The following is a 61,457-nucleotide window of genomic DNA, read 5'->3' on the forward strand; positions in this document are numbered from 1 at the left end:
GTAGTTATCCTCAAAAACATTCAAAGGCAGTCAGGATCGATAAGCGATTCTCGTAAGATTTTATATCTAAGAATATGTTTCTTCCTAAATTCCGATTAGCTAAGTATTATTATTTAAATTTTAATTGAAATATAAATTTCTAATGTATATACTCGTTTTTTACAAAAATGCAATGCAAATGAAGATAATGAAGTAAATTATATTTTTCTTGATTTCTAAAAATAACATTGTTTATTACTACATTCGTTATCTTTATCAAAAAAGTAATGAACAAAAGTTTCAGTTACAATGAGTTCTACTTTTTTTAATTTGATGATTTAAATATGTAAAACACGCGTGCTATAAAAAATTTCCACCATTTCACTTTTTTCCTTTCATTAGTGACCGTTTGGAATGGAAACAATGAACTGAAATCTTTTATTATTATTATTACTAGCTGACCCGGCAAACGTTGTTCTACTATATAAATTATTTGTAGTGAATATTTTGTTTGATAATTAAAAAAATAACGAATGTATTGTAAGTGTATGGGGATGGGATCTATGACAGACAGAGGAATGCAGAGCTGTGGACGATAATCGCCGATAAAAACGAAAAAAAAAAAAAACATTCATTTTTTTCATTACAATGTATTTCATTAACGTAACGCACATATTCATTGTTTGATCTCTTAAAAATGAAACGTAAAGTGAAAAAAGTAATATATTTTTTATCCTAAAGTATAAAAATGAAATAAAGAAAATCAATATTCATTTCGAAGAGCAATGGAGTGTACGATATTTTTTCTCAGTCCGTCTTTAGCCAACACAAATAAGCTCGATGGTTTGCCCACGCGAGAACGTGCCACGTATAAATGTCCGTGTGAACAACATGGTGTACCAAAATCTTAGCCGCAAACAGACATCGTTTGGCCTTGCGATTTATTGATTGTCATTGCGAATACCAATTTAATAGGAAATTGAACGCGTTTGAATTCAATTGGCATGTATGTGAGAATCTTTGGAATCCGTGGCAACAAAACGTAGTTTTCGGCTCGGAATTTGCCATTCAAAACAGTGGATTCGATAAAGTTTTTCTATCAATTGAACAGCCGTGATAGGTTCAAATTCCGAAGTAAAATAACCGGAGATCCAACTTTCAGTCGTAGAAGGTGTGGTGACATGCCTGGCAAATCCAGTGAGTTCAAAAACTCAGTTGGATAATTTATAGCTTCGTTAGCAACGCAAACTGTATCGATCGATTTGTATGATACCAAGTCGCCTGGCAACGACTGCTGTATCTGGAAGTTTAACTCGTCGACGTCCACATTTTTTGCTGCCGAAATGGCTCTTTCTGCCAGCCATGCATGATTTATGTATTCGTACATCGGGAAATATGCGGTCAATGAGAGCCTTTTGCGAATCAACGATAGTGCAGCATTAGTGGGCAATTTTATGCATCCAGTATTTTCATAGACAGCAACTTTTCCATCGCCGATATCTAACAATGTGTCAACAGACGGATCTTGTAGCATTTGGACTCGCATGTTTATTTTTAGCTGTACTTTTTCAACATTACGCCGCAGTGGCGATGATTTCAAGCAAGCGTTGATCTCATCAGCTACGTTGAACGTGGAATGACAGGAAATGTTTGTCTGAAATCACTTGAAAGGAGAAACAGAGTGCCGCCGAATAGTTTGTTGTTGTTTTTTATATCGTTGAGTGTTCTGTTCAACGTTTCAAGAGAATGTTTGTGGGCCATAGCGCTTTCATCCCAGATAATAATTTTGCATTTTTTCAATACCCTGACCATGGACGATTGTCTTTTTATGTTGCACACTGCGTCTGGGTTATTTTGAATACTCAGTGGCAGCTTAAATGCTGAATAAGCTGTTCTGCTTCCATCCAATAAAGTTGCTGCAATGCCAGATGATGCAACGGCCAATGCGATACCATTATTAGATCGTATTTGGACTTTAAATTCAAATTTAAATAGATATTAATAATGTTTAGTTCTTTCTATATGTATGTATGCTTTTATGTATATGCATTCCACAAACTGTTACTTGAAATGAGTTAATGTATTTTTTTTACGTTAAAACTGTTCTTTTTTTTTTTTTTTTTTTTTTTGCAAAACAATAAGCGTTTTGGCTAAAATAAATGATAGGAATCATATTAATAATTTTAAAACAACTGCTGGTTAATTCTCAGGAGGAAAAAAAAAACGTATTTTCAATAAGAAAATGTTGATAATTACTGAAATTCCTTCAAATCTGAAATATATTATTTCACTTTCTAGCTTATTTACTATCAGATTTAACTATACATAACCCAATCTACCGCAAACGACATTTAAATGCAACATCTAAACGTGCTACATAAAAAAATAATGTGAAAATAATAAAAAGGCGTTAGAAATTTTTAAAAAATGAATATAATTTCTAAATAATTCTTTTTCGATATTTCACAATATGCATAATATGGTCACTTACTTTAACAACAAAAAAAACCCCTGCAAACATTTCTTTCTCTGACATTCAGCATAGTCAAGACTGTTCAGCATTTCTGAAAGATTATTAGCAATTTTTGTTGGTTTGTATGTAACTAAAATTTTAAAAAAAGTTTTGAGAGATTCAATTAAATAACTTGGTAGGAATGTTGCTTTTTTTCAAAATAGAAATTATGATTACTCCTATATAAGCATGAATTGAAGAAAAATAGTTGTAAAATATATTGTTACACAAATGCTAATACACATTAAAAAGCATTTTTTTAAAAGTTTTTATGAAAGCCGTGACCAACTTAATTTTATAATTTAGATTTATGGTTGCTAAAATTTACTTACTCACAAGAGCATTCTGAACTTCAAATTCTATTGGGCATGTAACATTTACTATTGTACTAAAAACCTTATACTATTCCGTTCCGATAAATTAAGAATTTTAAATTTTTACATAGGTCCTTTACATTAATTACCCTTTGTAATCCTTTTACATGTTTAATTTTTTACATTAACCTTTGAATTATATTTAACAAATTTTTTTGAGACATCAGTATTTTAACACTTGGCACTCCGATCTCTCCTCTCAGACACCATTCAAGGCAGAGCATCATTTTGGTGTTTTATTTAATTATTTAATTAAATTTTGACTTTTAAAAATACTTAAGAGTGATAAAAATATGTAGATTAATTTTCTGGGAAAATTCAACTTAAAAAAATTCATATATATTAATTTTTCGGAGCAATAAACAAGTCCTCTTATTCCTCAAATATTTACGCATCTAATTACTTTTCGGAGCGCTAAGGGTTAAATAAAAATCTTTGAACTTCAATCAACTAAATCATTCACTAAAACTAAATAATTTATGAAATTTGAATATCGCTCTTCTATAAAAATTGGCGATTTTAGAAGAGAGACCGTTTCAATGAAGATACGCCAATCTTTTACCAGGATTTCTCAACAGTGATTGGCCTATGATTATGAAAATATGGATTTTTCTAATATTGATATGTAAAAACTGACAGATTTGATCGCAGAAGATAGAAAATTTATTTATTAAACTTGAATTAAAAGTTGAAGTGTAAGAGTATTTCGCAGAATATGACTCCTTAGGACAAAAGGACTGTGTAAAATTTAAACTTCATAATTTTTTCATAAGAACATTTATTGGCTGAAGTCAAATAAAATATTTCCATTTGCATCATTTAAATGTTTTGAAAGTAAAATTAAAAACTGAATTAGAGAAATTTTTGTTGAATAATGCTTTAAGATATTACATAAATTACGGAAATTATTCTGCATTGCAAATACAACTTCAATGCCGAGCGACTCTGCATTCAATTTTCATATTCAAAAAAATATGTGCTTGGTCTCAGTAAAAAATGTTTTTATATTAATTGCAGTTTAACATTTTCAATCTAATTTAACGTGCAAATTTTATGAGCTCTGACAAAAATTAGTAAGAGATAAGTAATACAATGAACAGAACTGTTTATGGCCTAAATACTAGTATGACTGAATTATATAACTATCAAAATCTGAAACTATGATTGCTAAATATTTTGCAGAAAAAAACTAGTAATATATCAAGTTACATAAAATATATAACTGAAAATTTTAGAGATATTTTATACTGGTGAACTACTGGTCACCAAAGGCGGCTAGTTTCTTACTAAAGATATTGCTTAGCGAATTATTGTAATATACATACACACATATACATTTTTCCCTTTTATGAGTAGAGATAATCGCGATTTTCAAGAAAATTCATTCAGAAATATGAGAATTTTCAAATATTAGTAAATAAAACAGCTATAGATTCTCTTATATGCTACTTCTTTTTAAAGGAATTTAATTCCTCTATTTATTTTTCTGATAAAAACCGTCTTACTTTTTTATTGATAATCGAATTAATTTTCATTTATTGCAGGATATATGAATAAGATAAATGTATGTACATTATCTCATAAATGCAAAATCAAATAAAATTTTTACAAAAAAAAAACAAATACAGACAAAATAGCAACGATTTCTGAATTATATATATATATATATATTTAAAAAAAAATGCAGTTATAAAAATATCCAAAGGGGAAAAAGATACGAAAACATTTTTATTGTGTTTTCTAACTTATTTTTTTTCTGGCCCTGCATTTGAAAATAATATTTGAGATTTTATTTATTTTTGTATTTCCACCTTTATTTAATTTCCAAAATGAAAATTTTTTAACTTTGATTCCTTTGGAGTCATATTTTCACAGGATGCTGTGCATTTTACTTCTGCAATTCCATTATCACCCATTAGCCCGACCGGAGATGCAGCTAAATACGCAAAATCAGGTTTACGAATTAACCGCAACATTTTACTTTCAAACTCTTTTACAAAAGTTTACTAATTTTGTTTCCAGGGGTGCGATAGTATTCGCTGAAGCAAGTGTGGATTGTGAAGGCGCAGATAACCGACCACAGGTGTGTGGAACTTGCGTTTAGTCACCCCTCTACATGCACGCTAAGTTTTCCTGCCAAAAGTTCAAATCCCAGTAAACCTACAATGCAAGCGTAAAAGACACCTTTTAATGAGGTAGGGGATAATTTATTGAGCGCAACGACCCCTGAAGGCGAGTCCCACGCCTAAGGAATCCGCGGGGTGCCGGATTCTATGACATCTATAAATGGCCGTAAAACCGTCTTGTCGGAAATCATTTTATTGACTACCCTTCAGTCTATCAAATTTTCAAACCTGCAGGAGAAAAGAAACACTTTGAAATACGTCCAAAACCTTCTTCGAGCAGTAAGCGACCCACGTAATTGTCCATGCAAACCAAACTTGAGTCGTTACCGACCACGCGTCGAAATGTGAGCACAACGATTTTTATGAAGGCCAGGGGTTACGTCGAAGTGTGTATGGGAGTATTATATTGAGCTTCGTACTACACTGAAATGTATCGAGTACGTATTTCGGGTCTCTTTCCGTCATCCGATTGGATGCAATTTTAATGTCTATCATATACCAAGTTTCATTCATTTAGCTTGTTCAACTTATCATGCATTCGCATGCAAAGAAATTGACAGATAAATAAATTTCCATGTGATTAATTTTTTTAGATTGTCCGCAAAATGACACATGTATAAAAATGCTTATGAAAAACTTCATAATAAATTTTACCCATCTAATTTGTTGCATTTTTTATTTTAAAAATTATAGAAAAACAAAAGAAAAAGAAGGCACTTTTTTTTTTTTTTTTTTTTTTTTTTGCAATGCTTTAGTTTTCCTAGCATTAGTATTAAATTATTTGTTGCAGATTGAATCATTTTGGACAATTAACAAAATAAAATTGCATATGAGTAGTTAAAATTTACCAGTTCTGAGCGTAGGAATGTGCGGAGCCAAAGGGTGGAGCCGTTTCTGCACAAAGAAATGGGAACGGTTGTTTTCGGAAAGAGGGTATCGGATGAGATTTCTTCTCGAAACAAGTAACGAATTAATGAAATCATAAAGTAAGCAATTAATAACCAGCGAAACATGGTTAATATGTAAAAGTGGACAAAATCAGAAAATACAGGAGTATTTTTAATATCTCTTATTACCGTAGAGAATTTACTGGAGAATAGTAATTACTAAGGGAGGAATTCCTTAAAATAAGAAAACGATCTCTTTAGAATGTTCAACTATTAAAACGCTCCGTGATAAAGAAAATTAAGCCTTAATCCGTGGGGATCAAAGAACACATTAATTAGTTACGGAAATTTATTATAATTATTATTATTATTATTAATTATGGATTGCTGTTTTTAATCCATCTATGAACAAATAACTCCAAGAAATATATTTATGTACATTTTGCGGGGAAAAAAAAGGGATTCACCCTGTTTTAATCAGCCATCGTTCATCATACAACCATAAAAATACATTCAAAAGAAATTAGCATACTTTTAAAGATTTTTGAAATAAAAATTTCTTAAGGGCGCATCTGTATAATGAAATCAGTATAAACGTCAGTTCTTCCAATGTCCAAACCCCCTTTTTCTCTTCAAATTTCAAAACTACAGCGAAAGTTATTTTCTGGAAACAAACTTTTAATAGCCCACATCTATTTGATACGAAATCGCAAGCTCGCAAAATTTTGATCCTCTAATGTTAAAGAAATGAAAAATGTAGACTTTTATTCATATCTTGCAAGATAGCATCGTTATTGATCTGAGATTTTTAGGGCGGAAGCACGCAGTTTTCTACACATTTTCACATATACCGGGTGAGGCATAAATTCTTGCAAACTTCAAAAAAATCATTATAAAAAAAGTAATGCTCGAAAAAAATTGTGGTTTTCGGGAATATGTTCAGACAGCCTTCAGATTTCGTTATTTCCATTAAAAAATGTATTTAAAAATGACCGATAGATGGCGCTCACATGGTCATACCGAGACGGTTTATGCAAATCAGGAAAACAGAGCACAGTAACATTATAGTATATTTTATTTTAAAGCAAAACATGCTCAACATGATCGCCACCACAAGGTATTAAGCAAGTGAGGCGCGTAACTACGCCTATTACAGCTGCGTGTAACATATCGGCATCGATGCCACTAACGGCCAATTGAATGGCATCTTTCAGTTCCATCCAAGTGGCAGGAGAGCCCTAGTAGACACGAGACTTCAGGTATTACCACAACCAAAAGTCCGCTGGAGAAAGATCTGGCGATCGTGAAGGCCAGTCATTCTTACATCCTCTGCTTATCACTCTGTCCTCAGTGAATGTGTCTAGGAGGAATGTTTTAACGGAGCTAAAAACGTGGGGAGGGGCACCATCCTGCATGAAGGTGACGGAAGATAACTCACGTCTTTGCTGCAAAGCAGGCATAACGTGGTCTCGCAAAAGCCTAAGATAGCGTTCTGCAGTGACGGAATGGGTTTTCCAACCGGATACAGGATAACGCTCTTCAAAAAAGAAAGGGCCTAGAATGAAGGACGCAGTGAAACCACACCAAACAGTCACATGTGGAGAATATAGTGGTTTGGTCGTGTACGCAAGATTGTTTGATGCTGCCCTGATACGACTGTTTTGCGCATTGACGTCATCATGCAATGAAAAGTGGCTTCATCTGTCCACAGATGTTCAGTAACCATTGTGGGTTACGTTCCATTTGTGCGAGCACCCACGTTGCAAAGGCTTGTCTTTTCTCGCAATCTCCTGACAACAACTGGTGTAATGCCTCTTTCTTGTACGGATGCAGTTTCAAGATTTCGTGCAGAATGCGTCGGATCGACCTTTCCGGAATTCCTGTTATTTTACCTGCTTCACGTGCACTGGAACTCCCCGTCGAAGTCTCGGCTGCCACATTTCTCATGACCCTTTGAACAACAGGGACAGAAATTAGATTTTAAAATTTACTGAATGGCAGCACACCCAAATTTGTGTAAAAGTCAATGAACAAAAACGTGAATAAGCAAAATTCCACCTCATTCTTATGAGCAAATTTTCCGTTACATTAAATTTCCCCTAAAATAAGGAATTTATTTACTCATTCCAAAAATTTAAATTTATTGAATCAAGTATCATTTTCCACGTTGTTGTAAAATACGAACACGAAAAAAAAAAAAAAAAAACTTCGTGTTGCAGCAAAAGAACATCACATCGAAATAGAAAATTCTTTCCATTGCCATAATATTTTATTAATAATCTCTGTCTTTAATTCTGACGGAGAGTTTTATTACTTGTGGCAATCTAGAATTTTTACTCGTTTACTCGTTAAATGTCACTCACAGACTATAAGAAATGAAAAATAGGAATTTTATTTCCTAATAAATACTTTATAAGATTGTAACTATTGAATTTCAGAAACTTACTGACCAAATTATTTTTTGTTTTATTACGTTTTATTTTTAATGCATTAAGAGATCCGTATTTTGTAACAAGGAAAGATCAATTTCTGTTTATTTAATGCTTATTGTTGTTTGTTTTGTGTATTCAAGATTTCATTCAAGAGTCTCAAATTTCATAAAATAATTTTAATAACTCACGAAGTATTAACATTTTAGATTACTACTATTATTGCCATTGTTACGCTATGCATTTCTTTATTTGCATTTAAATGAAGGACAAAGACAGTTCAAATAAAATTTTATATAATAAATTTCAATCTACTTGAATGTTAAGATATATAAATATTTTAGAAAATAAAGTTTTATGAAATTTATTTTAGTTAAACAAAAAAATTTATACAAAATAATGCATGAAATTTCAAACGAAATTTATTTTTAAACTTTTTTTTTTAATTGTTACTTACAAGAAAACGAGATTGCAAATAACTTTAAAAATATTTTTGATTATTTTTATCGCACCTTGATCAAATGAAAAATCGTTCGGTCAAACAAATAGTTCTTAATAAATATTGTTTGTTTGGAATATTATTTATTAACGCTGTTTTTACATACTATTGAAAAGAATTTTAAACTTTTAAGAACTGATGCAGAAATTTAACTCATATCTATTCTCAAATTTGTAAGCATAATTATGTTGTTTCTGATGTATTTATATATATACGTATTTATATGTATGTAACATTTATATGTATTACGATTTTCAACTCTTTCTTTACTGATTTTGTTATTCCATTTAATATATTTGATAGAAAAATGCTATATTTTTTCTACGCCATTTTACTTTAATTCATTTTGTTGCAATTAATCAAAAAGGTTCTTATATAAATTTCGAATATTAAGCTGGTTTCTTCTTGAATACATCCAGTGAAAAAATTCATACATATATAGAAATTTATACCTGCTTTCAGATATGTATTTATGTTTGAAGCAACAAAATACGTGAAAAATCATTAGCTTAACTACTTAAAAATATCGCAATAAGGGAAATTAAATATAAGCAAATAAACAAATAAGCAATTAGGATAGTTTTCTCTCATTTGCATCCACATTGTGACACGCGTACATCCTACACGCTTTTCTTCATGTAAGGAAATCTTTCGCAATCAAAAAGCATTTCAATAGAACCCTAAATTCCCTGAAAAATATGGGAGAAATCTGGTTTATATTTTTTGGCGAAGGAAATGCACAACTTCTTTTCTTTATATCTGTAAAATGAAAAGGTAGTTCAACAAATCATGTTCATCTGTGAAGCAGAAAACGGTGATTATAAAGATAATATATATATTGATAAAAAAATTCACAAAGAAAGCGCAGAAACCGTAAACCCTTGTCCTCTCTTTAACTTCTAAAACTATATAATTTATTAATTTTAATTTTTTATCTATATAAATAATTTCAAATAGAAAATTTTAAAATAACCAAATTTTTTATTGTGAATCACTTCCTGGTGATCTGGTTTCAATGGCTTACTTATAATACAATTTAAAATATAAATTTAAAAGTAATTTGTACAAAACTGCAAACAGGTGACAGCATTTTTAATGCCATCTAAATTATATTTAATTATAATATTAGACTTATTTAATTATTATATCGGACATTTATAATTATAAAACAACACTTTTAAGTTTAATAAAAGAATATAAAAAATTGCAAGACGTAATTAATTTAGAACATTGTTAGAATACTGCTCCAAAATTTAATGTTCGGTACACGACCCTTATGATTTAAATAGAAAAACAAACCCAGCCAAAATTACTTTAGAAACATCCTAAAATGTCATTGAAGCTTTCAAATCACTGCTTACTCTACTCATTTCATAATATACGTATAATTGCAAACAATGCAAATGCTGATGTACAATACCATAAAATATTAAGGCATATAGATATACTCGAAAAAAAGGTATCCTTTCACAAATAAAAATGAACATTCTGTATTGTTTCTTAATAATAAGTTTTCTTAACAAAATCAATAATATCTCAAACAGTAAATATTGTGTATTCATTTCATAATAGAAATAGGAAAGAAACTTATAGGACACCCTAATTTAAAAAAATATTAAAAAACAGTTTTATCAGTGTATTAAAAAGAATAATATTTTTTTAAAAATCAGGAGGTTAAAACACAACAAAAAATAAAACTTAAAACTATGAGGCCGCAGTCAAAAATACTGTAAGTGAGTTGCAATTGCAGTCGTTTTTATAAAACTTTTCTAATACTTGCATGATGAATATGTAGGCATTTTCGTTTTCTTTTTCTCATACTCATTGTGACTGAATCCCTCTCCTACAATCTTCGGTGCCTCACGTTTTGGTTTCTTTTTTAATATTCTGATAAGAACCGTCTTTTAAGTCGTTTATTTTGATTTTTTCTAATTTTAGTCCTAATTTATTATGATTTTCACTATGGATTATATATATATATATATGGTTTGCGTTATATATATATATATGCACGCATACCATTTGCGGCATATCCGGGAATGGAACATCATCGCGCTGACGCTGTAATGTCATATGCATAACACTGTACCAAATCAGACAGCTTTTTCTAATTTTACATCCATATTCTAAACAGTCACATAAAATCTCATCATAAAGAAAATAGCTTTTCAATAGAGTTAGAAACTTCTAAGTAAATATTCTAATTTTTACATAATCTCTACAATTAGTATTCTACTAGAATTATAAATATGCAATTTCACTTTCGAATTTCCTTATTCTAAAAACAACTTCTTCATTATTTTATTTTCTAATGGTCCTGATCTCTTGTTCGAGTTAATTTTTCTTATCAAAAATAGCGATTTTATAACAAAACCGTAAAAGTATGAATTGTAATAGAAACACTCTAAATTTTACTTTTACAGGCATTTCAACTTTCCATAAACGTCCTAAGATTTCTTTGTTGATCACATAATATCTTAATTACTTTATAATATTATTTACATTTCAATAAAAGCCTTATTTTCGTCTTATTACTACACTCATGAAACAGTAGTTATTATTATTTTTTTCGCTTATTTTCTTCTTTTCAATCTTTAATATATTTCATAACGCAAGCTTTAAATACTATAGAATCTAAAAATTAATTTTTCTCAAATAAGTTTATAATATAAATAAATAACATATCTCACCATTGCTGTTAAAAAATGTTGAGTTAAATTTATATTTTAATTAATAAGAAAGAACTTCAAAGTTATTAAAATATTCAAACAGCAAAACAGCAATGGGAGCCATTAGTTAAACAAATTGTCAACATTTTAAAACATAAAGAATATGTGAAAAATCAAACGTAAAATTCTGTTTTCACAAATATAAAACATTAGAAGTTTGGTTGGATTTGTGGATTTTAATGGCGCAAGAGCCAGTTCTGATTATACTGCGCCATTTGAAGTTTGGTAAAAGTGTATAAAAAATAAGAATAAGACAATGCTACTCTTTAATTTTCTGAATATATGCTTTAATATATAATCCTCAATACTATATTTTTAAAATGAAATTGGTAATATATACTATATTTATGATCATCACAAAAATACCACTAAGCAATAGAATTCCCACTTCCCATTGACAATAGAGTTTTTCGAATGTAATCATTGCATCTGATTACCTTTTTTTCTTTTTTTTTTTTAATTACCACATACTATACCTGTGAAGATTTATTATTATGTTCTAAAGTTTAATTGCAAACATTAAAAAAAGAATTGAAAAATTGTATGATTAACATATACTACACGTAAAAAAGATTACAACACAATTCATCACAAATGACAATTGCTGGTATAGAGTACGCGATTTAATTTAAACAACTGATATAAACGATTTCTATAAGAATGCAATAATTAAAAAAAAAAAAAAAGTACATGCGAGTACTTCTTTATTGTTATTTTGTCACGCACGCAAATTTATTTTGCTTCATTTCATTTTTTTTTTTTTTTTTGGAATATAAGGTTCAAAAATTTTAATAACTAAAGAAGTTTTTTAAAAAAAACTTTCGTTGTGCTAAATGCTGAGGAAATCATTGCTTTAATTTACAGTAAAATTTAAATGAAGGAAAAAATTCAATGCAAAGGAAAAGTATAAAAAAAATTACGTTTGATATATTATTTTTATGTAATTTTTGAAGACAATTCACTTTCATTTCCAGATTAGTATTTCTATGATTCCACATCCAGCTGTTGAAGAGAGCGTTCTGCACATGAGATCAAATGAGTACCATATGAATGCGGATCTTTGTTGTGAACGATAGAGTTTTAACATTACCGGCAGAATATTACCGATTCCCGACAGAGCGCTATCATCTGCCGGAATGGCAATACTCCGGCAGAATTTGAATAAAATAAAATTATTTTCTGGAATTTCTAGAAAAGAAATGTGACAGAAATCTTAAACATTTGAAATGTTGGGTGCAAAGAAAGCCTTAAAAAAAAAAAAAAAAACATACTTTATGACGCATATCTTTTTTTTTTACATATTAGTTATTAATCAATTTTCTCTATTTCGTTCAAATTTTCGTGTTAATGATATTCGTGTTTCGCTTTTTATGGTATTCATTATATTTCTCTGTTTAAACTCATCATAAAAATGTCAAGTGATTATATCATAAGCTCTAGTATGACAATAATTTCAGAAAGAAGTTGACATAACGAAAGTGCGCGAAGTTAAAATGTAAACAGAGTGGCTTCGAAATTATTCGTAATCTATCAAAAGTATGTTATTTTCAATTACATTATACTCTAAATACCTTTAACATGTAGTATTAATTAATTTTTTTTTATTTTTTGGTACCAATATATGTCGTGATTTTACTGTTTAAGATAACGATGTTTATATAGATCAATATGTTTTGCATATTTTTAACATTGTTTTAGTCGTTTTTAGTCTGTTTTCCTCACCATACTAAATGGTGTTTGTATAATCTATAGAAATTTAATTTTTTTATAATGTAAGCGTTCGTCTAATTTGATTTAGTGACTGTTAAGTACTGAATTTTATAAACTACCTATGTCTTTTTGTGGATTAGAATATTTAGAATAGCGTCCAAAGGTTCTCATAAAGTGTGCTTTACTTAGTAATTAAATCATTACAGTACATTGTAAAATTACCGCATATTTATTTGACTGTTTGATTTACATAAATATCGGGAATGAGACTGTTTAGACAACACTGAATGAGAAATCAACTGCAGTTTTAAGTTTCTCATCTGAAAATAAACAGTCTTAAAAGATTTTCATTATTAATAAAATTTATGCAATAAGTATTTACATTGAACCGCTCGATATAAAATTTAAGATCCTATTTGAAATAACCATCTGCACAAAATTCCATTGGGGATTTATTATATCCATTTTGCTTTTGGACTATTTTTCCAGGCTCTTATTTTTTAAATTACAGATTTAGAGCAGTATTTTCTTTAAAATTTTCTTATCTCTTTCACTAAAGTTCAAATACTTCCGATAGTTTGTTTGCTTCTTAAGCAGATAATTTAAGTTATTTATTTTTTATCAGTTACATCTTGAAAGAGCTGTTACATTTTGTGTCACTGCATATGCATACAATAATTTAACCACTGAATATTTTTAGTAATGATACCAGTTCAATGATGTTAGAGCAGGTCATCCTCCCTGAATTATGACTACAAATTCTTTTTATGTTTAGCAAAAAAAAAAAAAAAAAATTATTATTTTAAGTTATATGGATTGAGTATTCCTGAAACTTCTTTCTCCCAGAATTCGGATGACTTTGGGAAGTCCCAAATCTCCCAAAGCCAACTCAAAAAATTATTAGCTTTATTTTCAAAATTAAAAGGACTTCCATTATCCATTAACAGTGTTCTGCCCTTGACTTTCTCATACAGTAGCACAGAGAAGATAATAGGTGTCATAATATAATTTTCTCGTCCCTAGTGATTATCAATGATTTAGCAAATATAGATGCTCCCTGGGAATAGTATTATTTTTCAGAACTGTATGATATTTAATTTCAAAAGATGATATAAATGTGCTAATATTTTGTTCAGATAGTGCCCCATAAGATTAACACCAAAAGTGTTTATACTCTTTGGCCCTCCAGATTTTGCATCACTGCTTATATATTAACATAATATTTTCTTCTTCTTCCGATTGTAATAAAAATTTAGCACAAATCTATAATTCTGTTGATAAAACCATTTGCTTGATCTAGATCTTTGCTTTCTTATTTGATATACTGACTGAATTGAATTTTTGAATACTGACTGAATACTGTTTGAATACTGACAGAGAGACTAGTCGATTTCATGAAACTGATATAAAGACCATCTGCCAAATTCCATTTATCTATCTCATTCTATTTTTAAATTATTGCATTCACAGGCAGGCTATTACTCAGACATAATATTAAAAAGTAGTCTTTACAGAGTTAGGGAGATCTAAATTATGGAGATTTATCAATAGCTCAGATAACAAATTTTTTGCTGGCTACAATACATTCTCTTTGTGTACTTCAAATAGGAGAATGTACAGTCAAAGTTTTAAATAAAATTGATTATTATTTAAGGAAAACTAAAAGCAGGCTTATATAAATGTTTAATCATAAATCTTGAAGAATTTAAATTTTTAAAAAAGCTGTAGGAGAGTTTTCATAATACTGATAATTTTCTGTATGCCCCCATTTTTGATAATAACCAATTATTTAAAAACACCTGAGGTTTATATTTGGTAGAAGGCATAGAAGGACTTTCTGTTTATATTCTGTGTCTTACTTTAAAAGATCAGATGTAAAGATGGGTATAATTTGGAGGGAAAAAACATCACTGCAGGATTTTTCTAAAAATTATTGGTTATGTTTTATTAAAAGAACCTATTAGTATTAGAAAAAAATTTTGCTTCTCATATAATATTAAATTCTCTAAACTTATCACTGCATTTAGCATTTTTTCCCTCTGTAAAATGCAAACAATTAACAGAATTTTGAAAGTCATTATAGTTTTATTGAAAATCTATATGTACAGAGTCCATATTATCATGAAAAGCCCCTAAAAAGTGCTTATTTTTTATAGGCCTTGAAAGTGCTTATTTTTGGTCTAAGTCCTATCACCCCCCCCTTTTTTCCTTTCTGAAGGAGGGTATTTCACCAAGCTAAATTTGACCAATTAAATGTCTACATTTTCTTCAGGGTGTTTGATTTTTTTATCTCTCAGAAGTCAGAGGAAAACAATGGCATAATTAGCGCAGCACAAGTGCACAGTATGCCACTTGATGTCATCACGAGGAGCACAAAATTCTGGAATAAATTTTTATGACATTTTAGAAAAAAGTGTCTTTTTTTTACTATTGTTTTTCAAAATTAAAACAACATTCTTAAAAACAAAAAAGAATTTTTATAATATCTTGATATATTGAGTTATCTTGAATTTTCTGACATTCACTTCGCTTATAATTTTCCTTGCACTAACTCTGTTTCTGGTATTCTTTATGAATTATTTGTTTATGATGATACTAGTAATGTGGGTGAAATATATTTCTTTCAATTTCTTGACTTTTTAAAATCTAATTTTATTTGTTTAGATAGGGAAAAAATCATGTCTCTTTTGGGGGTAACTTTATGTATATATGTAAAACCACATAGTTAGTTTACAATAGTAACTTCAGTTCATTGTTGCTTTACTGCACATGATTTCTTGTTTGTAGAACATTGGTTTGTCATTTTCAACATCATTTAATGAATCATCATTAGTAAATTATTTATATAATTTTATTTCAAGCCATTTTTGTACGAAAGGTAGAATTTTTTAATAATATGCTGGTAAAAATGTATTTAAATGTATTTTGATTGTGGACTTTCAAAAGTGAGTCCACTGAAAGATCAAGGTTTTCAAAAATAAATTAAAGCAAAATTTTCATGTTTGTTAGCAAATATTATGCAAACTTACTTGTTACCATGATAATGCAAAGCTTGTTACTTTTGCTAATGCATACCAGAACTAAATAACCGAAATAAAATTCAGTTTTTACTTCTCTAATACCAAATTTTTAAAGAGAACACATTGTAAGCAGCAAAAATTGGAGTTCAAGCTTTGGCCTAATCTTTGCAATTTAAATCTTCAAAAAACACAGTTTTAGAATGTCTGTGAACATGATAACCCAAAAGAGTTTTGAACTAATATTTCACAATAGTAAATTTTCAAGATTTTTTTATTTCTCTGTTTGTCCCAGTGCAAGTGAATGTAATAAATTCAAATGCAAAAAATTGTATCATAAAATTTGGTACACAGTTTTTGTATCTAAAGTATAGATTAATAAAAAAAATTTTTAATCAAATCAAAGTGTTGACCATCTGTCAGTCTGTTTAATTGCATATGCAGCTTAAATAAATAAAAGTTGTTAAATAATCTTATTTCTAAAATTAGAGCTCTGTGTCAAATTTTGGTTTCACTCACACTATAAAACTTCTAAAATGCATACTTGGTTTGCTTTACTGTACTGAAAGAACAAATGCTTATATGTGAGGCTTGGAAATAAGAATCTGAGTACTTGTGATTTTCATGACCTTGCCTAAGGCATTTAATTTTTAGGCGGGAGGGAAGAGTGATAACACCTTTATTAAGGAGTATGCAATAAAATGTTGGGGAGACATTTTTTTCTTTTTTATATGTGTTGCTGTGCTTATTGCTTCTTCATATGCGTCAGAGTGATGATCAACTTTTCTTTTTTTAAGTGCCTGATTTACAGCAGTTAGTAAAATTTTGATTGTATTTTTTTAAGTTTTGAAAGCAAATTTCTTATTTGAAATTATTTCTTTAATATATTTCTAATGATAATATAATTTTTCTAGTAATGCATTATTAGAAAGAGAGAATGCAAGTAAGAACAAAGTATTGTAAGTCTTGCATTTCACAAAAGAAATATTTGATGAAGTGCTTTTCAAGTGAGTTTTTCAGTAGCTTTTTTTAAAATAGTCAGTAGTTTGTTTAAAATTGTTGAAATGCACAATGAACAAATTTCAAGTAAATTTGCAGCAGTAAGAAATGTTGTTTTGGCAGAGAACAAGTAACTGTGGGAAAGAGAAATACGTTATGTGCTGTACTTTCATCAGAAAGGATAAAATCCTATTCTCATATAGTTTATAGCTAAAATAAATCATTGTTACTCAATTTCAAGAATTTTAATAAGATTGGAATTAATAGGAAAATAAAACTGTCTCAATAATGGTTATGACCATGAATGTTTTAAAATAATAGCTTTTCTAATTTGGTATTGAAATTTCATATCAGAAAGTATCCTCAGATTTGCCATTTGCAAAGCTAAATTCTTTGAATTGTTCTAGTTTTCTCTGCATAATAACATTGTTATACTCTATTTTTGAAAGTGTTGTATACCGAAAATTCTAAAGCAAGTTCTTAATTAAAATTTAATAGTAAATCTCTACATTTCAGCCTGAAAGAAAAACATTTTTTTAAAATAATATAGAAACAAAATATTGCAAAATATAGTTACCAATCATAGACGCTAAAATTGAAACATGTAAAGTTATAAAAGAATGTGCAATTTAAAGAATATTTTATCTAATAATTACTTAGAATTTTTTAAAATTATTATTATTTTTAAAGATCATGAATAACGTTAATATTATAATCTTACAGAATATGGTTTAGAATTGAATCATACTTCATTATCTTCTAACATGTTTACTAATTTACTTACCTAAGGGGTTTTTTTTTCTATTTCTTATAGACAAAAATATGGTATTAATATATATTTATAGCCCCTGGTTTCTTCACCAAACAATGAAGAAATATTTAAATATATTATTGTTATTTAATATGTTGTTAAATTTATTTATTAATTGATATTATTTGCATTCAAAACATGTAGAATTTAATTTACTGCTTATAAAGAAATTTTTACTGTCTATTCTTGTACATTGTGTTACACACACGCATGTGTTATGCCCAATATAACACATTGTGTTATATTGGGCATGCCCAATTGTACTTTGTTATGCTAAAATTATTAGGGCATATCTTGTATATTTTGATGTAGTTATACAATAACAAAACAATTTCAAAACAATACTTTGAGCTAGATTATTTCACATTGTATAGGAAAATATTCTAATGCTATATTTTCCCATCGGGAATTATTTTATTATTCTGTTTTAAGATAATATTTTAAATGTCTCTTGGAACCAGTTTGATTTTGGATTGCACAAAATCAAACTTATGTGCATTTCCTTGAAGTTTTCAGTCATGAATTCAAAATTCTTAAAATTTTCATTGATTTCTGATAATTATATACATTTTATTATTATTATTTATTTATTTTTGATTTTCTTTGAGGGAACTTTATTTCAATTCCTACTATTAGTTCACACCCTCCCTATATATATATCTTGTTCAAATTTTCAATCGTTAATAAAATACTTTTTATCCATCCACTCAAGTTCAAATACATTTTTTTTAAAACTTGTAGTGGATGACACTTCATGTTAATACATTTTTAAAAAATATTAATTTATTAATTAAATTTGTCCATTAATTTCTTTTTGGTCGCCAAATCCGTCGCCAAGCTCTATTTTGCCACTTGATATTGTAATTCTATCATATGTATATACATATTATATTAATTGTAATTATTTAATAAAAAGTAACTAAAATAATTTTTTTATTGTTGACCCAAGTATGAATTGACTTAAATTTTTTTAAATTTATATATTACTTAATTTACAAATATTTTAAGTATTTGAAAATGTTAAAGATTTCATCATCAATATCAAGCAGCATCCGATTAGGATTACAAACAATTTGTAATAGGAACAAAATTCATGACATGTGAAATTGGAACTTATTAATTTTTCTGTATACATGTTTGGATTTAATTCACTTTAAGTCGTCTGAATATGTTATTTTGTATTAATCAATCATTTAAATAAGCTCTTAAGATTCTTTTTTCGAAACAATGCATTTATATTTAATCATTATGAACATTCTTATTATTAATATTCTAGATGTGTATTGTTATTTACTTCATTCAAAATGTGATTATTATATGTTTGCATTAAATGAAATATGAGAGATATAGTTTCTGTGTCCTTAAAATTGGAAATATGAATTTCATATTTTCAGAATGTAGTATTTAATGTATATATATGTAGTGTTAGTAAAATATTAACTGATTTTTAATTTTGGTTTTCACCTCAGTAAAAATACCATTATTCATGGCTTAGTAATAATTTATTATTATTATTGTTATTATTATTATTTGTTTTAAATTAAAAAAACTTTTCAAATCAAGTACAAATTTTATAAAATGATTATCATTAAATTTGAATGGACTCAAGATACATTTTTATTCCATTCTATTACATCAGGATTTACTTCTGTAAAAAAGGGTTGTTGAATTTTGGATTATATAAAATTTAGACTCAATTGAATTTTGGTTTTCATTAAGAAATGAATATCTAAAGAACTTCCAATATGTAATTGAAGATGAATATTCAAATTTCAATTGCACTTCCTTCTTATTGCAGAAAGCTAAATTTTTGGCAGTTGATCAAAGTATAGCGTGGAAATCCATATGGAAAAGGAAATGTGAATAGTTGTGTCCAGTTTCATTCTGTGCTTTAGAAAATGTATAAAGATGAAGTACAGGATATAAAGAAACTTCTATGTGCACATTTTGACTAAAAAGTATTTTGTTTTTTTAAATTGAATAACACAAGTTTTATATTTTCATAAATTTAATTTTATCTTATCATATTGAAGCAATGTATTTGTGTTTTAAAAAATGAAGAATTTGATAAAATTATACTTATTGTAAAATATCTGAAGTTTAATTAATTTGTTAATTTTTTATAAATTTATTCACATATTTCTAATATTTTTTACTGGTTTATTTCACTCTATTTGCAATCATTTTTATAACTAAAGGGTTATTAATTACTGTCAGTCTACTTTAAATAGAATATTGAAAAATACCTGCTTCCTTTATTAATAAGAATTCTATATTTGCAATGTTATTATTATTATTTTACATTAAATTACTCTTTTTATGACAATTAAAGATTATGCTTTGATTTCTTAAATATTTTGTATTGTTCACCATCTCGATAAATTTATTGGTAATTAAATATTGAAATATAAAACTTTATTTACATTTCAATTATTGTTATTATGAATATCTTTGTGCATATAACCATAGTCCATAAGTTTGTTTCTTGCTTTTGCTTAGTTAATTATGCATTTAGAATTATTATTTATATATAAACTATCATTTATTTGAAAGAAATGACACATGGAATAAATAGAAGCAAATAGTTGCATTTCTTTAGCATTATACAAAATAATATTTCTTTTGGCCTATTATTTTGTACTATCCAAACCTGGATAATTTTATACTTGATTTATTTCATGCAAAATTTTCACCCTTGACAATAAAAAATTTTTAGTGCTTTTAAAAGCATAAAAAAGTATCAAAACAATAGCTTATATAGAGTTTAATCGTGATTTATCTTTGTGAATTAATGAAAATAAAAGTTTAATTTTTAATTATTATTTCAGTTTGATTATGTGAAATAAGAAATTATTGAATTAAATACAAATATACATTATAGTTATGTATTAAATAGACCTGATTTCAATTAATAAAAGTTTTTTTCTAATTGCAGTAATTTATTAAATGCAATTATATATATATATTATAATTAATTTAATACAGTTAGGAAGTTTTTAGTTAAAATCAAATTATCCAAGGACAATGGTTTAATGATATTAATGTTCATCTTTCATCTGCTACACAAAATAAACTTTGGTTAAATACTTTTATAAATAGTGCTTATATCTTTTTTAAATATTTTTTTTTATTTGCACTAGTTGATTTTGGGCACTCCTTGCTCAATATGCCGATCCAAATGGCCCCTTACTTCATTGAATCCATGACTCCCTTTTCTTACTGACTACATTAATAAGAAGAGGGCAATGACTGGAATAGAAATTATAAATGGTGAGAATATCGATGATATATGCTTATTTGCTTATAGTTTATTTGTTACAAAAAATGCATATGCATTGAATGTTTTTGTTTTTTTCTGTATGCTTTATGCTGATGCAATATAAAGGCTTGATAAATTCTAAATGCTATGCAATTTTCTTGTTATTAAATTTAACTTACTATAATTGTTTAAACAAATAACAAGCTATTAAATAAATAAAAAATTACCTAATTTCATTTTTTAAAAGATGATAATTATTCTTTAATAAAATACTCATTAATTAAAAAAGTATGGTATTTCACTCATTTATACACCGATATGCCTAATATAAATAAATTAGCACAAAATATAATGAGATAGCATTTCTGTTCCTTACTTTCTGGTTTAAAAAAAGTTCCTTTATTACTATAGCATTTATGCTTTCATATATTATTTTATATATTCTGACTTAATTATTTATTGTTTACATTTGATTATTCTTTTTTTATATAACCTACTGAAAATAGCAACTCTTCAGAAGAAAAAATTGGAGAAGAAAACTGAATGTTTTCTTAATTCTTATTTAAAAACAAACAATTATGTCTTTATTTAAAATTTGATTTATTTTAGTCAGTATGTAAATCAAGTAGTTAAGTTAAGATAAATAAATCTAGTGTGCACAATATGCAACTGAGTTAAAACTGAGTCTGCTTTTCTGTTCATTAGTGATGGCCTAGGCTGCAAGGGAGACTTAATAGTGGGAAGTTTGTTCTCCATTTCTAGGTGCCACTACATCTGCCACTAGGAATAAAGAAGCATTTTAGCATACTTCTTTAAATCAATGGAGTAGTTGTTTTTATTAGAACATTTGAAATCTTCTCATTTCTGTCAAATTTATTATAAAAGAATCTTATATTAAAAAACATTAAAAAAGTATTTATGAAGAATTATTATTCTATTGTGCAATTTAAAATGAAGAATTAAATAAAACTCTTATCTTTATTTTTGTCCTTCAGTCTGTAAGTTATTGAGTGAATATAATCCTCCTTCTTGAATGATTCAGTGTACATATTTGGAGGCATGGAAAGCACTTTCTTCTTGGGGAATTTTTTAAAATTTATTGCAGACAAAGTGTTCTGTTGCCAGAATTAACAGAAATATATATATTTTTTTAAATCTCAGGTTCTTAAAAGAAATTCTTTTTATCTCAATTTCTTAAAATTTTTCTTTAGAAGAAAATTATGTCTATTGATCATAGCATTTTTTAATAAGCAATAGAAATTTTTTATCCTGTAGTTCCAAGACATGAGCTTTTGGGATCTTGATTTCCTCTTTAGAATATTTTGAGATATTATATAATTTTCAGGATTTTATTTAGATTTTTAATTTACTTTCAGAGATCATTATGATAAATAAATTTGCTTGAATTCAAAATCCAATTTAATGCCACTACTGCCGAATTAAAAAATCTTATTAGATGTTCTTGTTATTTGAAACAAAATTTAGGATTGTGGAATTCAGTTTATGTTCCAATGAAAAATAAATATCCTAAGTGCTAAAATTCAGATAATTTTAATTCCATTTTCTGCTTCTTACTTGTGAGAAGCTCAATTTTCAGTAGTTGAATAAAATAAAAGAATAGTGTGAAAAGCAATATGATAAAGGAAAAGAGAATTGTTAGATCCAAATAAAATATCTGAATTAAGTTAATCATAGATTTTATTTGGGTCTCAACAAGGTCATTCATTATTTATATTTATTTAACTTTACAAAAAGTATCAATTATCTTATAAATTTTTTTTTTTGAATTATAATCAGTATGGCTTCTGAAAAATTTTTTAAGGGGAAAAAAATGTATAAATTTGTTTCCTTTCCTTATAGTAAAATTTTCATCCTAGTAAATACTGTATGTCTCATCAACTTAAAAAGAAATCTAACCTAAATATCTAATTAACATTATTTGAAAAATTTTAAATATTGAATGCGTGCACTTACAGAAAATTTATATACAGATATCTTAAATTCTGTTGGATAAAAAAAAAAAAAAAAAAAAATGGAAAACAAATTATTGCTATGTTGCTTACCATTTTGTTTGAATGACTGCAAATACAAATATCTTTTGTAGTATTATGCTTCTTAGATGTCAATATTTAAATAAACTATAAATATGAAAAGAGTTTTTGTATGAACTTTCAAATCTTGTACTCCATTAAAATTGTATAGAAATGTAAATTATGTCAAAGACAATTTTTGGTGGAATATTTAATAACAGCAGCTATAAAATAGGAACAATATAACATATTTGTTAATATCTGTTATAGTTCAGTGTGTGCAATAAGTTTCAGGAATGAGTCAGTTTAGTATTCTATTTGAGTTGCAAAAATTAATGTAATATTCTTATTTTAATATTTCTCTTTCACTTTATTTCTTTCATAATTTTTTTATTGTTCCTTAATGGATTTGTTTTTACAATTAGAAAAAGAAATGTATTGAAATCTAAACAAAATTCTAAAACTGCTTCATGCAATAGTTGCAGTTATGCAATATTTCAGTTATTGAACTGATATTTGAAAAAAAGTTGAATTTCAAATGAAAAAAAGAATTAATTCCTGTCACATGCTATTTCAAAGGGGGAGGGAGGCATGATAGTTTATAATACTTAGATCAAGTATAACAATTGATGTGTCTTTTTCCTGGAAAGAAATATTTTTTTCTAGTAATAATAATATTTATTAATTTTAATGATATAAAATGAATAATATGTTCATTTCCTTGAGTTGTCAATAAAACATACTTATTAATAATTCAGTGAAAAATTGTTAAAGCAGTGGAGCGAAATCCAAAAACAATCATTGTCTTATGTGTGTGTATATGTAATAATTTCAATTTGTCCACATTCTAAAAATAATTATTTTCTAATCATTTGAAGTTGAGCTTCACTTTTTCTTTAACATCTAAGTTGTGCAAGCTTATATTTTCTCTTGATGACTTTTAACACCTATTGAAACCGAAAATTCTTTCTTAAAAAATTCTATTTTAATTATATATAAGCTGAAAACATTTCTCATTCACTTTTCCTTCCTCTTTGGATTGTACATTTTACTGCTCATTGTTCTTACAAAAAAATCGTAATGATGGATAAAAATCGAATTTTTTGCACATCATATGCATATAGCAAATTAAAGGCTAAAATATGTTCAGAAAATCATTATAAATTGCATTAAAAATACAACACTGTAAATTTAAAGAAACAGTCAAATTTTGATCACCTATGTGTCCCCTGATGAATCCAATTATCATCATCATATCCAATAATAGTTCCTGTATAGATTTTGTGATTCTGTTCATTTTTTTGAATGCTCTTTAATTGTGAGTAACTTCTTTCAAATAACAAACTTGTTTTAAATATTACCAGTGAATATCTTTGGTTTTTATCTTGAAATGTTCAAAAATGACTGTCATCAAAATGCTTATCTAGTCTTGTGCTAATCTTTTATATATAAAACAATTTGTTCTCTATAATGATTTCTTGCTAAATCTCTTTTATTTTGGCATTTTTATAAATTGCTTTTATTTTGAGTTCAAATGTTTTTATATTCTTTTTGTTTTTCATTGCTTTATTTTACTTAGAATGTTTTGTCTCTGAGAAACTGATAGCATGTCTTTTGCATTTTCATGATTTATAGAAATGAAAATGACATAACATTTGATATTAATCTGAAAGTTGCAATGGTATCTTGCTCTACAAAATGAATATATTTTTTTTCTTTGTTTGTTTTCTTGTTAAGCAGATAATAATCTACCCTGGATTTACTATACCCTGATTAAGTCATTAATTCATTAAAACAGTAATTTATACTACTTATTTATTTGTGTGCCATTCATGCTTATTCATCAGTTATAAAGCATTCTATAATTTGATACTTTAGAAATAAATTGTCATTCAAAATTTTAGATTTAATACAATTTGTGAAAGCATTCATCTTTATGAACTTAGTAGCCAATAATGTTCTCTAATTAGATTATTGACAAGCTGTCCAAATTTTTGAATAATAATTTCAACTTTTTCCATGTCATCTTCAGCTGCTACCCTTATTTTGTGTCTTTTTATATTTTCAGTACTATTCCTTTGCAATTTAAATCCTGTTATCTATCTGTTGCCTTTGCACTCTATGAAAACTTTTGCAAATTTTTATGTCACTTATTTTATAATAATGCTAATTCATTTTGTCCACTGCTCCACATTTAATCTGAAAATTAAATGTTTCAGCTTCAATATTGTTGTTGTTATTTTGTTGACCATTATTATTTGTTGTTATAATATTATCATTATTACTTGTTGGCCAAAATTATTTTTTAACCACAAAGGCCAGTAAGCTTTCATTCTTGCTGATATTTGGCTCCATTAATACTGATACTTCTTTTTATTCAGAATTCTGGGAACTTCATTATTTAAGTTCTCCTGAAGTTTTGATTTATTTTAGCAACAAGCACTTTATTATGCCTTCATAAATTTATTATATTTATTTATTATCTTCTAAAAGTTATTATATTTTGCAAATAAAAAATTATATTCCAATAACAAGTTATTTTTAAATGTTTGTGATATAATTTATATTGCATTCTGATAGCATAATGATGATAACTTTACCCTTACATTTGCCATTATGATAACATAACCTATACTATTAAATTAATAATATGAATTTCTTAATTATTGGTAATGTTAATTCTGTAACTGTTGATAATGTTAAGAGTTACTGCATGCATTGTTATGTTCTTATAATTTCTAACCTGTATATTTTCATTCTTGCATGAAAATTTTAAAAATATTTTTCCAAATGGTCCTCAATTGCTGAGAACAATTTTTTCTTCTGACACAATTGATGTGATGCATTTGCCCTTCAAAATCTTTAATTAAATTTTTCTTTAGTATATGAACTGTGCAGTATCACAATTATTGTGAAACTTCTTAAAAATATTTTTCAAACTAAATGTCTCTTACAAGTAAATGCCTGTTGCTATAGCAGCATATTGCAAATAAAGCTTGAATGCAATGGCAAAATCGATCTCCCATTTTCTTTCTTGATACTTTATTCAGAAATTTGGAACTTAGGATTACTTACTAGCCTAAATTTAATATTTCAGTATTTTTCCTCTTCTGAGAAATTTTCATTTCCAGAAATACAATTCTGTTTTGCACCTATTTCACATATTAAGAAAATCATTTAAGTTGCTGAAAAATTTTTAACTCATGTAAAACAATAACATTAATTATGAATTTTTCAATTCTTTAAATTAAAAAAATCTTATCTAAATCTATATCTAGCATTTAACTTCTATCTGAAGACATTTATGTATTTATCACCTCATCTGTAATATGAAGATCACAAAGTTAGATTTATTGTTAAATTTAAAAGTGATATAAAATTTTATTTTTAAAATATTCAATTGTACTGGAATATTTATGTTATTGTGTCACAATTCTTACTTCTCTTTTTCTGCCCAAAATTAATAACTGCTTTAAAAAAAAAATCTCATCCTTGTTTCTGCAAAATTTTCTTTTTAAACTTTTTTATATGAATAGTTGAATTTAGAACATACCATACAGAAATGATTAATAATGTTGTCATTAAACATAATATGTGTGTAATATCAACACATTCATGATAAATTTCATTGGAATAACTAGGACATTAACTCATTCGCTGTTGTTCCTGTAAAATATGTTTGAGTTCTTTTACTATCATTAGTTGAAACCTCAAATCTTGAAATAACTGACCCAAAAACATGTATTTTCTTTTGATTGTTGTATTAAATACATTAATTTTGAATGCAAAATTTTGTACTTTTATTCTAAACGTTACATGAACATACTATTACTAGAAACTGTAACATATGAATTTTGTAAAAAAGGGTATACATACAAAATAAAGATTTCTAACTAACCTACACATAACTTTTGAACAACAAAAAAAATTGCTTTTGCCACCATTTCTAAATATGTGATTTTTATTAAACTTATATCAATCCATGTACTCAAAGGATTTAGAACATTGTAAAAGTTGATGGAAAAGATATGGTTTTTTTTTTTAGATTTTACTCTGATCTTGATTAGATCAACCTCCACACCCAAACATGAAATATTTTTATTAGGCCTGAGTATATATTAAAATGACTTTTTTACTTTGGGCTTATGCTCATTAGAAGAATTCGCCAACTGACGAGGGAGCATTATTGTAATGGAAGTCAAATCTGGCATGATGTCCATTTTAAAATGCATTACTCATCTTCTGTTCCTTCTGTAGAAGGTAGTTTTTATATTTAAGCTCCAGTGAAAATTGTATTAGAGATTGTTTTATTTCAAATTAAAATTTTCTTATCACAAATTTGTGATTTATGCTAATACTCACATCTTTATTTAGTTTGTTGCAATACCATGAAAATGAAATAATTGTAAAGTTATAATTTTTATTATAATTTTGTGATGAATTCTTCAGATATTTTTTGAATCTTGCAACATCTCTTTCATCATGTCTGATGAAATTCCTTTGGTTTATTTCCGTTTTCAACATATAGATGGTATTAATCTGAAGTAAAATAAATTTTAATATTCAATCAAGGCAATAATTCTAGCTACTCAATTTATGCATACTGATTCTTTTCAATTTCACAAATTTTATCTGTATCTTCATAATATCCCTGAAAGTGATGCTTGTAAAATTTATCCTTCTAATTTTTTGTTGATAACATCCATAATTTTTATCTCTTTATTAAGAAGTCTTTAAATATAGTAAGTCTTTCAGAATTCACAAGAATGTTATTTAGAATTAGTCTATCATTCAAAATTTTGACATCTTTCTTTATTTTTAGCTTTGGTCAGAAAAATATTATTGCCAGTGACATCTAATTACAATAAAATATACATAATGTCTACATTACTTCTGTAGCTACTTTTTATTGAAATACTTAAATTGTTATTATTATTATTTTGCAATGCAACAAAACACAACGTTTTTAGGAATTGCTCATTCAGTCAAAATAGCATTGTTTAATTCTCTCAATATTTAATAAAACTTTAAATGTCTTTAAAACTTGAATTATCCAAACAGCTGTTACAGACTTCTCGATACTATGCCATCTTTATTTGTTATTTAAAAAGAAACACAGAACATTTAACTGTAGTAGTTAATATATTTTAAAATATTTATCATATAAATGTGGAACAACAGAAACCATAATTTTTTTTAATTAAATATTTTTTTTTAGTATTTTATTGTCAATTATATCAACACCTCTTCTAGACATTAAAGAAATTTAAAAAATTAAAAAAAACTGTTTATGTTCTGTTTTTTTACATATGAATTCTGTATTGCTGCATACTGGTATTTTAAATTTAAAACTTGTTCTCTCATAGAAAATTGCTTTATACTCGTATATGTATAAATATATAAGGATGATGAAACTGTTGATTCTGTGAGACTTTAATATATAGAGTTATCAATTTAAAACATTGTAACTTTATTCTTCATGAAAAAGCTTTTTTCAACTGTAAAATTTCTGTGAGACACATATTGTGATAGTATTAGAAAATTTCTTTGATTTAAAAATAAAATGTTTTACCCTCTTAATATTTACTTATTAGCATAGGTAATGTCCGAATGAAGACAAGATACTTAAATTTAGATATAAAGTTATATTTAATATTAGTAAAAAAAATTTCTAAATTTTACTGCAAATTATGACTTTACTAATATAGAACAATTTACTATAAGTATTTAAATATTTAATTTATAATGTGTAATGTTGGCTCAGATCTTTGGACTACCTGAAGATGAAGGTTATTTATTGAAAGTAAGATCTTGCAGTTTTATTTCTGTCATGGAGCTAAAATATTCATTTTATTTGATTATTGCTTCTGTCAATATCTTAAATTAACCTAAAGGATCCATAAACTGTGATAAGTAATTTAGATTCTTTATCAATAATGTTCTGCTATATTCTTGAATTTTTGAATGGTTGAAAAAAAAATTTTAGTTAGTCATAATATCTAAATCTGTAACAACTTATAGATGAAATGAGAGAATTAATAGTAAGAGTGATATTTCAAAAAATAGATACTTTTTTATTTATTTATTTTTAAATTTTAGTACTTTGGAAAAAACATTTGTCTAAAGACAACATTTAAAATCTTCAGTTAAATTATATAAACAACTTTGATAAAAGTCCTAGAATGACTTATTTTATATTTGGCTGAAATGAGTGAAGCATTGGTATTAGTATTTTTGTGTTTTGTTGTACTGTTTTTAAATACTTAAATGACTTAAGTTATCAATCGTCTGTGTTTATTATTAAGGATTTTTATTCTTTTTAATGACAGCCAATTAGTTAGATTACCATGTAAGAGATTCAGATTTGTTTTATTTTAAATTCACCATTAAGTCACAAATTTCCACTTAAAAGATCTTGATTGATACTATACTCTGTTGTGCAGTTAGTGTTTCCTTTTAACTCAACATAGTTTGATTGAATGTTGTATTTTATATATTATCCTTATTTTAAACTTCTTAGTTTTCTTAAATTTTACTTCCGTCCCTATCTTCCTCTAGGTGAACACACATGTATATTTTCTTTCTGAATGTATTCAGTATATCTTCATATTGAAAGTCTTCTAATTTTCTATGAGTCTATATTTCTGTATTGTTTCTGATTTTTCATTCCCTTTTTAATTATTTGAAAACATGGATAACATATATAAATGAACAAACATATAAATGATAGTAGTACTTTATTTTGAACTGTTCGACATATCAAGTTTTAATGAGCATTGTATCACAGAGGAATTTGCTTTTTAGCCTTCTCAATTTCTTGCTAATAAGTGAATCTACTTTAATAAGGTTACTTAAATGTAAAAATTGTGAGAAACTACAATAATGGAAGTTGAATGTTTAATTTAGAATTAATGATATTGTATACACATTTCTGAAAACAATTTCCTGACAATAAACAATACCAAAGTATTTTTCAATTTTAAATTTTTTTCCAACCAGCTTTAAAATTGATCAATTCCTACACTCCTCATAATTCCAGCATTTTATAAATTAAAAAAAATGAATTGCATACAAAGTTCTCAAACATCTTTTTGTGAAAGCATTTAAGTAAATGCTTCTGCTAATTATCTTTTGAAACTTAATGTATTACAGTTACTTTTTATTCGGCTTTTCAAGTATAAAAAAGAAAGTTTTTATGGTTTTTTTTTTTTTTTTTTTTGCATTTAATTTTTTTTCTAACAGCTTCTCAATATCATTTATTTCATTGTGTGTATTTTTTAAAATATTTTCGAACTGACAAAAGCTCCAGTTTGATTCGATTTAAAGACAGTGCCATCGACTTCAGTTCATTGTAAAAAAGCACTATAGTATATGGAATCAATAATCTTATAAAGTTTTAAAAAATTAAATATTTTCTAAAAAATTAGTACTTTTGACTGTGTGTTTTAATTATATGTTAGCTTATATGTGAATATACAAATCTTGAACTTTTCATATGTGAATGAACTTTTAATATTTTCATTTGAGTAACACAAGGGAAATTTTATTTGATCAAAGAAGATTTAAATAATATATTTTTAGTGTAATAATTAGGTGAATGGTTACAGAAACTTTTTAAATTATGCTTTAAAAAGATTTTAATTTTTAGAAGGTATTTAGAAGTTACTTTCTATTCTTCATTCTTTCGGGCCTTTCAAAGATATTGAGATCTTCTTTTACATGTGACGATATTTTAATGCAAAGTGTGAAACAATTTATTAAGTGTCTTGTTTTACATTCATATATATTACTACAAAGTTATTTTTAGTCACATACTTTATTTATTAATTCTTAATAATGCTATAAATGATAGTTATTTTCTAAAATGTTGGTACATTTATAACTCTGCTTCCAGATATTGTTGTCTGAAAATTTTTTGATACAAGTTTCCAAATTTTTTGATTGATAAAATCTTGCCTTTAAGATTGGAAAATCTTTTCTTTTTTTTTTTTCTTTAAGGGCCATTTTTACTAAAGATTCATTGTATTAAATAGAACATGATGCACCTTAAATCTGTCATTGTGAGTCAGATGTCCTCATATTAAGAGGTTCAGCATCAAATATCTTTTTCATTATCTAAACATTTCTAGATCTTGTAAAACTTTAATCTTCATATTGCTTCAAAAATGAGATGTTCCTCTAAATTAAATTTGTCAAAATTTTATAAGAATAGTTTTTCAAAATAAATTTTACATTTTAATTTTTAGAACTGGTGGACTAATTTAGGTTAATGAGAAATACCAAAATGAAATGGATATTTTTTTCCTAAAAGAAAGGCTTTAAAAAATTGTTAATAGTTAATTATTATGTCTTGTATTTGTAAAATGTATTTTTTTAAACCTATGTATTTTATTTTTATAAAGCAATTATTTTATCAACAATGTGAACAGCTTCAATAATTGGGGGGGGGGGGTCCTTAAGAGCAGATTATTGGCAGTGTTCTTCAAATATGAAACTTTTTTTATCTTTGATTTTGCTCTAATGATTTTTTTATTTATAAAATTTTTAGCAATATTTAAAATAGTGATAATATTAAATGGAAGTGTGAATTTTTTATAAATAGTATAAAAAGTTGAATGAAGTGAAACTTTTAGATTAGTTAAAAGTTTTTGTGTACTAAATTTCTCTCAATGTTATGCTCATTATTTTATTTAGAATTATATTAACTTCGAAAATATTACAGTGGAGAGGACTATTCTGTGAAAGTGATACTATATCATTTATTTGGTTCTACTCTGAATAATCATGAAAACAAGTGTTTACTGATTACCTACTGAAAGAATCAGTCATTATGTCATTACTGCTTCTGATGCTTCTAAAGATCTTCTGCTACTTAAAGATCTACTGTTTAGAAGATATTCCTCATCCTCTGCTTATTTAAATGACCTTGTTCTTTACTGTTGCATCAAGTATATCTTGGTTGTAGAAATGTTAATTGCAATTAATTTATTTTGTTTGATTAAAATAGAAGTGAAGTGTTTCTGTGAGGCACTGTGGAATATATGAATTTCTGTAAAAATAAATTAAGATATTTCTTGTTTTTTTTTAATTGTGCTTCTTACATATCTATCTTATTTTTCTGTGTTTATATAATCTTAGAAATAAATATTTTAGAAAGGCAAATCAAAGTTAGAATAGTGAGAGCTAATAAATATTGATCGAAATTTATTCAAACTTAATGCTGATTATATATCCTCAAAGAATATTATTATTCATTTATACTCTACTCTTAAGATATTTCTTTTCATTGTTTTTTTTTTTTGTCTTCCTGCCATGTAAAGGGGAAATTATTTTTCTTCATAATATTATTCCTCATAACACTTACTGTAGCCTATGCTCTTGTTGATTTTAGAGGCTTTTTGCTTGTATATACCTCTAAAAGCTTATTCTTATGATGTTTAACTATTTAAAAGTGGGTATTTAAGGCAGTGTGCCCTATAGTATGCAGTGAAGCATAATTGCATCTCTTTTGTTTCTTAAATTTATTGTTCAATAGTTGGAATAGTAATAAGATAATTTACTTGTTTCACGTTTTTTCAAAAGTGAAAGAAAAAAATGTAGTAATTTTCAGGTAATAACAAATTTTTTTGTATTATTATTTTTAGAATTAGAATTTTTTTTTCTATCCTGTATTAACATGAATTTATATAATTGCTACTAAAAAAGTGAAAATAATCCCACATTCTTTTAAATATTTGTATTGGTGAATTTTTAATGCTAGTTATTAATGCATATATTTTATTAATATTTTCCAGTGTCTCTGATCACAGTGATGCATATGCAAGTACCAAAAGTCTCTCAGCTGGTCTAATTTTTGGTATCTATTTAGTTAGTCATTTTGTTGGATTTATTATAAGAAAAGGAACTGTTTGAAAACACAGGTAAGAACAAATAGGCTTAGTTGCCTGGTTTTGTGTTTATTTATACTGAATTGAATGTCTAAATCTGGAATTATTTTTACTATATATTTTTTAGATAGAATTAAGAAAGTATGAATGCATTTATGTATGTGTGCAATATTATAGAAATGTATGACTGATATTGTGTAATGAATGTTATTACAATTCTAAAACAAAGATTAAAATTGCATTTAGCTAAAAATTTTAAAATTGTTGAATTTGATTTACAATTCTCTGACCTGTTGTCATTTATGTTATTCTTATATCCTTCATTAGTGCACATCAATATTTATCATAACATGAAATAATGGAATAGTTGTTTTTCTTATTTAATTACAGCACAGTTTTCTTTTAGATGAATTGTTTTTTAATATGCATTTTAAATGTAATGTAAAAAGGATAAATTGCTTTAACATACTCTGAAGGGAAACAATTTTTAAACTTCATTGTTGTATTCTTTAGCATTCAAGTATATATTAAGAAATTAAACTTGAACTATATACGATTTATTTATTTTATTTTGCTAATTATCATTTGATTTCAAATTATAAAGAAATTAATTAAAAAGATTTTTTTATCTGGATTAGTTGCTTTGTTCAGATCAATATTTTTAATGGATATACTTTTATTCATCATATGGGATGATAATAGTACTTACAAAAGAACCAATATTTTTTAATGATAAATTAAGGAATTGCAAGGTACAAAATGGTATAAAAATTTAAATTTTTTCAAGAAACAGGTGTTAAAGTTAATCTCTGATATAAAATTACTTACAGACTGATGATTAATTTCTTTTATTATTATTATTTTACTCAATTTTTAATTTGTATAATCAAGATTAAAAGCTCCACTTTTTTTTTATTTGCTTATAATAATTTTCAGTCATATAGTTATATCCATGTATATGCGATAGATATTAAAATTGATGCAGCTATACACAAACAGTACCAATTATCAAATACATTAACTTGACTACCACATAGGCTTAACCATCCAAGCGATCAGAATTTAAAAAAAAATTCAATATTCATTTCCTCAGTAACTGATTTCTTAATAGCCACCTTCAGTAACTATTGGTTAACTGACTGAGATAAATTTAAATTAAATATTTTATGCATAGTTTGGTATTAGAAAATGTATAAGGATGTGTCACAAATTATTTGGAGACTTCCACTATGCATTTTGATCTGACAAGTATTTTTATCTAGTGAGTTGTTTATCAAACAATCTGTTTTTAAAATTTCATTTTTATTCCATTACGTTATTTAACAAAATAATATTATTATAGAGTTGTACTTGTATTGTGATTATTAATGTTAATTTTTCTATAAAATTATTTACTTATTTCTGAATGAATCATTTAAGGTTCTTTCAATTGTGTTTGTAATCATTTAATATTAAAAACATCATTTTTTTCCCATCATTCTATTTTGAAAATAGTGAAATGTCAGTTACACTTCCCCTTTAAATAAAGATTCTGTATTTGTAATTTTTTATTGAATGAAATATTTTGTAGAAGAAGATTAAAGAGTTCTCATTGATTTCTTAAATTATTCTATAGATCTTTGTCCATGATAAATTTAATTTTTATGAACTGTTAAAATATAGAGATTTATTTACATATCAGTTTTTATTATTATTTACTTGTCAGCATTTCTTCTGATTATGAAAATCTTTATGCATATAATTGTAGCAAACATGATTTTATGTTAATTTTGCATTTAGAATTACTAAGAGTTGCACTTGCTTTCTTTTATTCAAATTTTGATAACCTTATATTCTATTTTTAACATGTAATAATTTTTTACTAGTAAGTATAAATTTAATTTATGTTACTTTTAAGAATACAAAAAAGTATCAAAAGCACAACTTATATGAAATAAGAAATTATTGAATTAAGTATTAATTGCAGCTATATGTTGGATGATCATAATTACAATTTTTAAATATTTTTAATGTTTTCACCAAATTTATATATTAATTTAACTAATCTATATAATATAATATTAAATAATCAGTTAATGCAATGAGAATTTTTAGGATAAAATAATCAAATCATGTAAGAACAACTTATAAGGATGTTTATATTCATTTATTTTATGACTAATTTTGCATTCCTAAACAAAATAAAAAGGTTAATCTTCTTCAATCTTATACGTTTTTATAACAAATTATAGCTATTTTTTTATTTATTGATTTAATTTAATTTTCTTTCATTGTCAATAGGCTGCTTTGAATATACATTGAGCTAGGTGCAAGCTTTCCCATGTAGCTTTTCTTTCCTCTAGTGTTCATGACTTCTACCTTAAACTGACTTCTCAATAGGAATATAACCTTGGTCATAAATGTGTCTGTACTAAAATTACAGATGAGGAGTACATCCACTTCTTCAGTTAAAAAAATATATTTGAACCATAATAATGTTTTTAAGAATTAAATCTGACATGTTTTACAGTACTTGCATTATTTTATCATTCAATAGAAAGTACTTATTCTAAATTAACAATTTAATAAAAAAGAAAATTTGATAATTATAAATGTTTTTCCTTTTGAAACAATGAATGTAAGCTGTTATAGAAGGCACAACTAATAGATAGAATAATTTAGAATTTATCAAAGTCCATCAAATAATTCATATAAACAAATGTTGCATGGCACATATAATTAGAATTCAATCCAAACAGTTGAAAAGACTCTGAAGACTCTTTTAATTGAAATGGCTCTTACATTAAAAAAGCTAACATCTATCAACTATGAAATCACTGATTACTTTTTCAGAGCTTAAATGTTCAGCGGAATTAAGTTTTAAAAAATGTGTCTGTGAAATAATAATCTTATTTACAGTATTTTTTAAGTACTATTTGATGAAACAATGAAGTAAGTTTGAACTTCGTTTCTATACTGGTTTTTTTAGGAAACTGATTTAAGAACGAAATTAGAATCTTGCTTCAATTTATATTTATTAGAATTTCCTAAAAGTCACTTTCAGTTCTATTAATGTGATATGTATATTTCTTGATTTTTGTCATGTCTTATTTCTTTTATTAATATTTTGTTCTTTCTTAATAGGTTTTCTTTTACAATGAGGATAATAACTGTGTTGAAACTAAATGTTGTTTCCCTTTGTATGGATTTTCTGCAGAAAGTAAAACTACTCTTAAAGGTAATTTATTTAATTTAAAATAGAAAATATTAATTGTTTGTAATATAAACTTGTATTATCTTTTTTTATATAATTCTTTTATAATTCATTTTTTGCTCCTTGAATATGAAAGAAATTAATATTTTAACTCTGATAATTCTGATTTCCCTATGTGACTGATTTCAGGCAGCTGAAATTGTTTTATTTATCTTTAGTAATTACAACATAAAAACATTATATAATTGTTTTGAGCTAATGAAAGTTCTATAAATGCTATTCATGGGTTGATCTGTATTCTTTTAGTGTGTGCAATTTTGTATTATTCATAGGTTATAGTGATTTAATTATTCAGAAAATAGTAATTTTTCTTATAATATTACTTTTGAAGGAGAACATAGCTATCACCATCTCTATTGATAATATTCAATTTGAATTTGTTTGATTGCTTTAAAAACATTTAATACTGTTTCTTTTTGTGATTACTTTATGCAATACTATTATTACTTATTAATTATAGCTAAATTTCATATTGGTATAAATTGATAACCAAGACAGGCATTGTGGAAGACATAAAAGTAATAAAGCAGTTTTATAAATGTGCATTAAAATTATCGTTGAGCATGAAAGGCATTAAAAATAATCTTTAAGATAAAGATAGTTACAATAATTAACAATATTTTTTTACGTATGGTGCCTAAAAGTACTATTCCTTTTGCATACATATTCTATTAATTAAAAAAAGACTGTAAAGTATTATTCTACTTATTAATGACTTCAAATTAAATATAAATAGTTAAATGACTTAGCTAAATTTTTTATACATATGTTATCTGTAATGAGTTATAAAATAATTAAAATGAATTTTTTTCTGAGAGTTAAAATTAATTATTGTTTAATTAATTATAACAAATGTGTTACATTCAAATTGTGATTCAATACTGTACCATAGATTAATATATTAAAGGTGCATATTTGGGGGGGGGGGGTAAGGGTTAAAATTCCATGAAATATTAAATATTTTTGTTATTGTGAAATGATGAAATCGCTTATTACTATTAAACTATGCAATTATTGAATTGACTTTTTTTAAAAGTCAAAAATGGATTGTGTTGAATTTGAAATATAATTCCTATCACATACTAATACATATTTATAAAAAATCAGCATTCATTGTGAATAAGATTTACATTAACCCTTATTTTCATTTTGTATAGTATACCATACATACAACTTTATAAAAATATACTACCACTATAAAATAATTTTTAACTTAGTTTTATTAAACGATTTTTATTACACGTTTTTTTTTAAATTTATTTTTTGATGTTTTTTTATAGTGCAAAAAAGCTATCTATATACATTTTTTTTTTTTTTTTTTTTGCTTTTCTTCAGAAAAGCAATCTTGCCACGATAAGGGTTAAATGTCACTATTGTTTTATACTTACCTAAAATTGGATATGTTTAATCTCTAGGTTTTCATGGCTTAAGTATTGGTATTGCTTTGATGTTTAGTGTTTCAGAAAGTTCAAACTGTACTATTTTTGATAACGATATGATTACTAATATGATAACGATACAATAACGATAACTGAACGATATGATTTGTCAATAAAACATACTTATTAATAAAGTAAATTAAAAAATATTAAAGTAGATGAATGAAATCCAAAAATAATACTTGTCTTCTGTGGTATGGAAATATTTTTAAACTTTCAATTTTATAAGTAATTTATAAAACCGAATTGTTACATTCAAAAAGGCAAATGTAGTTATGCTTCATATATTGGAGTCTCCTCCTATCATTATCATCATATCCAGGAGCAATTCTTTCATGAATATAGTAATGCTTATCTTTATCTTTAATACTATTTGATTATCGGTAGTTTCTTTCAAACAGCAAACTTGTTTTAAATGTTACCAGTGAATTGAACTAGTTGAAATTTTAAGAAACGATTGACCCAAAGCATTTATCTAGTCTTGAGCTAATATTATACATATGGAACAATTATATAGTTCTCTATGAGAATTATTTACCAAGTCTCTTTTATTTTGGTATTCTTGTAAGTTTTTTTTTATTTAATTAGGTCAGGATTTTGATTATTTGTATGAAATTTTTTGTCTTTGAGAAACTGAAAGCATGTTTTTTGCATTATCATATTTTAAGAAATTACTTTTCTTGCATTTGATATTATTTTAAAAGTCGTAGTGATTTTTTTTTTTTAATGCAGAATAAATATTTTTGTATTCTTTGTTCTATTTCTGTTCAAATAATAATTTTTCCTTTTTTAAAAAATTCTTATTATGTTAATAATGTATTTATACAAAATGTAATTTAATTAATTAATATTTGTGAGACCTCCATGCTCATTCATCTCTTGTAGAAAACTCTATAAGTTTATCTTTATAAATTTAGAATCATTTGTCATTCAGAAGTGCAAGTTCCATGCTTTTTTTGGCAAAGCATGCACCTTTAGGAACTCCAGTGTAGATTATTGACAAATGCTTAAGGTGTAAATCCTTTAGCAATTACCCTATATTTTGTTTCTGTCTATATTTTTTGCACTGTTCCTTTTGAGTGGAAATCTGACTGTCAATCTGTTGCATTTGCACTTTTTGAAAACTTTTGGAAGTCCCCAAATTAGCTATTCTGTAATGACTCAATTTCGTTTTGTCTGTAGTTCTACATGCAATGTGAAATGGGTTATTTAATAGTTATTAAACTACAAAGATACTTATTCTTTCATTCTTGCTTATATTTGGCTCCATTTATGGTGTTACTTAATGTTATTCAGAATTTTGAGAATTTCATTGTTTGTGTACTTCAGAAATTGTTGGTTTATTTTAACAACAAATGTCATATTGGTTATGATAAAAAGATGGTATTTTCTAAAAATAAAATTCTATTGTGCAATGTATATCCGTGTGGAATGCAGCTTGTTAGTTCTGTGTTTGCTTTTGTTGTTATGATTATATAATTTTTGAAATTAAATACTTTTAATGTTTGGGTTTTAATGCTGTTTTTTTTATTTCAGCATCCCATTTTATCGATTTTTTTCTCTCATATATCACTTTATCTTCTATCGCAAGATCTTTCTGTTTTAAATCCTAATGTTAACATTTAAGGAAATTATTGTTTCCAGTATCAAGAATAACTGTAAAGATATTTATACCTTTAAATGTAGTACATGTTTTTTTTTAATTTATGCATGTTTTCATCAAATATAAGATATATTCTTTGAAATGAATGATTCTCAACTATTTTCAATTTTTTCCTTGGACCCAGCTGCTTATTGATGCATTTGGCCTTCAAAAATTATAGTTAAATTTTTCAATAGAATTAGTTCTTTATATCTATTACAAATAAATCTTTATTGCTATAGTAGCCATTAAGCCCTGAGTTTAGTATCAAAATTGTGTCCCTTTTTTTTTTTTTTTTTTTTTTTGTCTCGTATTACTTTTTTTGTTTATGAATTCATAAAATTTAGAATTAATTTTTTGTCTAAATAACTGACAGTATTTTAAAATTTTCAAGAAGTATGATGCAAGAAACCTTACATTTACTTGACTTATTAAGAAAATTTATTAATCAATTAAGAATTAATTAAAGCAATTTTCTGAATATAGAATTTTTTAATCTGTAAATCGGTATCTAAATTAATTTATTGATCAAAAGCCCGATATTTAAGCTACTTATATATTTATCACCTCTCAGTTGTAATGTTGCATTTCATAAATAATTATAATCAAAGAGAAAATACAAATTGATTGTAATATATAAAATCAAAATAGGATTTAATTTTAGAAGAATTCCTTTGCACTATAATTTTTATTAATAATTTTCTTTTTTCTCTGAATCAGTAACTGCTTCTTTTTTTTCTTTTTCTCTTGTTGTCTTGTCTTTGCAATTTTTATTTTTGGAAATTCTTCATATGAATAGCTGAATTTAGAAATTAGCATGTAGAAATGATTAGATGGCACATTTGTTATTTGCTTTTGTTTAAAAAATTTTCATTCATCATGTTATCCATAATTATTTTTTTCTCACTTACTTTACTGACACTGAACTGAAAGTCAATAAGTTGTATGAAACAACTTATGAATTCTTTTAGTATCTGTAGTGGAAACCTAAAATTTTGTAATTTGTGACACCAAAATGTACATCTGTTTTTGTTTGTAGTATTGAATATGTTGAATAATTGTAATATTCTAAAATTTGATGTTGGGTATTTTTTTAAATTGCTTTTTTAAAATTCTCAGCAGTAAGGATATCTAACATTATTAATTTTGAAAATAAAATGTATTTTTTCTCTAATAGATGAAATCTAAAAGTTACATGTCTATACTGTTACTTGAAAAATGACATATGAATTTGAGGAAAATGCCTTTATAATGTACAATAAATCCTCTAACTTTACTGATACAGATAATGGCTTCCTCACCTTGAAAGAAAGGTTAAAAAAAAAACAGTTTAATATTCCATACATGTAGTTGCCATGACATTGATTCCGTCATTGATATATTTGTCTGTTACAATAATTCAAAATTCATTTACAAAAAAAAAAAAAAAAAAAAAAAATTCTTCAAGAAACATTTATTTAATAATGATAAACATTGTAGCTGAAGGGAATGTTGCGTGATGATTGCTGACATGACTTGGTATGTACATGCAGTTTTTTAGTAAAGAAATGAAAAACTTAAACGATTATTGTAACCATTTTTTATTATCATATCTTCAAGAATTTATATAAAAAAAGATTAAATTTCATTCAGCATACGAATGAGTTAATATTTTTTTATCCGATTAGAGGAACTTATTATTGGCTAGTTCACTTACCTTTTATTAAAATATCCTTAACAAAAGAAATAAAATAATTTAATTGAAAATTCAATGAACGTAACAACTGCATAGCCTATGAAACCGAAGGGTTTAGATTGCTGTAAAAGTTGATGGGTAAAGATATGAACATTCTGCATTTTTCATTAACCTTTAACTATATTAACATCCTCCTCCCTCCAAAAAGAAAGTACTATCCTCATTTTTTGTATTATTGTATTGCTTTAATATTATCAATTTGCTAGTAAATGGACAGTTATTTCAGACATTTAATATCTTATAGACAGTTATGATTAGATTGCTCTTTGGAAACTTGGCCTCGGTAAAATTGTATTTGAGTATGTTTGTCTTTATATTCTATTGAATCAAATATAGTACCTCATTCTTTTAAAATGGCATTTTGATTGCTTTGAAAACTTTTATCTACATTTTTATTTGCCTGTAAAATTCACTAAAGATATTTATTTCTGCTGCAGGCCATAATTAATTACAAATTTTGAGGGAACCATGAAAGTCTCATGACCCTACAATGTCACTGTATCTGTTGGCATGAAAATCAGCATCACTATAACATTCCAGAATATTTATTGTTTTGTATTTTTTCATGAAATATTTATAGTGGACCCAAGTATGTACTGAATTCATTTCTTTGGATCTTCATTCATTAAAGGTATTCTGCAAATGCTGAAAAAACATAACTATGATGTAAGCCAAATCTGGCCTGATGTTCATTTTTAAATGTATTGTACATCTCCTACTAATTTTACACATGGTAATTTTTCTTTGTTTTATTCATTTTCTTTATATTTTTGTGCAAAAGCTCCATTGATAATTGCATTAGAGGTTGCATCTGAACTTTCCAATTAAAATGTTCTTATTATTTCTTATTTAAGTTAATGTTTCCAACTTTATAATAGTCTGTTACAACACTTAGCAAATATGATAATTAGTTAATTATAATTTTTATCTTTATGCAATGGTGGATTGTCAAAAAAATTTTCGATTTGCTTGATGCATTTATTTTATCACCTACGTTTCAATTCAGATTGTTTACTTTCTTTTTCAACAGCATAAGTATGGATAATCTTTTTTTGAAATTAAAATTGAAATATGTCATAAAAAAAATCTTTTTCCATGAGAATTAATCCACTGAGATTCTTTTTAAGTTCAAAATTTTTTTCTGTATCTTCATTATTTCTGAAATTGCTGCATGTAAAATTGGTCTAATTTTCTATTCATGGCATATTATTTATGTTACCCTTAAATGCATAATTCGGAATTTGATGCGTTAAATATTGGTCTGTTTAATATTTTGAATGCTTTATTTTTAACTATGGCCAAAGAAAAATTGTTATGGCAACGACATCACTCTATACATTCTCATCATTTTTTTTTTGTAGCTTGTATTGAAGTACTTTTTTTTTTATTATACTATAATATGGCACAAAATGTTTTTAAAAAACATTGTTTCACTTCAAATTAAATTTTTTTAACTCTTCTAATATTTAATAAAACTTTAAATTTCTTTAAAAATGACTTAATCAAACTGCATCATTATATCATCAGTTATATCTGGTAAAAAAAGTTATGGTGGCATTATTTTTTTCAATAAAATGATTTAAATTTTTTATATGCATAACTGCCAATTAAATTAACATTTTTCCTGTTCAGTGAAGATTTTTTTTAATGTACTGTTTATATATTTTTTCTACACTAAAATTCTCTAGCAGCTAATTTGTTTCATATCTATTACCAAAATTAAAATAATTATGAACATTTATATTGTGTTTATAGAAACTGATTCACAACTTCATTTAACAACAGATGTTGGTTCGGTTCGTAGTGAATATATTGACTTAGTTCAAATCCATCTACCAATATGAATCGCCAGATGTTAATGATTCATCATCTTCCCACAACATTTCTTGAAAATTCTTTAAATTTGTGCATATAGCTTTCCAAATCAAGTTTATCATTTGGAAAATTCCCCCTCTATTTTTTTTTAAGTTCATTTTATCGGATATGTAATCCAACAACTTCTTGTTCTCCCAATGCACTTTTTACTTAGTATGTAAAATTCTGAATAGTCATTTACAGTTTTTTCTAAACATATTGTTTTGTAAACCTTGTTTTGTGACTTTCATCTAATCGTCATTTGTTGGCTGAAAGTATGCTTTAATAATTGATACATTTATATTCAGCAGAGCTTCTTGAATAACCCTTTTTTTTTTCCTCTAATTTTTTTAATTCTATTTACAACACTTAAAATGTCATTTTGGAACCTTTAGAAGGCATTTTCATTTCACTCTTTTCTAATTCATATTCATTCCATTGATTATATCAGTCTGTATTCCTTATTTTTTGTTCTCTTGTATTGTTTATACATTTTCATTGGAATATTTTATGAAAATTTAGCACTTTTAAATTTGTCTTTCTCTTATCTCCCATATTCATCTTATGAGACTGACCAATCAGAAAGTGTAATTTTGATAGCCATAAATTTTTGCAATTCATATAGACTTACCTTTAAAAAGTTTTGTTCATCTTATTTAGTTTACAGTATTTTAACTAATGTTAGATTGATTATTAAATTTTATCTTGGAAGGGCTTTGAATTGCCTTCTCTTTCTGAATTTATCTGAAGTTCTCCCAAGTTAGTTACCTCCATCTTCCTTCTATTTAATTTGTTTCTCCTTTTTCATTATATTTTTACTAATGTTTTTTTGATAGTTGTTTGTGAGATTACTGTCTTTAATGTGGGTATATATTTTAAAAATTTTAAAATATTTCTATATTTTTTATTTTTTGTATACATTATGCTAAATTAGTTCTATCCTTTTTATTATTAAAAATTTATATTGTTTACCTTTTAGTATTTGAATAATAAATCCTTACCCATTGTTTTTCATTTTTAACTGAAGTCTGTGGCATAATGACTGGGACTGAAGTTAATTTCTTCAGTCATAACTTTTGTTAAAATGCATATATAGTATTTCAATATAAAGCAGTTGAATGCCTTAACCTAAGAATGTGAAAAAGTGTAAGTTAGAAAGTGTTAATTAATATTTTTTAAATATTTAGTAACTTTCACCTTCTGTTTGCACTGAATATATAAAATTAAAATAAGCTATACATGTATTAATAGTGTTCTTTAATCTTTTTACTTTAGTGAATATTTTTCATTGTTTATGATACCTTCAATTGCTCCAAAATCATGTGTATTGAAATATAATTATAATGAGATAATATTTTACATTTAACTTTAATTATATGCCATCTGTTTGTGTTTTCATACTGGCAATTTTTACCTTTTTATGGCATTGTTGATTTGTGAAAAGGATAGATGTTATTAATGCACAACTCCCTCAATCCCCTGTTTTATAAAGTTAATCTGTAACTATATTAGTAATTTATATTTATTTCATAGTTATTTAATTTAACATTAATTTAGTATCAGTTACTGAAAATGACAAAGAAAAATTTTAGATAATGTCATTGAAATATCAAATATATGGAACAGATATTGTTAGTTACAAATTTTTTAATGCCAAAAAAAACTTCATTTTAAATTTGTTTACAAAATGCAAATACAGTTGAAATCATTTGAGAATGGGAAAGAGGTGACGGCTGAAACTTGTTTTATTTATACTGTGTTTACTACTGATTTATTATTTTATGTAGTGCTTCTTGTCAATAATTTGCATTGAATTTGAAGTCATTGTGAGTTTAAATTGAGAGTCCAATTTAAAATATTATGAATGAAAGTGCAAATCAAATAACATTCTAATTTGAAATGACAGTAATAAATGAACTCACTTTTTCTAACAGTGAGTTAATATTATATCAAATAGTTTAGCAACTTTATTGTGCAGACATTATTTATAACTTTTCCTCATTGTTTGTCAATTGACATATATCCATTTTTTTTATTAAAATGTAGTTTACATGTGTTTTCTGCATTATCAAGTTGCAATATCTAAATGCATGCTTTTTCCCCCCCCTTTTCTATTTCTTAGATGCAAGTCCATAATGGATTTTTTTTCTGACTCTGTAAGCATTGTGGATTTCTTTGAATATTAAATGTTCCTTCCAAAGCTAAAAATTTTGAAACTACTTTTGATATTTATCTGTAGGAAAAATTTTCTAATGTTAATTATTTGAAAGTGCTTGGAGTTACTTACTGAAAAGTTAAAAATTTGAACTTTTTTTGCTGTTATTTTTATTATTGTTTTTCAACGGGCGGGGGGGGGGGAGTATGATGGTTTTATGTAATTGGGATTTCTCATCACTTGACTCTTTACTGCATCTACCCCAAAATACCAACTTGCCTTTATTTTCAGTAACTTTATTGTTGTTTACTGTCATTGATTTAATAAATTTTTATACAGAATTTTGATCCATAAGATAAAAAAATATAATAATTCCTTTATCAGGTCATTTTTTTCTCTGTCATGCGTATTATCAATTTTTGATGGCTGTAGAGATGTAATCAAAAGAGAAATGTTTTTAATAGATATTCTGAATTGTTATCAGGACAATGTAGATTAAAGCTTCATAGTATTATCACCAGAATCAACCATCTCCTTCCATAGCGACTGAAGTGAATGAAAAAAAAACTCTTTATGGGTTTTAAAATATTTGTTTATGAATAAAATTAATCAAAACTGCAAAATTTAAATTTGTTGAAAGATGTGTCTATTTTGATGTGTTACTTTCATGATATTTGAATGATTCATGAATGATTTTATAGTGCAGAAGTATAACTTTCGCAGTACTTGTGGTCCAATGCATTACAATTTCGAAAATAAAAAATTTTAACACTTTCTTCGTTTATGCGTGCTTCTAAATTATTTTTGTATTATATTGTCCTTAAAACTTTTCTCATTATGGATAATAATTCACCACAATCATTCGGAAATGGTTGAGGGAATTGTCGTATAAGGTTTTCAGTTACCGCCGAAACGAATCAGTTAGATAGTTACTGACCATATGGCAAGGTTTACGACTCCGTGTTTGCCGCATCCTCTCGCAATAGCATTATCTTTTTCGAAGTAGAATTCAGATTGCAGGGTCAAATGAAAGCACACTCTAGCGACGTTAATTCCTTGTTCTATACATTTGTGTTTTAAATAAAATGATAAAAGGAGTAGAGGGGAGGAGAAGATAAGTCGCAGGTTACCATTTTTTTGTTGGACATGGGCTCTTCAGGTTGCAGAAGCGGGTGCAGTGCATCTGCCCTGATTGTTCTTCTGAGTGTGTTCTGCAAGTAGAGAATTGAATCTTTTCACTCCTGCCTCAATGAGGAGAAGGGTGAAATCCTCTTGTTTTCCGCACTCAATAATGTGATGTTGGTGGAATATGAAATCGAATCGGTCTGTCCGCTTATAATTTTTTGTTTTGGAATTAATGTGTTTTTATTTATACAATGAAAGTATAGTTTTATCAACGCATTTTTAAATTTATATTTTCTTTCAGAAATTATTAATCATCAGACTGCGTCATTTTCTTAAATAACTATTTAGATGCGATGTTTGCAAATGTTGAAATATTTTTCAAGCAAAGTGAACTGATACTGTATGTTATACGATAATAATATTGATTTAATAAAAATCTGTGATCGTAAAAATAAACACGCAAAATTACGAAAAATAGGAGATGCAATAGAAAATGGACTGATTGCCAACTCACTGAAATCGCGTGATAACGCAGCTGGAGGTTTAATATCTAATACAGTGAAGATGACCGGCTTTTATGGAACACCATTTAACTGAAAATTAAAATGTCTTAATTGTTTACTGGGCATGTTTTTTTTTTTTTTTTTTTTTTTTTTTTTTGTATACTTAGGGGGAGGGGGGGGACTCAAAAGTTTTTTTTATAAAACGATAACTTGAATTTCCGTTTTTTAGCTATTTGCGTTTTTGAGATGTAGTATTTTCATGCGCAATTATGAATAAATATATTTATGAATTTCTCCCAAAATTGCATTTTAGGTTAAGAGTTCGTACTGTATTTCATCTTCTACCTCTTTCTTTTTTTTATGTGAAATACTATTTGATTTCGAATTTTTGGCCATTAAAATATTTTGTTTTCGTCCGCGAAAATCAATTGATTTTAGTCTCATCATTCACTTTGTCATTTCATTCCATGGAATTAATTTTTGGTGAGTTGAAATGAGCATAATTTGCAAAAGGGGCTGCTGATTCTTCATATATAAAATCAAGGTATAATCCTATTTATAAGTCAACGAGTTTTGATATTTCTTATTTTCTTCTCCGTTTATAGCCTGCATCGTTTGTATTCCACAAATCAATCTTTACTTACCTTTTTTTTACGTTTTTTTTTTTTTTTTTTTGTCACTTATTAAGTTTTTATGGGAAATATTTACGTCCTTCTTATCTCACCTCCTCCCTCTATTCTCCCCTCCTCGGCAAACCAATGCATCTGGAAGGACATGCATTTTGCATAGTAGCTCCTGAATTATGTTAATTCTGTTACTTTCATTATGTTCATTAACTTAATGCTCCAGCAAAAAGTGTTTAGATTCAGATTATTGTAGACTTCTAGGAGATAGTTAGAATCCATTGTCATTTTGAAAAAGATGAAGAAAAGTATTAAATTTCGTGCATTTGTTTCTTTGCATTTGTAAATTCATTCCCCTGCAGGGTGTTAAAATGATCTGCCGCCTTCTTTGTAAGTTCCTTTTTTGTTTTAAGTTTAAATTAGTATTAGATACACAAATGCGATGCTTCGGCTATAAAAGTTACGTAGTTACATCGGATTCATCTGATCCGCATAAAGAATAATGACTGATTTATCTGTTTATGAACACCTTTTCAAACTTTTCGCGGGCGGGGGAAATGTTTTATGATGAGTGAATATTTCATTACTCCTTTCCCCCAAAGTCCTTGAACGGAAGGGATTGCATTTCATGATGTTGTATGCTAGCTTCATAAAAGGGAGGGAGGAGGAATGAGTTGTGGATATGATCTTTTGGTTATTTATGACTCTGTTTTCGCAAACATTCAGAAATCCGTTGGTGATTTTTTTTATGTTATATTTTGTTCATATTTATGTAACCAATGTATTTTGAATATTTGTTTCATCTTCAAATTTACTGGTAAATATTTTGTACAACTGCAGAAAGTAGCCATTGCGCATGTGTGTCCAAAAACAATTTTCGCGCGAATTTCATATTCTCTTCTGATCCTGTCTTGTCAGTAAAGTGTGTGGTGGCTATAATAGCTGTGTGTGTTCCGTGAGATGTTCTGTTATCCTTGCGAATCCATGAAAATTTTACTATTCTGTTAAATTTATTCATTAATTTAGAATGGTTATGCGTTAATATTATTAATTCGTTCGTAATTATTATTATTCGTTAAAATAATTAATTAGTTAAGATTCGTTAATATTATTAATATCTCTTATGTAGTTGGTATATCTGTACGCCATTATTTGATGTTTTTTTGTTTTTTTTGAGGCTCTCCTACCCTTTATTTTATTTTTAATTTTCTATTTTTTTTTTTTTTTCGTTTAATTAGTGAAATTCTCATTGCATCCATGTTGTCTTTTATGTGCTTTAAGAAGAAACCTGTCCTCTTCTCTTTTTTATTATATAATATTTGTTTTTTCTTTCCTGTCCAAGAGTGGAACAAGCGGCATTGACTTGCTTTTTGGAAGTCTCTAGCATAGCATTCCGGCTCCCTATTTCTCTGTTTTGTTTCTTGGCTTAGGCTTTATTCTCCTCTCCTGATTCTTTTAACTCTTCCTGAATTTCTTTTTCACGTTATAGACATTTATTTGCAGGTTATGATAGTTTAAAATTGAAGTTAAAACGTTTTCCTTTTCCTTTCGCACTTATTGTCATAGAAAGAACCTGTCCTCTTCTCTTTTATTATATATTGTTCTTTTCGTTCTTTCCTGTCCAAGAGTGGAACAAGCGGCATTGACTTGCTTTTTGGAAGTCTCTAGCATAGCATTCCGGCTCCCTATTTCTCTGTTTTGTTTCTTGGCTTAGGCTTTATTCTCCTCTCCTGATTCTTTTAATTCTCCCTTGAATTTTCTTTCAATATTGTATTTGTTAGCGTAGATGGTTGTGAAAAAAAATTTAGTATATTTAATGTTTATAACAGTGTATAATATCGTGACTGAAAAATTTTTCGCATTAAAAGCTTTCTGTAGGATTTCGTTTAGATTAACTGGTAAGTATTGTTCGTCATTTTTTTAAACTGTAATTAAATTTTTTTATATCTTTTAGAACATATGAATTGTACAAATTTTAACCTTTTTCGTCTGTGGTGTTAAGTCGTTTCATTATTTACTTTTTTTTAAAAACATTTTACCTTTTTAGTCAATTTTTTTATTATTTGGAATATGTGTGATACCTCAAATTTGTTATTTATGATTCTTGAGTGTGCTTGATAAATTTGTTCGCGTTAAAAAAACGGATGAGTCCTTCATTTTATTTAGAATATGTTTAGAGGCCATCTGAACTGTTATAGATGTTTTTATCTGAATGATAGGAGAAATTTAATCTTGGTTATTTATTTGCATTTTCCCACTTTTTTATTTTTCTGCATTCTTAGTTTGTGTCAGTTTTCTCTCTTTATTCTGTGTTAGTGTATTTTGAAATTTGTAAATATTCGGGTTTTTTTATTGTTGTTGTTGAATGAGCTTAGAATATGAAGCAGTTGGTTTCTATATATATTTTCTGCAAATTTTAACATTTACGAACTGAAATCGTTTGTAAAATATTTTCTAAATGTCGTTTTTTTTAAAAAAAAAATTCAATTTATTATATTTGTATCTTTATACATAAGTATTAGATTGCCTAAATGCTTTTCTGTTTATTCAGTGCATTTTTATGCAGTTCTGAAATTTCATAATATTATAATCCAGTCTGTTTTGCTGTACCTTTTGAATTTTGTATTAAATTTGAGTAAGTCTTACTCTAATGATATTTAATAGTTTTCTTCAACCTTTGTTGTTATGTATTTTTTCATATGCAACAGCTTCCGTATTTGTCCCCGTAAAGTGTTTAGTAAGGTATTTTTTTCTTGTTAAAAGCTTTCTTGCTAGTAATTACTGCAATACTGTTTTGCAAATTACATTATTATTGTTTTGATGAAGTATTAATTAGAAAAAATTATCATGTTTACCAACCTTTTTTTGTCTGCTGTCATGCCTTTAAATAGATTTTTCGGATTTTATCCTTAATAATTTATTCTATTGCTTGATTTTTCATCTTTTGATGCTTATATCAATTGAACATTTATCCAGAATCTTTATTTTGAATGTCTTTAAGAAAAAACTGAAATTAGTTTCCTTTCAGTGTTATTTTTATTGAAACTCATTCTGGACAGAGTTCTAATCTTTTGAAATTACATATTTGGACTAGAGTGCTTTTGCTTTTTTCACTCCCAAATTTATATTGGTTGTATTATTTTGTTACCTTACTCATACAGCCCATTCATTATATCCTTGATTTTTATTGATGCATATTTCGACTTTTTTTCTCATATCATCTGACTTTTATTATATCATGTGAATATCAACTGAGAGCTTCTTTGATTGTATATATAAATGTCCCTTGATCAATGATTTGTCTGTTTATCAGATTATTAATTGATTATTTTGTGTGTGAGAGAGTATTGAAGAAATTTATTTGAATGTGGTTTTCTCTTCCAATTCATAATTCCATAAATATTTGTAAGATATTAGAAACCTTTTATATTTTTTTCATGCTTTGGTTGATTATTTTATATAGTTACTGTTGACATCCCTGAAATTCGAATTCATTCTGAATTAATTTACAATGAATTGTGTTTTGTTTTCCCTTGATCTCTTTGTGAGTTTTATGGGATTGATTTTGAAAGTGTGAATTGTGTGTTTATGTGGATTATTGATTTTTCTGCTTCTTTTCTATAGAAGTTGATAAACTTTAATTAGACATTCATAACTTGTTTGCATCCATTTTATTAGAAATTTCTTTGAAATTCACATTTCCCTTTATTTCTTTATGAAATTTATGGGATTTTTTTTCTTTCGTTCTTTGATATATCTTAAAAATTGTAGTCCTGTTTCTTAGTACAGTCTTAGTATTTATACTTTTTTGAAATAAGCAATTGTCTGGTGATTATTATTAATATGCTTTTTTTATTCATAAAGCATTGTTATTCCGTCTTTTTAATGCATATTTAAACCTCTTTGCTTTACAATTTTATTTAAATATGCATCTTTTAAATTTTTTATTAGTTTATATTCACATATTGAGTCTTGAAAGTTTCTCTTGTGTAGAATTCTTTTATTTCAATTGCAATGCATGATTTCTAATTGTTTGATTATTGACTATTAAGATTCCTGTGTTTTATTCCAAATCTTATCCTTCAGTATAACAAATTGTTAAACATTGAAGTTAAGTTTTGTTATTTTTGTTAATTTCATTCAAATTATTTGTACTATGTAAACCATTATTTAATATAATTGGCATTTTTCACAGTTTAATTTTGTTTGTCGTATGCTTTTCAGTTTTGTTTCTTTGTTAGTTTATCAGTGATCTCACTGATATCAACTGAAAACATCTTTTAAGCTGTGTATAATATTCCTTTGCTCATGAATTTGCTGTAGATTTTTACTATCATTAGATTGAATCACTTATTAATAATTTGATTATTCAATAACCTAAAATGAATTTATTTAAATTCTAAACTAAATTTATAATAGGTTTCTTTATAATAAGTCATAATTTCCATGTTTATTTTTTCCAGCGTTTATTCTAATGTTTTGGAGACGTGTTTTTTAATTGAATATTGTAGAAATTTGTCTTGTTTCCCTTTATCTCCTTGTGAGATTTATGGGATATACTTATAATTTACTTAAGTTTGATTTATGGAGAATCTCCATTTACATGAATTTCTTTCAATATTAATTTGAACCTTAAATAAAGATAATTATCTCTTGATTCCATCTAGTGAATTGAAAACATTCATTGTCTTTTTTCAACTTTAATATATGGAAAGTTTTTAAGGTAAATTTTGTTTAAGATGAATTCCTTTATAAAGAGTGAAAGGCTTTATTTTCATATTTGAATTAACATTTTTTTATCTGAAATTCCGAGATTCATGGGACTTTCTTTTTTCAATGTGGAATCTTCTTTCATTCTTTGTCGAAACCCCCTTTCTTCGTACTCTATTGTGAACTGGAGCTGCAGTCTGCCAATATTAATGTGCTTTTTTTTAATATGAAACAGTTTTTTGTATGTCTGCTTTTATTTATTGTCTATTTGAAATGTAAAATAGTTGCTCTTTTTTTTTATTTAAATCCAAATTCATTATTTTCCCTTTTTATTTATTTTTGACTTGTAATCTTTGAGATTTTGCTCATGTTTATGAAATTCATTCAGACATTCAAAATCTTTGCAATGAATATTGTCATTTTATGAACCTTGTGTTTGTTATTCCAGTATTTCCTAGTTATCAATGTCAGCAGTTTTTGGTTTCACTTTTGAAACCCTTCATTTTCCCCTTAATCTCTTGAGTGATTGAGGTTTATGGGAGTAATATTTAATTCTTTGTTTTTTCTTATATTTATAGATGATATGCTTTTGCATGTAATTTTTTTAATGCTGTGTATGTGGCATTGTTCCTAAAGAAATTAGTCAGCCTATGCATTAGAATGACATGAGGCGTTTCAGCAAAACTGTGGATCTCTATAATTGGAGTAAAATTTTTTCATTTGTCATATCGATTTTTTTTCCTTTGTATAATAATTATAAAATGCCATCCAAAGAATTTAGTATAAATTGATTCATTTTATAGTTTTATTATTCTTTTGCATTATTATAATCTTTTTTGCTGTAAGGCTATTTAATATTAGAATCTAGTTATATGTTGACTTCATGCATTGACATTGTTATTTATTCTTCTGCAATTGCATTTTTTTTAAATCTATGTTGTTTTGTCCTGAAATTTCACTATATAACCCAGTCTGCTTTTGCTGTATCTTTTGATTTTTGTATTAAATTTGAGTGTATCTTACTCATCAATAGTTTTCTTTAGGCTTTGTCGTAATGTATTGTTCCATGCACAGCATCTTATGAATTTGTCTATTGGTAAGGTATTTTTTGCCTATTAAGGTTATTAAAGGTTTTCATGTTATTAATTAATTCAGTAACTGTTCAGTAGTACTGTTTTGAAAATAGCATGCTTATTGATTTGGTGAAATATTAATTTTAAAAAGAAAATAAGGAAATCTATTTACCATTTTTTTGTCTCCTGTCATTCCTTAAAATAGATTTATTTGTTTTATACTTAATAATGAATACAAAGATTTCATACTATTGCTGGAATTTTCATCTTCCTTGCGATGATGTTTATGTGAATTGATCATTGATGAAGAATCTTGAGTTTTAAATGTGTTAAAGAAAGAAATGACGTTAGTCTTTTGTCAGTGTTGTGTTATCTTGACATATTCGATGTGAATTGTTTTTCATATTTTTAAAAATTTCATTTTTTAATTGCTTCTCTTGATTGATTTTTTTTTCATTGACTTGGATAGTTATAATTTTTTTTAAAATAATGTATTTGAACTTTTTTTTTTTACACTCACAAGTTTATATGGGTTATATTGTTTTTTTATGTTACTTCTATGGCCTATTCATTATAACCCTGATTGTATTAATACATATATTGACTTTTCTCATATCATCTGACTTCGGCTTTTATCATTTCATGTGAATATCAATTGAGAACTTCTTTGATTGTATATATAAATGTCCCTTGATCAATGAATTGTCTGTTTTTATTATTATTATCAATTATATTAAATTTTGTATTACGAATATTGAATAAATTTAATTGAATGTGATTTTCTACTTAGCTTCCCTTTGGAATCAGAATTCCATAAATATTTAAACAATTTGAAAACCTTTTTACATATTTTTATTTATTAGTTAGTATAGTTTCTCTTGATCCATTCTCTGAAATTGAAATTCATTCGGACTAAATTTACATTGAATTGTTTTTTGTTTTCCCTTAATCTCTGTGATTTATGGGATTGTTTTTGAATTTTGTGCTTATGTGGATTATCGATTTTTATGCTTGTTTTCAATAGAAATGGATATTTAAAAAGGCAATCATAACTTGGTTTCATCCATGTAATTAAAATTTTAAATTAGAAATTGCATTGTAATTTGCATTATTTAATATTTTTCCCTTCATTTCTTAATGAAATTCATGGGATTTGTTTTCGTTGTTTTCTTTTTTGATATTTACTAACAGTTTTAGTCTTGTTTTTTTAGTATTTTCTAAGTTTGTATGCTTTTTTTAACTAAGATGTAGTCTGCCGATTATTATCATTATGCTTATTTTCATTCATTGAACATTACTATGCTGTATTTTTATACATATTTAAATTCCTTTGCTTAACTGGCATTGTTTTTTTTTTTTAATATGCATTTGTTATTTTGTGTGAGTGTTGAGTTACATATTGAATCTGAAAACTTTATGTTGTGTTTAATTATTTGATTTTAATTGCTGTGAATGATTTCTTATTGTTTGATTATTGACTTTTAAGTGTTTCTTGTGTGTGTGCGTGTTTTTTTTCCCTTATATTTTCCTTAAGTCTAATGAATTGTCAAACATTGAAGTTTCGTTTAACTTTTTTTTAAATTTCATTTAACTTATTTTTAAGATGCAAACCATTATGTCCCATAATTGAAAATTTTCTCACTTTCATTTTGTACATCATATACTTTCCAATTTTTTCTTTGTTAATATATCAGTCAACTCTCTGATATCAACTTGAAAATCCTGTTAAGCTGTGTTTGATGTTCCTTTGCTCATGAATTTGCTGTTGACTTTTATCATCATTAGAATCCTTCATTTAATAATAATTTGAATTTATAATAACCTAAAAGGAATGTATTTAAATTCTGACCTGAAAGTCATTGTTGACATGTCCCCCCCCCACACACACACCTTTCTTTATTTATAATGTTTTGAGGATATTATGTTGTATTTTCTAATTGAATTTTGTTGAAATTTGTCTTTTTTTCCCTTTATCTCTTAGAGATTTATGGGATTTACCTATCTTTTATGTAATGAAGTGTGATTTATAGAGAAACTCCATTTGTTTGAATAACTTTGAGCATTTATTTTGAGCCTTAATGAAGATAATATCTTGGTTCCATCTACTAAATGGGAAACATTCATTGGATATTTTAAACTTCAATATATTGATTGCATTTTTTTTAAAGATAATTTCTTGTTTAAAAAGAATTTCTTTTTAAAGAATAAAAGGATTTATTTTCATATTTGAATGAACATTTTTTCTTATCTCAAATTTCAACATGCATGGGACTTACTTTTGTACTTTTATATGAAATCTTCAAATTCCAAGATTCTTTCTTTTTTATTCTATTGTGAATTGATCAATTGTTTAGCAATAATAGTATGCTTTGTTTAAATGTCTAAAATATAATTGTGGTTATCATCTGTGTGTGTTCATTTCATTGTCTATTTTAGAAATGTTTAATAGTTGCTCTTTTCTTTTTATTTAAATCTTAATCTATTTTCTTATTTTATATTCAGTTTTGACTTGCAATTTTTGATTTGTTTTTTCTTATTAATAGACATATGAAATGGAAGTAATGAATATTGTTATTTTGTTAACCTTCTCTTTGATATCACCTTAATTCCAAGTAATTAGTGTCAGCGGTCATGTTTCATTTTTGAAATCTTTCATTTTCGCCTTAATATTTGTGTGAGGTTTTTGGGAGTGATGTGCAATTCCTGTTGAATTGTTCTATTTAAGGTGATATCCTTTTGCATGTTATGTTTTGGTGGCTTTGTTCCTAAAGGAATTTATAAATCTGTGCATCGTATAGATGTGAGACATTTTGGCAGAAATGTCTATTTATTTATTTTTGGAGTAAATCATTCTAATAATATCTCATCTTTTTCTTTAGGCTTTGTTTTAATGTATTGCTCCATGCGTAACAACTGAACTTATTTGTCCCTTGTGACTGTTTAGTTAGGTATTTTTTGTCTGTTTTGTAAAACAGTACTGTTTTACAAATTGCTTGGTTATTGTTTTGGTGAAGTAATAATATAGAAAAAGTAATTAACAACTTTACCTCCTTTTTTTTTCCCCCTTTAATTCCTTTAAATAGATTTATTGGATTTTCTCCTTAGTATTGAATACAAAAATTTCTTGCTTTTGCTGGATTTGTCATCTTTCTTGTGATGATGCTTATGTTAATTGAACATTGATCAAAGAATCTGTTGATTTTAAATGTATGAAAGAAAAAAAAATGACATTATTCTCCTGTCAGTGTTGTTATCTTTACATATTTGATGTGAATTTTTTTCATATTTTGAAAAATTGCTGGTTTGTATTTCTGCTTTTGAAATTGATTTCTTTTGTTGTGGGACTTGGATAGAGTGCCAATCTTTTTTAATTAATGTATTTGAACTTGAATTTTTTGGGGGTTTTTTTACGCTCATGAGTTTATATTTGTTATATTATTTTTGGTATCTTACTTCTATGGTCAATTCATTATAACCATGATTTTGTTAATGCGTATATTGACTTTTATCATGTCAGCAGAATATCAATTGAGAACTTTTTTGAGTGTGTATATGAATGTCCCTTGGCATTGATTTGTCTGTTTTTCTGATTATCAATTGGATTTTTTTTTTTTTTTTTTTTTTTTTGAATTTTGAATAACCTTTATTCAATGTATTTTTCTACTTAGCACACTTCATAATCAGAATTGCATAAATTTTTAAACAACATGAAACCTTTTTTCATATTTTGATTTTTTAGTTAGTATAGTTACTGTTTATATATTCTCTGAAATTCGAATTCATTCTGAATCAATTTACTTTGAATTGTTTTTTGTTTTCCCTTAATCTCTGTGATTTATGGGATTGATTTTGAAAGTTGGAATTGTGTGTTTATGGATTATGTGGATTATTGATTTTTCTGCTACTTTTCTGTATAAGTTGATAAACTTTTATAAGGCATTCTTAACTTGCTTGCCTCCCTCTAAGTAGAAATTACTTTAAAATTCACATTTCCCTTTATTTCTTTATGAAATTTATGGGATTTTTTTTTTCTTTGGGACTTTTATATATCTTAAAACTTGTAGTCTTGCTACTTGGTATTGTCTAAGCATTTATGCTTTTTTGAAATAATCATTAGTGATCTTGTGATTATTATTAATATGCTTATTTTTATTCATAAAGCATGTTTTCCACACTTTTACATTTTTATACCTCTTTGCTTTATTTTTTTTATGTTGATTCTTCTATATTGACACACTGAATCTTGAAATTTTCCTTTGTGTTTAAGTCTTTGGTTTTAATTGCTACACATGATATCTAATTGTTTGATTTTAAGTTCAAGTAACTCACTTTTATGATGCAAGCTATTATTTCCTTAATTGGAAATTTTCTCTGTTTCATTTTGTATATCATATTCTTTTGAGTTTTTTCATTGTGAGTATATCAGTCATCTCACTGATATTAACTGAAAACATTTTTTAAGCTTTGTTTGGTATTGCTTTGTCATGTATTTCCTTTTAATTTTTACTATCATTATATTGTTTCACCTAATAATTATTTAAATTTTGAAGAAGCTAAAATGAATGTATTATTTTAATTCTGAACTGAATTTATAAAAAGTTTTATAAAATTAGTCATTATTGACATGTTTTTCCCCCCTTTTTTAATTTTTAAAGTTATAGGGATATTGTGTTTTAGAATTGAATATGTTTAAAATGGATGTGTCTTATTTTCCCTTTATCTCTTTGTAAGGTTTATGGGATTTACTTATAATTACTTTAACTTAAGTGTGATTTATGGATTAGCTCCATTTATATGAATTTCTTTCAACAATAATTTTGAACCTTAATAAAGATAATGCTATCTTGGTTCTTTCTAGTGAATTGAAAACATTCATTGTGTATTTGAAAATTTAAAATATGGAATGTTTTGAGGATTTTTTCTTTTTTAAAAATAATTTCCTCTTAAAAAATGAAAGGGTTTATTTTCATATTTGAATGGACATAGTTTCTCTTAAATTCTGAGATCAATGGTACTTTTCTTTTTCTTTTTATTCTATTCTGAATTGAGCATTAGTCTGCCAATATTAATATTCTTATTTTAAATGCAAAAAACATAATTGTTGTTTGCACATTTGTGCTTTTATTTTGTTGTCTTTTATAAATATAAAATTGTTGCTATTTTCTTTTTATTTAAATCTAAATTTATTATTTTCCCATTTAATATTTATTTTTGACTTGCAATTTTTCATAGTTTTTATAATTTTAGTCAGAATCATTCAGATATTGGAAATCTAAGAAATGAATCTGATTGTTTTGTTAACCTTCTCTTTGATATCACATTAATTCTTAGTAATTTGTGTCAGCAATTATTTTTCATTTTGCTGCATTTTCTTTTAATCTCCGAGTGAGTTTTATGGGAGTGATATGCATTTCCCTCTGAATTGCTATATTTATAGATGTTGTCATTTTATATGAATGTTTTGAATTCTGTGTTTGTGGCTTTGTACCGAATGGAATTTTTAAGCTTATGCATTGAATAGACTTTAGATAGATAGATTGACATGAATTGTTTATTTTTCTATATTTTTTGTAACAATTTTTCTTTTGTCATATAGATAATTTTTCCTCCATATAGTAATTCTGAAATACTCTTCTGCATCAAAGTATTTTAGTTTAAAGTTATACATTTTACAGTTTTATTTGTTATATTTGTCTGCCATTATTGTATTTTTATTTATTTATTTTTTTCTTCTTCTTCTTCTTTAAAGTTGTTTGATTTCAGAATATAAATATTTATTGTTTACGTGTATTGACATTTTTATTTGTTCTTCTGCAATATTTTTTTCCCCTTTTTCCAGAGTTGATTGTATTGTTAAAATGTGTAATAAGCATTTAATGGCTTAATTTTGAGAAGCAAAATTTTCTTTTTACACCTGTTTTGCAATTATGTTTTTCTGCTTTCGATTATTTTTTATTTTTTTGAAATTTTTAAGTATGAAAACCAAGCATTATGTGCTCTGATTTTTTTCTGTTTTAGAAAGTTTTTAAAAGATTTAATATCTGTAAAATGTGATGACCTTATTAATGAAAAGGATATAGTTCATGTGTCTGTCTTTTTATATGGCAATTTCTTTGCGTTATTTGCCTTTGAAAGTACCTTTTTAATATGATGTAAACGAATTCTTATAAAAATAGTTTGGAATAACATTCCTGTAGTTTGATTTTTATCTTTACTGTGATGTATTTTGTTTCTGTCTTTTACATTGGTGGGCAGTACATTATATAATTATTCTGTTTTTATGTTATTGATGATAGTTTATTTTATTACGTGAATGTTTTTTTATACAGTGATATGTGTCCTTACTGCCCATCTCCTTTCAAGCTGTTCTGTGGTTGTTTTATTTAAAGTTCTCTTTATTTCCGAAATCTTTTTTAATTGTAATTTTTTATAATTTTGAATTTTAAATTAAAAAATAGTTTAGTCATTATAATAATTGGATTTATTTCGTGTTTCACTTTTTTTTTAATTGCTCTTTATATTATATAATTTTCTTCTTTAATCCCATTAATTCAATTTTATTATAATTGTTGTTATATCTATCTTCATAACATTTAATTGTATTCATTCTTATTTATTTTTCAGGTTTGAAGTTAACTTCAAGTGGAAATAAAGTTTAAATAAATTTTTGTTTCTTTTTAAAAAGAATGAATTTCTTCATTTTTTGCAGAATTTATTTTGTTTTATTTCAAATTTGAGCCAATGTCTTGTATTTTATTTAGTTAAATAAAGATTATTTTCAAAATTAAACACTTTAATTATATGGATTTGTAAGATTGATTAAATGAAATTGAAATATACAGGAAATTTTTTACAGTATAAGAACAGGAGATTATAATTGAATTTTAAACATATGAAGAAACCTGAATTTTTAAAGTAAAATTTCATTTAAAAGAAATGTCTTATTTAATTGTGAAAAATGAAATATTACAAAAAGATATATATGTGTGTTATATTTTACTTTATATTATATATACTTAGCTGTCATGACATCAAGGTAAGTGTTTGTATATCCAGTTATAATTGTTGCTTGTAATCTGTTTATAATTTTTCCTTCTGTTCTCTTTATTTTCATATATTAATGATGTTATACTATTAGTGAATTAAGAAGAGAGGAATTATATATGCAAAAAAAAAAAAAAAGAAATTGTTTTATATTTCCCCCCCCCCCCCCCCTCCTCATCTGTTCTCTCAATTTCTTTTTTTGAACCTATTATATGAAACTTTATTTATTTATTTATTTTTTTTTTTTTTTTTTTTTTTTTTTTTGAAAAATTTGATTTAGTTATTTAATCTTATAATTTATTGCATTTGAAGCATATGTGCTTTTAGTGTTTGGAGAAGTTTGATTTTCACTATTGCTGTCACTTTTGTTAAAATGTTTTTCACTTATTTCTATGATTCCTTTTGATTTTTAAATATTTAATTTTGGAGTTTTTAGTCAGCATTTATATATATTCATTTAAAGTTTATTCTTCTAAATAGAAATTTTTATTTTTCTGTAATGATTTTATTTTTGTTTTGTTGAAAAATATAGTTTATTATGAAATTAGCACTTTTGCTCCTTTTTTATCCATGGAAACTATAATTTTTCTATTATTATAAAAATACTTACAAAGTATTTTTTAACATTGGTGCTTATAATGCTTGCATTATGATTTTCGGAAATGTTGTTTGAAACAGTGTTTAGTCTTGTGAGACTATGTTGTTATTTTTCAAAAGCATTGAGAGAAATGTTTATTGAACAATCATTACATTTAGTTTTACGACTCTCCTTTGAGAATTTCTGTTTGGTTTTTTAAAGGTGTTTGTGTGGTTGAATATGAGAGAAATTCATCAAGTTTTTTTGGTTTAAGATCTTTTGTCTTTTATTTGATTGCTATAAGCTCTTATTCCTTTGTTGCCTTTTTTTTCTTTTATTTTTTAAGTCTAATCTTATCCTTGATAAATTTTTTTTCGTGTACATGTTTGGGCAATCATTCCTATGCATTAATTATTAAATTTAATTTTGTAGTTGAATTTCTATAGGTATTTGACTCATCAAACATTAATATTTAT

The 61,457-nt window shown here is 26.2% G+C and overlaps 1 long non-coding RNA gene across 2 annotated transcripts; it reads left to right on the forward strand.

The window, feature by feature from the left end:
• Positions 1-12,940: 12,940 nt before the first annotated feature.
• On the forward strand, positions 12,941-60,120 carry LOC129972141 (uncharacterized). Of its 2 annotated transcripts, XR_008784834.1 has the most exons (7): positions 12,969-13,071; positions 17,177-17,269; positions 19,871-20,030; positions 21,213-21,342; positions 33,156-33,281; positions 36,372-36,465; positions 59,985-60,120. It is a non-coding gene; the product is annotated as an uncharacterized LOC129972141 (long non-coding RNA). The 2 variants fall into 2 exon arrangements; XR_008784835.1 differs by lacking the exon at positions 17,177-17,269 and having other exon boundaries at positions 12,941-13,071; positions 59,985-60,119.
• Positions 60,121-61,457: the final 1,337 nt, after the last annotated feature.

The sequence above is a fragment of the Argiope bruennichi genome, chromosome 6 (assembly GCF_947563725.1).
Source record: "Argiope bruennichi chromosome 6, qqArgBrue1.1, whole genome shotgun sequence".
Lineage (NCBI taxonomy): Eukaryota > Metazoa > Arthropoda > Arachnida > Araneae > Araneidae > Argiope > Argiope bruennichi.